Source organism: Petaurus breviceps, unplaced genomic scaffold (assembly GCF_028583685.1).
Source record: "Petaurus breviceps papuanus isolate PSGF00001 unplaced genomic scaffold, PetGlider_PUasm1.0 151, whole genome shotgun sequence".
Lineage (NCBI taxonomy): Eukaryota > Metazoa > Chordata > Mammalia > Diprotodontia > Petauridae > Petaurus > Petaurus breviceps.
Genome location: NW_027185712.1, coordinates 23,033,441 through 23,105,529, shown reverse-complemented (window position 1 = coordinate 23,105,529; position 72,089 = coordinate 23,033,441). Strand labels below are relative to the sequence as shown.

General features: G+C 36.0%; 1 long non-coding RNA gene across 1 annotated transcript; it reads left to right on the top strand.

Annotated features, from left to right (window-relative positions):
- The first annotated feature begins 43,215 nt into the window (after positions 1-43,215).
- Positions 43,216-52,955, top strand: LOC138152688 (uncharacterized). The gene is made up of 4 exons (XR_011166173.1): positions 43,216-43,391; positions 44,526-44,608; positions 47,770-47,822; positions 52,656-52,955. It is a non-coding gene; the product is annotated as an uncharacterized lncRNA (long non-coding RNA).
- The last annotated feature ends 19,134 nt before the right edge of the window (positions 52,956-72,089 follow it).

The following is a 72,089-nucleotide window of genomic DNA, read 5'->3' as shown; positions in this document are numbered from 1 at the left end:
AGACTTCCTCATATGTTGCTTGCCATAAATCACTTACTGCCATTGGGTTTGCTAAGTTAGCATTCAGGAAGCTGCCATAGGCAGCAGCTTCACACACTCCTTAGCAGGAGTGAGAATCAATACTTGTGGAGAGACTAGAAAAGTAAGAAAAGAACAGAAAGAAAGAAATGGGATGGCGCCTATCTGTGTGTATGCATGCACAACACACATATATGCACACATACATACATGTATATATGTGCATGTGTGTCAGCACATGTACACACAGTATACAGAGGCAGCTAGGTGGCTCAGTGGATAAAGCTCTGGGCCTGGAGCCAACAAGTCTTGAGTTCAAATAGAGTCTTGGACACTTACTAGCTGTGTGACTCTGGACAAGTCACTTTGTTTGCCTTAATTTCCTCATTTGTAAAATGGGGGTAATAATAACACCTACCTTGCAGGGATATTGGGAGGATCAAATGAGATAATAATTGTAAAGAACTTAGTACAGTACCTGACATATTTTAAGTATTGTGTTATGGCTAGGTTATTGTTATTATCTTTACTTATTATACTGTGAACCTTCCCAGAAAACCTCTAATGAATATTTTAAAATTATACCTGTGATAATGCTAATTTACACAAATAAAAACTACATGTCATGATATTTCCTTATTCTAAAGTGCAGAAGTAGGGGAGACGGATGGCCCATGGAAAATTTACCCTACTAAAGTATTTTACCTCAAAACCAAACCAAACCAAACCAAACCAAACCAATAAAAAAGACTCCCAACAAACAATAAAATATGAAGGGAGATATGAATGCAGTCTCTGGTTACTTATTCATGATAGATTTGTCTCTAGGATGTCAGGGTACTATTCAATAGCAAAATCCTTTTCTTCTATAGTCAGTTTTCTGTCGTTATTTGATCTAATATTGAATTCCAGCTCACAAAATGAGCAACAGATCACTCTCTAGTATTTTAAATCAAGAAGTACAAGCTACTTGATGGGACAATTATGTCAATCTAGATATAGTTCGCATTTCCTCCCAAATCTGACTTGTACAAAGACTTAGCATGGCTTAAAATTAATGTTATTTTTCATTTTATAGAGATGCATTATTTTCTTTTTGAAGAGATCTCATTTTAAGTGTATCAACTACCAGGAACAGCTTACATATGAATTGATACATTATTAGCATCCACACCAGTTTTGTGGCAGAGACAGGCTCAGAGTTGCTAACTCTTTCTCTTAAGTCTTATGTTTTACTCAGGATCTAGAGAGTAATTATGTCTTTTCTAAATTTTGAGTAACAAAACGCAATTTCCAGAGTGCTTTAGCTTTTTTTTTTTCCGAAATAATTCATTAGATGTAATAACTTCTAGTAAAATATTTAATCAAAATACAGCTCATTCATTTTCTCCAAATAAACATATCATTTGTAAGTGCAGCATTTCACCATGTGATTAGAAGCAACTCTGTGATTGCTAGGCACAATCTATCTGCCCTAAGGTTCTCACTATTGCTTTATTTAGCATGACATATTTCAACAAGAAGGCACTGCTATCCTATGAATTACAGCTCAACACACATTTTTTAAGGGCTTAGTTGTTGGTATTTTGTTTTAACAATGAATTAAACTGTACATGACTTGACATAATTTTTGAAGACAGGAATATACTATCTATGAATCAAAGGTTGACAGTTTTTCTCTTTTTTCTTTTCAGCTTAGTTTTAGGCATTTTTTTTTTAATTTTAAAGGAAATGAGCTATGGCTACTGATCAGATATGAAAATAAATGATTAGTGGTTCTAAACTGCAACTTAGATTGCATAGTTAGTTACAGAATTCCATTGAAGATAGTTTTTTTTTTTTTTTTCCCTCTCTCTCAGGACTTCTTATAATGGATTTACTCCTTTAAGGGAAAGGGTCTATCGTGCAGTTCCATAATAATGCTACTCCAGACTTGATATAGAGCTGAAGTCAAGGTCTAAATATTTGAAATTTTTGAAGGGTATCAAGAGAATCTAGTTACCAAAATAATCTCCCATTTCCTCTCACCCCCCACCCCTCCACGAAGACAGTGGACTGAATTTCTCCCTGTCAGTATCATTCATGGGTTGAGGAAGCAAAACCTAGGGAATTATCTCCAGGATGCTCAAGTTCCAGTGGGCATGTTACTTTTCCTGGGAGTGGAAAGGTAGGCTATCCTTCTTCCATTAATAAATAAATGATTATTTCAACTGATTTTTCTTTCCATAATAATGGTACATCATAGAATTTTAAAAACTTTATGACATCTTAGTAATCAATCAACTAGTCTAGTACCTTTATTTTTCAGATGAGAAAACTGAGACACAGAGAAGAAAATTGACAAGAAGGAAGCAATGGAAAAAGCTCTAGACAATATCAGAAAAATCATCCCTTGGAGGAAGGACACAATGGAAAGAGCTCTAGATGGCATCAGGAAAACACTCATTGTGGAACTACTGTGAGCAAGTCATTTAACCACTCTGAGGGGAGTTTCCTTATCTCTAAAATGGAAATAATCTGCAACATTTGGCTGACAGAGTTGTAAGGATTAAGGAAATAACATACATAAACACTTCACTAATTTAAGAGTTTGTGTAAATTTCATCTCTTGCCCACATTAACACAATCGTGATTAATTCTATAGGGGTTAACTACTCTCAATTTAACTAAGTCTAGAGTCAGGAAGACTCATTTTCATGAATTAAAATCTGACCTCAACTGTGTGACCTGGGTAAATCCCTTAACCTTGTTTATCTCAGTTTCCTCAGCTATAAAATAAATTAGAGAAGAAAATGGCAAACCACCCCAGTACCTTTGTCAAGAAACCCCCAAATGGGGTCGCAAAGGGTTGGACATGACTGAAACGACTGAACAAGCAAAGATTACAGAAATGGTTTCCATAGCAGGAACCATTTAAGTGTTCATAGATTAGTAGCATCTATCAGAGTTAACTATTTGCTCCTTAAATTCTCTGCAAATCCAGGGTGTCCTTCATACCACAATGTACCATTAGAATGGAAGTTACAAATGCATTAATATTGTAGAAAGAGATGTGCATAAGTATTTCATCACATTGTGTCCTGTCTTGCTTTAAAATTGTTTCATATACCGAAATCTATATCTCTATCTACTCTAGGAGAAACTCCTTGCAGGTAGGATCCACATCTTATATTTATCTCCATCAGCAGAAAGAAGTGACCTCCCAGTAAGTGTTCAATAGCTGTTGATAGGATTAAATTCAATATTTTTTCTTGCTTTGACTCTACACCTTCCTATAAAATTGAGTTCTTTGGTAAGGAAAAATAAGCCATTTAGCCAGAATTCTCCTCCTGAAAAATTGATGTCATAAAAAGAAGGAAAAGTCTTTATTTTTCCTCCCAGCAGCAGAAGCATGACAGATCCATTGCTTCCCCTCAGCAGATGATAGCTGAGTCTGGCAGGAGCAGACCTTCTTGGAGAAGCCAATGAGAAGAGGCAAGAGCATTGCACTGCTCTCCAGCTGGAGAAGAGACTTAATGGATTTTATTCATTAATGCCAGTCAGCTCCTGCAGCCTGATGGACGGAGTTACTGATGTGGGCTATAGTCCATTTATCTGGGAGTATCTCTCCTTGCCAGTTTTTTTTTTTTTGGTTAAGATAAAAGACCATACATTTCTAAAATATGATTGCTCTTTCTCAAATGAAAAAAAATTGATAGAAAATTACTGTGTACTAAAAATACAACTTCCTAGGAGGAGAAAAATATTTTTAAAGGAAAATATTAATTTCATGGTCAGTCCCAAAGTGTGGTTAGTATAAGTAACATCATTTTGTATTTAAGGATATAGTTACTTCCAAAAATTTGCATGTATAATAATATTTAATAATTATTAATGGTATCCATAATATAATGTTAAATAATACTTCAGGACACTTAGGACAAGATGACAATTTCAAGGAACAACCCTTAGTAAATTGAGGCATGTATGAATAATCCCCTATTAACACATCTGTTTTTTGAAAGGTTCATTTTAGATTTGGGGTTAATGTGGGAGCACATCTGTATCGACTGTATTTAGTTGCATTTTTTCATTCATGAAGATATGGTGAGGAAACTACTTCTACCAATGCAAATTGGTACTTTATCTGTAACTGACAGTCTCAGAGAGTTCCTTTAGTTGCATATTATGGATTAAGTTGTATTACATTGCAAATCCTTCCTGTGGTTAAAAACAAAAACAAATTCAGAAGTGATTTCTAGGAATTCTGAATTGATTTCTGAATTGATTGATAGGTGTGTGCGTGCGTGTGTGTGTGTGTGTGTGTGTGTGTGTGTGTGTGTGTGTATTAGGGTGAGAAAAAAAGGTAACTGTTTAGAAAGATACGAATAGAAAGAAGGAGGATTTGTTCAATGACAGAAGGACTGTTGTGGACAGGAGTGAGAAGCGGGTTATTTGGGCAGAGCAAATCAGTGTTAGAAAGGCCACAGTATGGGGCAGTAGCTGAATTGGGAAATTTTTTTCAGGCAGAAGGACTCCGAAACAAACTAATTCGCCAAAGAGAGGTTGAGCACTATCCAGGGGAAGTTGAAATAGTTAGATCGAGGTTCGGGTTGTTGTGGATGCACAAGTTTGGGCAGAGAAACAAGCAGTTATACCTGGAAACTAATAAGAAAGAAGAGTGCTCCCTGGAGCCTGGGTGAAGAAAATTATTATCTCTAGATGTTTAAAAATGTGAACAAACAATGTATTACATAAGTAGCATGCTACAGACTATATGTATTTTACAAAGCTAAATGTTCTCATCAAATAAAACTTAAAAAAGTTAATCTGACTCATTTAATGATATGCATAGTCATTATTAGGCTGGATGGTAATTAGGCATAAATAGTAAGTAGTTCATATAAATTGCAGTAATTAGTCTTACTGTTACATGGCTAAACTAGTTTTTTGGTTTTTATCTGTTCATTATGTTCATACGCCAGCACCTACAGTCAAGAATAATATTGAAAATTTTCTCTTTTTTCCATATTTTGTTTACTCACTCTTGTTACACTCATACACACATTCTTCATAAGAAACAAAAGACTTGGATATTATTTTCCGCTTCCTCACAAACTTACAGTGTCCTCTTCCTCTCCCCCTATTATCTGATGAGTCCTTGATCTCACAGTTCCTTGTGACCCAAGTGTAGGACAACTTGAGAAAGAAACTCAAACCAAGGATGTTGTGACTCTTTCTTGAGGGAGGAGGGCAGGTAGCAACAATATAGTCATAATTATGGAAAAGAAGGTGTAGCTGGGACTGGGAAGCAGGCACAGGGAGCATGGAATCTGGGTCCCTGACATCAAGTTGAATTCAAGAATAGAAATTTGAGGGATGGGATAGGAGAATGGGGTCTTCCAGGAAAAGGAAACCAAGGGAAAGGACAGAAAAGGAGGGCTTGAAAAGAGAAGTTAATATGTTGTCCTAGAGGCAATATTAAACAACTGTAGTTTAGTGACTTGGAAAGTATCATGACCAAATCTGTGCTTAGGGAAAAATCACTTTGGAAGAAATGTGGAGAATAGATCAGAGAGGGGGAAAGGACTTGAGGCAATAAGATTAATTAGGAGGTCATTGCAGGAGTCTAGGCAAAATGCGATGAGGGTCTAAAATAAGGGGAGTATGAGTAAAGAGAAGGGGTGAGATTTGGGAGATGTTGAGGAGGCAGAAATGGCAAGATATGGCAACTAACTTAATATGGGGGGGGTGAAGGAAAATAAAGACAACTCTGAGCTTTTGTGAACAAGGGAGACTTAAGAATGCTTGTCCTTTCCACTGAAATAAGGAAGTTCAATAAAGATGTAGATTTTTTTAAGGAAAACATTAATTCTATTTTAGTCATGTTGAGTTTGAGAGATTCTAGAAAATCTGGTTTGAATTTGAATCAATTGGAAGTTGGTGATGGGAGACTGGAACTCAGGAAAAGACCAGGGTTAGATATAGAAATCTGTGAGTCATCCATACAGAAATGATAATTAAACCTTTGGGAACTAATGAAGTTACCAGGAGAAAGAATGTACAGCAGGAATTCTTAGTTTGGGGTCAGTGAACTTTTTTTTTCTATTTTGATAAATTATTTCAATTAATTTTGATTTCTTTGTAATGTTATATATTTTATTATAGGGCAGGTAGGTGACTCAATGGATAGAGTGCTGGGCATGGAGACAGGAAGACTTGAGTTCAGGTGTGACCTCAGACACTAACTGTGTGACCCTAGGCAAGTCACTTAACAATTTTGTCTCAGTTTCCTTATCTGTAAAAAGAGTTGGAGAAGGAGATTGCAGACCACTACAACATCTTTGCCAAGAAAACCCCAAAAGTCACACATGACTGAACAGCAACAGCAATGGTATTTTATTGTATGAACCCAGAAAAAAAAATTGGAGAAGGATAGGTTTTACTACACTGTTAAAATGATTTCTGGCATAAAAAAGATTGTGAACCACTGTTATAGAGGGAGAGCTGTAATTACAAAACCATTGGTAACTTTGCAGAGAGCAGTTTCAATTGATTAATAATGAGTTAGTAAGAAGCCAGGATGCAAAAGATTGGGAAGTGAATAAGATGAGAAGTGGAGCCAAGGAGTACCTACTTCCTGTTGTTTAAATTTCTTTTAAATGAGTCACAGAACCTTTAATTCCAAAATCAGAGGTAAGGAATAAACACTGCAAATACCTGGGAGGGTTAACACATTGATATGAATGAATTTCACTCAAAGTGGTAGGAAATGGAAGCACTTCAGCCAGTAAAGGAGTCAAACATAGAGACAATCCTGAAAATGTAGTGGAGTTCAATGTATGTCCCCGTTCACTGTTTCAGCCTCATTTTCACACTATAACAAAGTAACTTCTAGAAGACTGACTTCTGATGCAGCATACAGTGTATCTACTGCAAAGTAAACATCGTAGACAGAAGTAAACGGCAAGCTCCTTTCCCAGATTCCTTGAGAGCTGATGGTGGGAGTTCCCAGGGGCAAAAGCCAGAGAGTATTTTTGTTTGTTTTGTTTGTTTATTTTTTTAAGGTTTCCCTAACTTGTGTTGTCAAATACATGCTTTCATAAATACAGTGCAAACAAGTATACTGAGGAGAACACAGACTCGCTCTTTCCCAATGAAAAAGGCAAACCTCTCCTGAACGCCATACTACAAAATCTCATTAGATGATGGACTTCTTAAGAGATTAGATGCCAAGTCACCATCAATATGACTATATAGGTCAATGCTGTGGACAGTAGGAGTGTATGCTGTACAATGAGCAATTTGTAGGACTAGAAACTTAATCAGTCTCACAGCAAAGGTCATCTATAAAACAGAAAAATGCAAGTCCAGTCTTATAAATGGTAGGGACAGCTGCAAACCAGCATTTAGGTAAGAGGATAATGCTAAGTGGAAGGAATGTGACAACCACAGAAAAATAAATGAAAAGAGTAATTAGAGAACAATAATTGGATTTTTCTGCAAGTTGTAGAAAACTGCTTGATCATTTCTAGATGAAAAAATACCATGCAAATGATTGCTGTGAAGATAGCATGAGAATTGTGGTATTCTGTTCGGCACTATTCATTTTTAATTCTTGGTGCATTCACTGTCCAGCTGTTTTTCTTTGGTTCTTTGCCTCTGATTCAACATCTGGAAGTACTCATTAAATGGAGAAAAGAGGGCTGGGAGATTCCCATCTAATGAAAGAAACAAACTAATTAGGAAGATGTCCAGAATGAAATGAGTCAAAGTTATGGCATTTGATGGGAGAATGGGGGGGGGGGAAGGGGAGACTACCGAATTTTGCAAATCAACACAAGGTTTGCTGATCAAAGCTCAGAGTAATTATGAGAGGTATACATACGCGAGTTCCACTTAACCTATTCAAACTACATCAATATTTTCTATTGTTGTCAATGACACAATCAAATCTTTGGTTGTCTTATGAATTGTAAAAACTTTTTTTCAGCATTTATCCTCTCTCATTATTTACACTGGAAACAATGAATAAAAGTAAACATTTTAAATATACAATATAGGAAATATAAACCTGAAATAGTGTATTCTAGAATGTTGGGAAATATCAATTAGCCTCTGAGATGATTAATGGTGATAAGACTAGGGTGCCATATCTCATCAAGGTATTTCCAGCTAGGAGACTGGGGTATTTCTTAAATTTCATCAAGAAGATTCAAATTTGTCTAATTGCTAGAGTCATTTATTTCTGACTCTCAGCACTGCACAATCTCTATTACTAAGGCAATGAAGAAGGGCTCAGGAACTTTTGTCAAGGACATAGCTGATACTGATTTTTTTTAACATAGAGTTAGTACCATTGGACAACTTTTTTGGAATAGTTACTACATATCCCTTCCAGAGACACACATAATACATGGAAGCGGGAGCACAGACACACAAGGAAACATGCCAAGGTACCCAGGCTCTGAAGAACTGTTCATCTCTGCCACAACACATTCTTCTGTATTAAAACATTGAGTTCTACAGCTATAGTTTTGTGGTCAGTTTAGGAATAGCAGTCTAGAAGCCTGGGCTGTACTTACTTTAACATAGTCTATTATGAAGTCTCAGAATAATATCCTCTCATGGCTATTGACAGTAATCACTACCTCCCTTCTCCCATAATCCACTTGACCTGACTCTCTCACTAGGGTAACATTAATCTAAAATGAAAGGGACCATAGATAGAATGATGGATGGGGGGCAACTTCAAGGACTGGGATGTCAAACTTCAAGTCTTGCCTCTAATAATACTGTCTGTGTGACCCTGGGCAAGTCAATTATCTACTTGGTTCCTTAGACAATTCTCTAAGATTTCCAATTCCAGAATAGGTAATTATGCCCACTGGTAGAGGGATTTTTCTCAATGGGAATTCTTTATAATGATAAAATCACAGTTTAAGACTTAACAAAAACAAATTAATGAATAACAATTATATCTATGTTCAAAGTAATGTTAGAAGGGAGGAATTTGGGGGGAAAGTGTGGAATTAAGAAATAGGAGAAAAAGGGGGGTGGCTAGGTGGCTCAGTGAACAGAGCACCGACCCTGGAGTCAGAGGACCTGACTTCAAATCCGGCCTCAGACACTTAACACTTACCAGTTGTGTGACCTTGGGCAAGTCACAACGCCCAATTGCCCTCCAAAAAAATTTTTTAAAGGCAAAAAAAGAGAGAAATGAATAGGAGAAACAATAGATAGGAACTTGTTGATTTTTATGAAGCATAGTCAAATGGAGAGACATAGTAATTGGTAGAAACACATATTTAAGTAGTAATAATAATAATAATAGCTAACCTTTATATAACACTTACTGTGTGCCAAATACTTCTCATTTGATCCTCACAAACAACTCTTGGAGCTGGGTGCTATTATTATCCCTAATTCACAGATAAGGAAACTGGGACAAACAGAGGTTAAGTGACTTGGTCAGGGTCACACAAGGTAGCAAGTGTCTGAGTCTGGGTTTTAATTCAGGTCTTTCTGACACCCTCTTTGGTATTCTGTCTACACTTCATTGTCACACTAAAAAGTCACAGGTATTATAAGAATAATATTCAGATTTAACTGAAATTATTAAACACGCTGTATGCAAAGAACGTTTCATAGGAATTGTTCAACTTCTTTGCTCTGATTTCTTTATGTAATGCCTTGATTATTGATTTGGTCTGCAAAGTGCCTTTATACCAGGAAGGGACAGTTTTGAGTAGTGGATGCTAGGCAAGGTGAGTGGTGGGGTGGGGGGAGAGAAAAGAAAAATCTTTTATTGAAAATGAGGAAATTGTTACTATAGTTTCTTAACTAGACTCTTTTTAGTTTTACTAAAATAAATAAAGTCTCCTGGGAGTAATTACCCTGAAAAAATGAATAAATAAACAAGTTTTTAAACTCATAAAGTGGAGGAACAGATCTGGGTCAGGGGATGACTCCATTGAGAGAGAGAGAGAGAGAGAGAGAGAGAGAGAGAGATCTGGTGAGGTTCAGCCTGAAATAACCAGTAAGTCAGTAAGTCTCTTTGCTATCTCTTAAATACAGCATAGAAACTCAATTTATTGTTAGGAGAATTTTTTTTTGCTGTTATTAGTATGATCTTTTAAACCTATCAGTAACAAATATATCCTTCACAGGCCTGTTATAACATTCATCTTGATCCCCTTAACCCTAGCCATATAAGCATATTCTCCTCCTAGAACATGAACATGCATTTGGGGACCTTTCAGTGGTATGTGAAAACACAGGGCTGGAGGTGGGTAAATTTTCAGATAACTGTTCCTGTTCAGTATCAAATGGGTTGAGACCTTCTTAACACATTTCACTTGTGATCTTTTAAAGCTGTCAGACCAGAATGATTTTCAGTCACTTTGGTCTGGAGTGGATTTAAAATCATGTCCCAAAGGTGGTAGATTAATAGATTAAAAAGGCAAAGTATTAATCTAATGCACTGTCCTGTCTCCTTACCCATAACTTATAGTATAACTGTCATAAGATTATGGCAGTTCTCCAATGAAACATCAAAGTACTTATATTTGGTTCCTCAGAAAGGCATTTCACTGACCACTGTTGTTGTTACTTAAATGTATTATGCTATGGGCTAGATGTAGAGAAGAAATAGGTGTCTAAATACAGTTACAAAAAAAAAAAAATCCCTGCCAATGTTACAAAGCAGAGGCACATTTGAACATTTGCACATTTGAGCGGACTTTAATGTGATTTCATTTGTACTGGGTAAGTCTCAATATAGTGTGGCCCACTGTTGGGGCCACATTTTTTCATTGTTTAATGCTGAGTTTCCAAGGTAAGCAGGATGGAAGTGTTAAACACATCAATTTACTCCGACATTTTGCTATTAAGGTTTGGTTGGCATAAATGAATTTTGAATCGATAGTAATCTGAAATCTCAACAGCTCAGTGGCAAATTACATAGAATTGAAATGACTACATTTTTCCTATGTTCACTTCGAGGGTGGAGTCTCAAGCTCCATTCTCCCATTTTTATGGGGTTTTTTTTTGTATTAATAGTTTCAGAAGGTAAAACTTGGGAGCTATCTTCTGTTTGAGAAAAGCTCGTCTTTACTGTTTTTCTCAGATATGAAAAAAAGAAGAGGTCAGGATGAAGGCTGAGGTTGCTAATTTAAGTATTTTAGGATTGGTAATATATATGATTGTAATCCGGGGATTCTCCCCTCTTTTTGTCTCCTTTTAGACTCCTTTGGCAATCTAATGAAGGCCATGGATCTTTTCCCAGAAGAATGTTTTTAAATACAATAAATAAAATATATAGGAATGCAAAGGGTTAAGAAGTCAATTACATTAAAATAGTTATCAATTTTTAAAAATCGATAGACCCCAGGTTAAAAAATCCTGCTTTAGACACTCCATCCTCAAACCATATTGAATTTAAAAAAAAAATCTTTAATACATTTATTCACATGAATAGACAGAATCCAGTGTGGAAATATATAAATATTTACATGTTTTGTTACAACATATAGATTCTTGGAATTTGCTTATCCCTAATATAACACATTGAAATCCCAAATCAAGATTGTGAAGACTCACTTTAGAGTATGCATACATTCCCAGTAATAAGTTTCTTTCTACTCCTGTGTCACTTCCCAGGTGCAATATAAAACTCTGATAGGAGTTTGTGCTCCACTTCAGAATGAAACAGGTTTCCTTTTCATTTCTAGTATGAATGGTTCCAGAAAGACCCGGCATTCAGATTAAGTGTGTGTCTTTAGGAAACTCAGATACTATTAGGATAGGGGTTAATTATTAAACTTTTCTTTCTTCTAGAATTTCAAAAACCAGAAAAAGATGCAAGTTATTTATTACAAAACTGGCCCTTTAAATCATGAGGCTGTTTGAAGTTTTAAGCTTAACAAGAATATTTTGGATCTAATTATATCCTAAAAAAACTTTTTGAGAAAAGAACTTTGGGGCACTCAGTTTGAAAAATGTATTATTATTATCACTATTATTTTAATTTCAGCACTAAATAAATAAGGCAGAACAAAGCTTGCTTTTTTTATATTATCTACTCTGCAGGAAATAAGATACACCTTGTCCTAAAAGCGAATATGTAGCCATCAGTGCCAGATGTAGTAAGGCTTCTCATAAAAATCAATAGGAAATAATGCTTAAGAACATTTTGATATTTTGCTTATTTCAAAGTCTGGCTAGGTGGAGCTACCAGACTACTGGATGTATGCTACATGAACTTAGTTGGTTGATCATAAAGGGAGTGAGTAGGTAGCTTAATCTCAGAGTTTGCACACATTTGTGTTAATAGCTGAAAGTCTGTAACACTTGTCATGTTGCATCTATTATAAGTACATGTTTTACTTCCCCTACTAGAACTTAAGCAAACTGAGAGTAAGTACATATCTTTTACAAACTTATATACTCTACTTTACCTGGCATAATGTCTTGAACACAGTAGTCACTTAATAACTATTTGGGGAATAGATGAATGAAATGTAAAACTATGAAAGCCAAACATACCATCACATAATAATAACTACCATTTATATAAAACTTTATAAAGTTTACATACACACACACACATATATATATGCATATATATATAATCATTTGATCCTCATAATCACTTTACGATATATGGAATGTTATCATCATTATTTTCAAATGAGGTTAAGTGAATTGCCTAGGATCACACAGTAGTAAGTGTCTGAAGCAGAATTGAAAGTCAAGTATTTCTGAGTCCAAGTCCTATGCTCTATCCACTCTGTCACCTTGTTACTTATAAGTTGCTTATGACATTTTTAAAGCAGATTATTATTCTTTATGATAGCAATGTCAATATTATACTAATTCATGAATTCACAACTTGTGCTATGCCAATTTGTATATGAATTGTGCCATTTGTAAATGACACAAAAGATCTCTAGCTTAGACTTATAAAATGGTAGACATAGAAGAGTCTCTCTATGTTTTGGTTTTTATGGTAGAGTAGATCAATATTCAGTTCAAACTACTGAGCTTCTTTGAGAATCTAAGTATGTTTCTTAACTGTTTTTTTTATCTACAGTGATCCCTTCCACATTGCAGGGGTTAGGGGTACCATGCCCCCATTATCTTTAGTACCAGAGAAGAGGTCTGAATTTTTTTTTCTTTCTCATATGGGGTGGTTACAGTACCTTATTCTAAAATTTGTGTTGAAATTATACATCTCTATACATATGGTTTATGCCTTTCTGAGTTTCTAAACCTTTTCTGTTTCATCTGCTGGTTTTTGTCTGTCATCTGTAATTTCTGCAAAACTCCTCCCAAATTCCCATTTAATTATTTATGCTAACCTGTTACATATCAAAACTTATGATGTAGAAAGTTACGATGTGGAAAGGATTACTGTATATTGTAGGCATAAAAATATTTCTTGTATACACATAGTTGTTTGCATGGTGCCTTCCCCTTTGGTTTATAAGCTACTTGAGGAAGGGGACCATATTTCCCCCTTTCTTTGTATACTTAGAATGAGATACATAAATACGAGGTAATTTAAGGAAAGAGGGAGCAATCAGGACAATCAGGGAAAGCTGCATGAAAGAAGTGACATCTAGGTTGAGCTTTGATGAAAGAAAAGTATTCTAAAAGGTGATAGCAAGAAGCATATATTAGTCATGAAGGACAGTTTCTGAAAATACAGGGCAGCTGGAGATGTAATGTCCAGTTCTGAAAAGAGCCAGTAGTACCATTTTCTGTGAACATAGAATGTGTGGGAAAGGTAGTAACATGAAATACAGCTTGAAAGTGTTTATCTGGAACTCAACTGCAAAAGCTGCAGAATGCCTATTTTATCCTAGATGTAATAGGAAACCATTAAAAGTTTTCTGTCAATGAAGGGTAGGATAACAATGTGCCATAGAAGTAGCATTTTGTGTGGAGAAGGAGATGGAAGAGAGAGTGAATAGGAAACTATTCCAGTTGGAGTAATGGAGCTGAGCTAGGGCCATGACCAAAAGGGAAGAGATGTGAGAGATGTCATTCACAGAGAATCAACAAGACTTCACAATGCGTTGCTCATGTAGCAAGAAGTAGAGAAAAGAATCAAATATAACTGAGGTTCTGAGTCTGATTTATAGAGAATTTCACTGTCATCATAAGAATTAGTAAGGTGGATCATACAGCCTGTTAGCAAAATTTGATGATTTTGGTTTTGGCAGTGTTGTCTCTGGTGGGACATCCAGGTGCTTAGCAGACAGTTTGAGATGCAGGGCTGGTGCCCAGATGATTGATATTCATCACGTTAGCTTGCTAATCATCTTCATATAGGAGATAACCCATAAGAGTACATGAGATTACCAAGGGAGAGCAGAGAGAGAGAGGATAAAGCCAAGGACAGAACCTTGGGGCCCCCACTATAGAGGGAAGGAGATGAATGAGAGAAGGCAGGAAGTAAGAGGGGAATTGGAAAAGAGCAGTGACCCAAAATCCAAGGAGAAGAGAGTGTGGGTGGATGGCAATTGTTGAAAGGTCAAGAAAGGTGATGAATAAGGAAAAGTACTTTCAGATTGAGCAGTTGAGAGTTCCTCCGTATCCATGCAGAAGTCAGATTCAGGAGTGGTGGGATCAGAAGCCAGACTTCTAGGGATTTGGAGGCAGCTAGGTGGCACATTGAATAGAGCACCAGCCCTGAAGTCAGGAGGACCTGAGTTCAAATCTGGCCACAGACACTTAACACAAGTCATTTAACCTCAATTGCCCTCCAAAAAGCAAAAACAACAAAAAAAACCCCCAAAAACAGATTTCCAGGGAATGAGGAATATGTAGTGTAGGGGATAGAATAATGGACTTTAGATTAAGAGGACCTGGATTTAAGTACTGGCTCTCATACTTCCTGGGCTTTGAGACCATGAAAGAGACAGAGCCTCAGTTTCTTCACTACAGGTGTAAATAACAAACCTCACTGGGTTGTTGAGAAACTCAAGTGAAATAGTATATGTAAAGAGTGCTGTCATCACTTAAACCATTATAAATGAGGGAGCAGTGATAAGGGGGAAAGGGAGCATTTATTAAGTGCCTCCTTTTGTGCCAGGCACTGTGCTGAGTGTTTTACAAATGTCTCATTGTGACAAAGTGGAGATAGTGAGTGGAAGCTATTTCAAGTAGCTAGGGGTAAAATGAATAGCAGATATGTAACTATAGGTTGAGACAATGACAAGGTAAAGGGAAGTAGCTTTTGTATTTTTTTTAAATGATGTGGGATACATGAGCAGGCAATGTGAAAGGAGCCAGTAGATGTTACTGTTTGTCCTTTGTTTTCGAAGAGGACCATAACATTTTGAAGGTGATGTCATGACTTGCAAGGGAATTGGATTTAAGTGAGGTAGGGCTGTGTAAAGTCATCAGTCTCACTTTCTCCTCTGGAGTCATCTGGGTTCAGTGGCAAGATATAGATCAGGATGATTGGAGATGTCCTCAGATGCAGTGGGAGATTTGGGGCTTTTTAAGCTAAGGTCTTTCCCAGATCTCAGTTTGACTGAGGCAATGACTATTCAGGGGTTAAGGTGAGGTAAGAAATAAGGCAAAGAATGGCTTCCTTAACCTAGGTCAAAAATCAATCTGGAAGGGGAAGACCAAGGTCTCCTACTGCATCTGGAGCCATCTCCCATTATCTTGATCTAAATCTTGCCACTGTACACAGATGGCTCCAGATCAGAAAGTGAGACTGGTGACTTTGCACAGCCAATAGATAGGGAGATATTGAAAGTGACAGAGAGAGACCTATAGATGAAATAGACTCTCAGCATTATGATAGGGATGAGATTAAAGGCACAAATAAACTAATGACGAAGGAATAGGTGTCATATCTTTTGTCCATAAGAAATGCAAACTGGGTTGTTAATACTTCATCATGTGAAGATCCTTTGATTAAATTGCACAGCATATGAAGTGAAGACATTTTCAAAAGACTACCTGTGAGACTTAACATAGAACACTGGCATTTGGGCAAATCTCAAGTAATTGTCTTCTACATCTGCCTGTCTTTCAACAGAGCCATTCAACCCATTCCTGAAAGACAACAGTGTGCTCTTTTGTTAAAGTCTCTTGAGAATTTAGTTTCATTCCTTGATAATATAATGAGTATATTTATTAGATTTATAGGTGACATTTATAGTTAGGAAGAAGGACTAATTCATAACATGATAGAAATGACAACTCAAAAGATCTTTACAAAATGGAGCAGTGAGTTGAAGCCAATAAAGTGTAATTTAAAAGGAATAAATATAAATTCCCTCCCTTGTATTCAAAACAATCAACTGTACAAATAGATCAAGGAGATACAGCTAGATAACCGTTCACATGAAAAAGACCTACAGGTTATAATAAGTCCAACATGAGTCACCACTGTGATCTTAGCGTAGAAAGTGAATGTAATAGAAGCCTAGTGTTCAGAGCAGTACAAGTACTATTTTGCTACACTCTGTTCTATTCAGAATACATCAAGAGCACCACATTGATCATGGGCACTACATTCTGGAAAGGACACCAACAAGCTGACATATATCCACAAGAGGGAAACCAACATAGATTGCCAAATCACTTTCCAGTTGTCACATGGAAGAGGAATTTGGCTTTTTTCCTATGGTCTAGGAAAAAAAAACCTGGAAATAATAGGTATACTTCGTTGAAAAGATGGTATCTGACATGAACCTGGAAAGAAGAACATTGAAAAAGACAAAGATGAGAAAAGAATGCACTACAGGAATTAAGAATGACCTGCCAGAGTTACTGGAGACAGAAGAAATCAGAACAAGATTGGAGAATAAGCAATTTAACTTGGAATTCTGGTTCTTTGTGACCAATTCTTCTTTTTCTGGTTGCTTATTAACAATAAACAACTTTGACAATATACTCTAGAATTTTGATAGAAGTGAAACTCAAGCAGCCGGTTCCAGAGTTATCATTCTTCTGCTTTTCAAAATTTAATTAGATGAAAAGAGGTGGTTGTTGTTGTTATTGTTTTTCTGACAAAATATTATTGACTGGGGAATGAGGTCAAGAGCAAATCTTGAGGAAGAAGGGAGAAAGTAATAGTTTAGCTATTTTTCCTTATTATAACAAGCCTTATCCTTTCCACTGAAAGTTTCTTTTTTCCATGATTCAGCAAAGAACAAAGAGATGTCCAAGGTATTAATGGTTTATTTGACAATTTACCTATGGATGTCTTTCTCCATAATCCCTGAGTTGTAATTACATTTGTTGGTACTTTAGGCTGGTGATTTAGACTTTGATATTTCAATGAAACCAAGATTTCTTTGATGTGAGAATTCCTTCCATTGCTTCAGGTCACAACCATATCCATGCCTTTTCATCCTTGTGATTCTTTTTTATAACCTCTTCATAGGCCTCACCTCAACACATTGGAAGCCACCCCCTAAATCTTTTTGATATTTTATGAGTACAGTACATGGAAGATCAATTTGTTATCTCTCACTCCTATCACAAGAATGCTCACCTTCTTTGGCAGTCATGATACCCTTGATGATTTAATAACTTAAATACTTCTAGAATAGTTATTATTGGTAATATTCTGTTTCCTCCATATACACATCTTTGTCATTTGAGCGACCTAGAATTTTGATTCTTTAGAGTTAATGGCTTCCAAGATTCAGAGAAATAAAGTAACACTTGAATAATTTTCATGTTAATAAGTGGAATTTTGTGACAGTAAGCAGCTTGGTATAATTGAAAAAAAAAACTGCCTAATTTCTGAAATGAGATCTAACCCTAATTCTTCCTCTCACTCAATTTTTGGCTTAGCTCATGATCAATATGTAGAGTGTCTTCAATATGTATATGTACACATGTGCTTACATTGATGAAATAACTTAATAAGGACCTATCCAACTGCATATTTTCATCTGGGCTATATTTGTTTTTCATTTACTTAGTTTCCCATATTAGCTTATCATTTCCCATATTAGCTTATCATTTTCAAATGATCATGCATCTCATGGAAGAGATCTTCTAGTGATCTCTACTTTAATGCAACCATTCTAATGCCATCCATGAACAGGAGTATCTGGAGAACTTCAGTGTTGATAGATGTGTCATCCTGCTATCTGTACTCTATTCTGGCATCCTTCATGATGACAGACATCTTAGAGGAGCATTTGTCTCTCCTTTACACCTCGCTTGTGAATGATAATCAGTATATTTTTCAACAAAGTGACCTCAGTGCTTCCATGTGTTGTGGTGGCTCAGCACAATGTCTGGCACATAGTAGCCACTTAATAAATGTTTATTGATTGGCTGACATACAGCTTTTCATGATTTTAAGAAATAGTTATGAGACATTTTGAGTAGAACTCCAAAGACTACATTTTCTTCTCCTGAGTTAAATATTAAAAAAAACAACAAAGAATTACAACAGATACATTTTTAAAAAATTCTCTACACCTCTCAGTTCATATGTGACAGTGAAGATATAGTCTGCTGTAGAAAATCTTAAACAAAAGTTTATCTGTTCTTTTTTAATGTTTTCATTGAAGATAGTCCTGTTGCATTCATAATCCATTCTCATAAAGATTTTAATGGTGATGAAAAAGAAGGCACATAGACTAATATTAAATCAAATTCAACAAACATTTAATAAGCACATACTGTATGCAAGGTGTTCTCCTAGATGCTAGGTGTGTGTGTGTGGGGGGGTGGTTCAAAAGGTAACAGTTTCTGAGGAGAGTACACTGAATAGTTCAGTACCTTTCTCATGGCTATGCAAAAATTAGATGCGAAAAGCCAGACTTAAATCTGAATTTTTCAATATGAGGTCAGTTGTATCTACTATACCATATCAGCTTTTGTTGTTTATATAATAATTATTGTTGTGTATTGATGTGTTAAATTTCAATTATATTTGTCCAACAAGTATTGCTGATGAGAATTGATATCTACATAAATTATTGCTGATCTCTTTCACCTTCAATTTATTGTCTTCTTCTACAATTCATCTACATATATTTTGTTACCTTTTTTTCCAAGGAGCAGTAGCAGCTATAGTGGCCACACTCCAGTAAGACCATCTTGGCAAACAGACTAAACCAGGTTTAGGGTAACTGGCAGGACTCATGCCCATTGGTGACTTAGGGAGATGTCTACTCCAAGCATGTGAAGACTCCTCCAACAGAATGGGTGGTTGAGAACAATTTGTTCCAACAACAATGAAGGTGACTGAAGCATGTGCTATGTAGTTCTTAGAACCTGATCAGACCTTGAAGATCCAAGGTTATCCACTGCATTCTGGGCCATTTTGGGTCATCACCCATCTTGCCACTGGACTTCTATGATTCTGGAAGAGACAACGAGGCTGACAATTTTATGCAACCCTGCTTAACCTAAATACAATTCATTCAGGTGTCAAGATGTCACCCTGTAATGTCATTGGTCCTCTTCAAAAATTAAGGATGAACAACAACCACAACATATATTTTTGGGTTGATTTGCTTTGTTTGGATCTTATACTTACATCTGAAGACTCTTTTTTTCTCTCCACCACTTTTCAGTGTTTTGTGAGGTGGTGGCCATCTCCAAAATGCTTTGCAAATTAGCTTTTACTTAAATTTTATATAATTTTATATTGCCCTTAGCTTCATATATTTCTGCTTGGCAAGGAGATCAAGTATTTGTTGTCTAAGACCTTTTCTGGACTCTTTTCATCATCAGTTAAATTTTTCTAAGGAATGTCAATAGAATTCATGCATTCAATTTTATTTGTTTCTCATTTCTTCAGGGTTATCAGCTTGTTTTAAAAAGGTATGGTTGGAGTTGCTGAAGTCACAGACTATATCTTCTATTTATTGCACCATATTCCTAATTTGGTATTATTTGGGGTCTTTTTTTTTCTTAATAAGGGTCTATCTGATTATATGAAGACAATTGGCTTTTATAAGACTTCCACAATAGTATCCAGTCAATACATGTCTGTTAAGAAACGATTAATTTAAGAGAAACTTGGGAAAATTTGCATGAACTGATGTAGAGTGAAATAACAACTTTGAAACATTTAAAGATTTAAAAACTCTGAACAACACAATGACTAAACATGATTCCAGTTGTCCAGTTATGAAGCATACAATTTAGGTCCTGATGGAAAGGAGAGGGACTCAGCATAGAGATGAAAACATTCACTTTTCGACCTGTAGGGATTTGTCTTGCTTAGCCATGTATATTTGTTAATAGAGGCTATTTTTTTGTTCTTTTTGGATGCAGGAGAGTGAGAAAAAGATAGAATACATTTTCTTTGAATTACAAAAAGAAATTAAATTTTAAAAAATTCAAGAAAATCTATGTCTTTAAAGAAATAAATATATTCAGTATCTTTCCATTCTCTTATCGAAGGAAAATTCATGATATAAGATTTTTGAGTAATCAACAAGCATTTGACCAATAATTTTTTACATAGATCCTTATTCTCCACCATAATTATTCACCATATTACCCATACCCACCTTCATACTAAATTAAAAAAGTATCTAGGCATATGTTAATTTGATTTGGAGGATCTCATTAAGTTCTTCCAATAATTTCTTCATTCCTTCCATCTTTGTAACAAATATTAGAACAGAAATCAGTTGGAATCATAATGGTTATTTGCTATGCTTATCAGCAAGACTGCAAAACAAGATGACAAACTGTAGTAAGAAATTATTTTTCTCTTTGTTTTGGGGTACAACTTTACCATCTCCTTTATTTATCTCTTAGAAAAGAACCTGAAAGCCATCCTTCATTTAGCTATAACCTCTTTATAGCTTGGATTTAATTTAGAGTGATAATTTTGGTATGGATGTGGTTTTGTTACATAAATGGAACATCAACTTGTTGGTCATTGGATGATGAAAGAGATGGGTTCAGAAAAAAAAAAACTAGGAAGACTTATGTGAACTGATGCAAAATGAAGGGAGAAGGACCAGGAGAACATTGTACCTGGTAACAGCAATATCCTAATAATAATAAACTGTGAAAGACTTACCTACATTTATCAATAAAATGATCCACAACAATTCCAATGGACTCATGATAAAAAGTGCTATACACCTCTAGAGAGAAAGAATTGAAGAACTCTGAGTACAGACTGAACCATATTTTCTTTCATTTTCCTTATTTTTCTTGAGTTTTATTTTTTTTTTTGCAACATGGTTAATATGGAAATATATTTTGCACGACTTCACATGTATAATGGATATGATATTTCTTCCCTTCTTGATGGGTGGAAGGGGAGCTAGAAGGAGGTAGAGAATTTGGAACTGAAAATTTTGAAAAAAGAATGTTAAAAAACCTTTTTGGTCATCGGGCAAAAATGTTGTATTCATACAGGACAAACTCTTTGCCCTTCTTTCTACTGCTCTTCTACCTCTGAATCAAGAGGAGGTTGCATAGGTTTGAGGACCATTGTGTTGTTTTAGTGGTTTCACTGGACTCATTGGTCACAAAACTGTCCCCAGGGGAAAGTTTTCTTATGGTAAACCCTTCTGTGACTTAGCTAGGCTGGTCTTTTCATTGTGGTCTAGCTTTCATTCAAAACACTTCTGCTTTTTTTTTGCTGAAGACCCTTTGAAGGCTCAAAATTCCATCCATACCTTGATGATTCATTGGGGATAGGATGTTTATTGAGGTATGTACAGAAAGTGTGATATCCTACAAATATTAATTAATAAAATTGATAATAATTTAACTTTTGACTGACTGGTTTGTTCTAGTTAGTGCTACATGAATCTATAACACCATACATTGAAATTAAAAGTTTAACACCAGAGAGAATTTTTTTTCACATAATTGTCTAATGTCTGAGCACCAAACTTTGAGAGAGATGATAATGAGCAGAAGCACATTTGTCATGGGGGCAATCTACATTCAATTTTAAAATTAAATGGACAAATGGTTTTTTTTAATAGAGAAAAATAAACTCAGTCTTCCAGTTTTTTAAAAAAGCTACTGACATTTTCTTTTCAGGAATTTTTAAAATTTATATTTGTTTTCAAAAAAAATGAACTCTAATCTCATAGAAGTAATATCCAATGATTCTATTTTATTTTTTTAAATTGTGATCCCTAGGAAGAACTTTAAGATATATCTCTTTGGGGGCGGCAAGGAAGCACAGCGAGTAAGAGCACCGGCTCCAGTGTTGGGATGACCTGGAGATCAAATCCCGGGCTCAGACACTTGGCACCCACCCAGAAACGCCTGGCCATGTAACCTTGAGCAAGTTACTCAACCCCGATTGCTTAAAAAAAAGATATATCTCTTTGCATAGCTAAGATTTTAAGTTAAGATCCTTGGAGTAAAGGGTCTTATAATACCATTAAGTTGCTGTGGTTTGAGAATCACTCTTCTAAAAAGTCAGCATTCATAACTTGATAACGGTTTTGTCTGTGACTCAGGCTTGACAAAGTTCATTCCTAACTGGGGCTCTGGATGACTATAAAACTAGTTTTAGGTCCCTTCACCTATCATTGTTGTTTTTTTTTTTCCTACATACATTCATGATAACTAATGTTCATTATTTCCTTCATGGCAATGATGTAAGCATTATTGATTTAGTGTACAATTAGCATACAGTGTTTTGGCTTCTTCAGCATTTAAGCATGCAAAACCACTACATTTTCATTTCTATAATGAAGCTTCTCTCTAGTTAGGAGGTTGCTATAATGAATGTCTAACGGGAACTTCATTTAAGGAGGTTTTGTTGATAAGACTTCAAGAAAGTCCTGTCTTACCTTAAACACATGCCCAAGGCATGAATTCTGAGAATAGTATTTTAGTGACTTGTTATTCCTTTACAGGTGCTAACTCCTATGGAAAATCTTTCCTGACCTTCCTATTTGTTAATGCTCTCTCCTCAAAATATCTTGAATTAACTTATCTATATACATATTCTATCCTCCTGGCAGAATATAAGCTACTTAAGATCAGGGAATGTTTTCATTTTGTCTTTATATGTCTAAGACCCTCCACATGATAGATGCTTAATAAATATCTATTCAATTCAAGTAAATTGAGTCTCCACTTCTTGGTGAGTATTCAGAATGTGATTCATTTTTCTTGGTGATATTTTCATAGAAGAAAATAAATTTGTCAAAGGCATCCATCACTGAGGTTTCTACCTTTGAATACTAGATTCCTCTGATTCTACCCTATCCTAATAATTTACACTTCAGAAGAGAGCCTTGATCTAGGGAATTGTAAATTTGACTAATTTATTGGTGATAGGTTGGTTTCTATCTTTGTAAAACATCTGTGGATGATTTTCCCTCCAAAATCTGGTCTGGGGCTTCCTAGTTATCAAAGATCCCTTGGAACATCTGTGTGCCACATAGATTCAGCTGAGCACATGGACATGCCACCACAGACTCATCTGCAAACACCTACATGTCATCTGTTTGACACATGCTTTGAAATGATTTCACAGACAGAAAAGAAGTTGAGGCATTTTTCCCTTGATGCTATTTTTTTTTCTTTCCCACATTTCTATTTTTCTCATTCATACAGAGGAATTATTTGTAAAATATACTGAGGCAACATTTTTTTGGTGAGCTCTCAACCACTTATTTTCTAGTGATAGCATGAGATTATAAAGATTGCCCAGTTTTCATGGATAAATCTTTTTTTTTAATTGAGTCATGAACTGGATCACCCAGAGAGTTTCATTTGCCATAGTGATGTCTGAAAATGTGATCTTTTGTTTCTCAAGCTTTTTCAGGATGTTCTACAGTTTCTCTTTGTCTTCTTATGTATTTATCACTTACATAAAGCTCATCTCTTTAACCCATCACAGCATATAATGCCAAATAGGCCATTCCCCTTCATTCCTAATTTTAAACAACAGATACTATGCCACAGTCTGCCCTGTCAAACTTCAACCATTGGGAACTCAAGAAATCTGCTATTAAATATCCTAGAAAACTCATGGATTCAATTAACATTGAATAACAATTAACAAAACTTTTGGATGACTTTATAAAATAAATTTTACACTTAAAATGAATAAAACATAGTATTACTGGAATGTACAACATTCAGGTAAAGCAGACTAAAAAAAATTACTTCCTTCTCCACACCATCCACATCTCTAGGTCTCAAAGAATGAAACTTGGGGTGGAAGAAGGGGATACATTTATTCTGAGACTAAAAGTAAAGATATTTCCAAAGATCAGGCTACTCCATTGAAAATGTTCTCTCTCTTACATCCTGAAGTTTACCTCAAAGGACCACTAATAGAGGCACACTTTGATGGATCTCAGGTGCCATCAGGACACACAGGGAAAAAAGTAATCTCTAAGGGACCAGGGTCCTATTAAGCTTCAGAGATTCTAATCAACTTCAATTTCACCTGGAAGCAAAGAGGTAACTAGGGCAGCCTGTGATTGCAGCTGTAACATGTACATGCAGGGATAAGATCAAGAAGCACTTAGATAGGCATATGTTGAAATCTGCTCCTCTTTAGGAGAAGCAGTGGAACTTCTTTTATAGACATAACTTACTTCAGAATCTTAGGGGTGGGGTGGGGAAAGGGGAAGATAAGATTAGCCATAGAACTTGGGCATCAGAACTGCACAGATTTTCTGTTTAATGTCAGGGCAAGATTTAAGCTGCCTTTTGCCTTCCTCTGATTGAAGGGAAGTTTGAACTTCCAACAGCTGAGGTTTGAAAGATAGCTTATTTTTTTTTTTTGTTTTGTACTTTACCTCATGGGTAAACCGAAGGTTTTTCTTTTATTATTTTTAGATTTACTCTTCCCCATGATCTTAGTAGGCAAACAGCCAGGAGCCCTGGCCCAGACTGCTGGAAAGGTGTGTTTGCCAGAGATCAGATCTCACCTGGTGGTTTGCTGCAATAGCTAAATGCTCTGCCTCAGATTCCCTTCCACCCCAACATATTTTATAGCAAATCCTCCCATTTTCAGCTCAAGAATGAAAGGAGAGTGATGCAACATAACCAAGTAATGCAATGTACAGAAAAGATGGAACAGATTATTTGTTTTTTTTAAAAAGTGAGACTGGTGTCAAAATCAAGGGTAAAATCAATGATATTCAGCTTTATAAATTTGCCTTTAAAATAGAATCAGAGTCTTTTACTTCAATTCCTAGGGAAATTCCACATTGAGTCATTAAAGAGATGATTGGCAAAATCTATATAGGGAGGAAACCAGCATGGCTTCAACAACAGCTGATGCCAGACCCAGTTCATTTCCTGTTTTGATAGGATTACTGTGGGTACAGTTTTTCGAGGATTTTAGCAAAGCTTTTAATAAAGCATCTCATACTATTCTTGTGGAGAAGATGGAGAAGGACTAGATCAAAAGACTAGATCACAATCAGATAGATTTTGAATCATTAGGATGGCCAGGCTCAGGTCTCCTGTGCCATATCCAAGGGAAATGTCAGTGGTCCTGTGGTGTTTAACATTGTTATTCATGACTCAGGTAAAGGCAGAGATAATATGCTCATTAACTTTGTAGCTGAAGCAAAGTCAAGAGGTTTACCTAACCCACAGGATGGCAGTTAGGATACAAAACATCTCAACTGCTACACCATTGGGTTAAATATATTAATTTGAAATCCAATAGGGATCAATTCTAAAGATTTACACTTTGGTACAAAACATAAATTTCAAAAGTATAACATGAAAAACCTTGAAATAACAGGAATTAAATTATTCAAAAAAATTGTTGCTCAGTTGTTTGTAACTTTTCATGACCCCTGTAGCAGCAAGCACCCCAAGCGTCCTCAGGGTTTGCCGCCACCACAGGTTCTTGGATCTGCTTTGTTAAAGGAAAGCAACTCAAAATGGGTTAACAAGCTTACTTTAATCAGTCAGACATATATCATTTACCTTGTTCAGGGGAAAAAGGTCAGCACCCCAAACTTCAAAATATACAGACAGAATTATCAATACATTAACAGATCAAGTAGACAGCTTTCCAAACTGTCCAACCATTACATCCATACCCAGTCAACATCTGGGTTTCCACATCTGGGTTTTTCAAAGCCGGGGGACTCTCAACAACGGCTTCCCAGAATTCAGATCAAATCACAGAACAATTCTCAAAGTGAGTCCCAAAACAAAACTACACATCAGGGCTTATATAGCCTTCTCCTGGCTCAGAGAATGTAACAACCTTATTGACTCACTGGCCAATCAAGAAGTATCTACTGAAAAACAAGCCTCCCACCCCAAGCTTCAGGTGCACTTTAGCCTAGGGGCAGGGAAGATCTTTAAAATTTACATTTGCATTACACCCCAAATGGATATTTTTTAGAAAACATAATCGAGTGGTTTGCCATTTTCTTCTCTAGCTCATTTTACAGGGAACTGAGGTAAAGAGGGTAAAATGACTTGCCCAGGGTCACACATCTAATAAGTGTCTGAGACTGGATTTGAACTTATGAATATGAGTCTTCCTGACTCCAGGCTTGGCACTCTGCCCACTGTACCAGCTAGCTAATCTGAAAAAAAAAATACCAGGGGATTTTAATGGCTTGCAAGTTTAGTTTCTGTTATGTGTCAGTAGGGGGAAAAACAAACACTGATATAAATTGAGCTGTATTCAAAGCGGGGAATAATTTCTGGAAATAAGGAAGTGATCATTCCAATGGAAGGTGCCCTCTTCATACCTCACTTGTAGTATTTTATTTAGTTTCTATACACCACAATTTAAGACCATTTATAAACATTTATAAAGGCACCTAGGATAGAGTTACTCAATCAACAAAGCATTAATTAAGTACTTACTGTTTGTTAGATATTGAATGGCTATGATTTCATGTCCTATGAGATCATTGGGAGGAATTGAGGATATTTATCCTGGAGAAGAGAAAACTCAGAGGAGTTGTGATAACTGTTTTCAAATATCTGAAGGGAGATCATGTGAAAGAGGGATTAATTTTTTTCTGTTTGACCCCAGAGGACCAAAATGACTGGGAGTTGCAAAGAGACCAAACTAGGTTTGATGTCAGGAAAACTTCTGTAGTAATCAGAGGTCAGCAGACCTGGACTGCATTGTCTAAGCAGGTAGTGAGCTCCCTCCCCCTCCTTGGCAACCTGCAGAGGCTGTAAGATCAATTAGGTGTGTTTTAGTGAAGATTCTCAAATCCAATTTGGTTCAGATGGAAATACAAGGAAAGACAAAGAGAAAGGAAAAGACAGAGAGACAGCATGGGAATTGAAAGAAGCACAAAAATTAAAATTCTTTCTCTTTTACTTAGTTGACATTGGGGTAATCACAACCTCTCTGGGCCTTTACTTCACCTATAAAATGAGGGATATGAACTAGTTCACTCTAAGTTCCCTTCCAGCTTTTAATCTGTGTTGCTATGATCCAATGTGTTTCTGTGAAATCTTTCTGATCTATCCACATTCTCCTTTTAGAATAAAAAGGAAAATACATACTCTTCTCACATTCACTCTAAAACAGGGGTTCTTAACCTGGAATACATGAATTTTGTTTCTAAAGCAATGTTTTGACAACTGTATTTCAACATAATTGGTTTCCTTTGTAATCCTACCTATTTAATTTTTTCCATTCAAAAACATTATTCTGAGAAAACCTACCTAGACTGCCAAAGGGATAGGAAAAAAAGTGAAGCACCTTCACCCCAAAAATTCCTTGACTTAATAAAGTAAAAGAAAAACAAATCCTGACCCTGAAATCCATGGGAGCCTTAAGTTAAGCCCTGAGTGCAAATGAGACAATTATAATGATTACCTTTCTTTAGTACAAAGAGCAAGTAAGGTCTGTCCAGAACTAAAAGGCCTCAGGGAAACCAAAGCCTTGTTCCTTGTCATGTTTGGTCAGTCCTTGTCCATAGTAGCATAAAAAATGACTGGAGAAGAGATCGTGAAGATTTGAGTACTATGAATCATCAAGAACAACAAACATGACTGAAAACCTTTTGCCAATTGGAGTGATTGATAGCAATCCTTGTAATCAGTTATTATTGGATGAGTACACGGGTTTAGAAGGTACAGTGCTTCTTTGGTACCTCTCACAGATAAAGTTTTTTATGTATTTGACCCTTGGACAGAATGTCAATGACAGGCATAGGTTTAGAACAAAGTGTTCATGAGGACCTTACTATGGATTGTGCCTATTTTCCTTGGGCCCAAGTTGTCAGCTCATGCAAGTTTTAATGGGAGTTTTCAGTATCAGATTGTAAGTAATTTCTTTTTAGGTATGTGCTTGTCTGCTGCTTACCAATTCTTCTGGCACACTCATAACAGCTGTATTTCCCTGGTATTTTTAATGAGAAGTAGAACATTATCTCATTGCTGTTATTACTGATGCTTAAAATTTATGTTGAGACCAGGCCAGGTTAGCAAGTCAGCTTTTAGGCCTAGCTGTTTTTTTTTTTTTTTAATGTGGCTTCTTCTTTTGGTCTCACAGAGGAGGCACATTTCAGGGTAACTCTCATCCTGACAGAATCTTACTTCCATGAATGAGCTTTGGTCTACATCATTGGAAAGAACTTCCAAAGCAATGTGGATATGGATCCATTTGAATATTTAAGGATTACCTTTATAAAATTTATCAAAATAGATTAACTCAAATTCACTATTACCTTAAAAGAAAGGAAAGAGAACCCATAGGAAATGGAATTTCTGTTTTTGAATATACCCTACACAGCAATGAATACAGTTGAAATTGTATACTTCTTCTAACTAGAGTCTATTAAACTTCTATCATTAATAATTTATCTAGGGGCGGCTAGATGGTGCAGTGAATAGAGTGCCAGCCCTAGAGTCAGGAGGACCTGAATTCCAATCCAGCCTCAGACACTTAACACAAAAACTAGCTGTGTGACATTGGGCAAGTCACTTAACCCCAATTGCCTGTCAAAAAAAATCAAAAGCAAAAAAAAATTAATTTATATGGCTGACTTACATAGGAGCTATTTCTCTGTATATGTTTGTGGGGGGAAGGAGGAGTTTATTACGCATTGTGTAGGTCCCCAAACTAGCTCCTGTGTTCAGAACAGTGCCATAGTAGGAGACTTACATAGTCTGGTTCCAAAAGGTTTGTTCTCAGACACTAGAATGAAAACTCCACTCAGGGTGTGGTAGTAGTTAAAAGAACAAATAGGATTCCTAAGTACTTTTAAAAGAGGGTGGGTGGATATTAATCCAGGCTAGGTTTCACTCTGCATTACCAACAGTCTTGTTTTGCCTTTTTTTTTTTTTAAGAAGACATAAACTGAGGTGTCAGGTAGGGTGGGAACTGGCAGGGTGCATGTAAAAGAAAATGGACAGAGCTAAGGAATGTTATAGAGGGGCTTAATCCAATATCTGGAACATTTTGAACATCTTAAATGTACTTCCTAAGAATCATAATATGAATTGTGTGAGGCTAGGACAGAGGTAAAGTAGTTGTGTGACCAGGGAATTGGGCGAAAGTCTGGTAGGAAGCTTTAGTGAAGAAGTGGGTGGCCATTCCTTTGTAGACATGGGTAGCATCATTATTTAATTCCTGGTATCTGTTTACTTGAGTCAGCACACTGCTTGCCTCCCCCAGGTCTCCAAAAAAAGAAATCACACGTCAGACACACATACACAGGACCACCATCTTGGAATTTCCTCCACTTCAAATGTAGTACATTAAGATGAAGAAAGCTCTACAGAACGAGAAGACTTTATAAATATGTAGATGACTAGGACTGCATCAAATTGCTGGCAGTGAAGCTCCTTTCTAAGTCTAGTAATGACAATGAGCCTTGCCAGTTAAGTTTTCAGTAGCTAAAGAAAGAAGAGTGGCTTATCTGTACATAGTCTCGTTAATAACTAGCCCAGGGTAACAACCATTCCCTCTTCCCCCAGTTAAGGATTAGCATGTGATGCTTTCAAGAATAGGGCCTATGAATTGCTCCATTGCTTGCCTCTACCATGCGAGGTTGTCTGATTTTCCTCCATCTTATTGATATGAATGTTAAATAAGGATAAATGGTCATCCTTTTCCATAACTTAAATTTCAATGGATGTACATGATCAAATTATTTATGGTCTGAAGAAAAAAATAAAAATAAAGAATAAAATAAAGAATATACATAATTGTATAGGATTCACACATAAATTTTGAATGCCTTAAGTGTTAGCAAAGTCTGAAAAGAAATCATGGCTGATAAGACATTTTACCTCCTATTGCCTTTTGTTCCTCATGAAATTTATATTTGCAAGGAATGGAGTATCTGCTGCAGCAGAAGTGTGTATTCTCCCAGCCTTTGGAAGAGTAATAGTAGGAAGCAGGAAATGTTAGGATGCGAAAGAAAGCAAGAGATGGTCAATTCAATTTTCAGGCCAGGTTAGGAGCATAGGCAAACTAATGCTGGTTCTCTTGATAGGCTTATTTTCAAAACATATCGAGTCTGGCTTTCTGAATATAGTCAATTTAACAAGCATTCACTAAGCACCTACTATGAGATAGGTATTAGGCTAAGTGCCAGAAATATAGAGAGAAGGAAAAAAAAATCCCTGCTCTAAAGAAGCTCACAGTCTAATGAAGAAGACAACACGCAAACAACAAAGTATCAGATAAACACATATACACACACATACATACACACATGACAAATCAGAACTAACCTTAGAGGAAAGACTTACAGAATATGGAATCTGAGATATGATGAAATCCAGAGAAGCCAGGATGTGGATGTGAAGAAAGGTATCATCCCAGGACAGTCAGGGGAAATTCATGAAGTTGGGGGATGGAATGTCATTTGTCAGAAAGAGGCAGAGGCAAGTGTCACTGGAAACACACACATGCACACACATACGTATTAGTTCACCAATACCACTGTAGAATTTAACAGTAGAAGAGACAGGTAGGTGTCTCATTTCAAATCTTGGTGGGCCTCCATTCTTAGATTTTGTCCCTCCTGCTGGTTCTGTGGCAACCATTCTACACTTAGAGAATACACAGTGTGAGTGTAGGGAGTGTAAAAGAACTTGATGGGCTTGTTTGAATGCTGTGAGATCATATTAGCTCATTTTTATAGTTTTATTTCCCTGGAAGGTATTTGAAGTGAAATTCCTAATTGAGTAAAAAAAAAAGTAACAACAATAAGAATAAACTTTCAGTTGGCCTTTGGAGTAATCAGCTTATTGAACCACCACTAATAGGAAGTGCAAGCAAAATATTCTACTAGTTCCCAAAGAAAGAAAACTATTTCATGGCTATTAACATGTACTGTCTTACGCTGAAAAGGTGCATTATATTTTATCTTTCTGAATATAGCAGAAATGCTCCTTCTGAAATTTCATCATTCAAGGGCTGAGATTTGAAAACATAGTTTTTTTTTTCTTTCCTCAAATCCCATCTTGGTTTATCTTGGAGTTCAGAGCAAAGGTTGGTTGTTAGTGGGTTTAATCCAGTAACCCAAGTCATCCCTTCCTAGCTTTCCTTGTTCCTCTTCTTCCAAAGGCATGTTCCCAGAGATTTAATTGTATGGCAGTGACTTTTTAAACGTTGACAAAATAATGCTCCAGAAACTTCTCTCTTATCCACACAGAGCACAAAGAATTTACCTTCCATTTGAAGTGTTATTTTATTATTATTTTTTGAATAGCTGTCCCCACTTTCCACATTTGTGTACTCCTGCTGTAAGCCATGTGCACCTGTTTGAACCTGTGACTTTGTGGAGCAATTTCATCTTGAAAGCTGAGGGGATGGGGAGGGGGAGCTGGGAGGGTAGGAGTAATTGTTTATAGAAAGAGGTTTGTGGTCCTTCCCCTTCTCTTTTCTCCCTGCCCCCCCCTTCAGTTACTCCAGTACCATATGTATTTAATTATTGCCATAAACTCTAAACATCATGGCCTGACCATTTCCCCTTTAGCAAGATGGTGTGTGTGTGTGTGTGTGTGTGTGTGTAAAGTAAACAGATTGTATAACAAAGTGTTCTCTAGCTGTCAGCAAGAGCTTTGAAAATAAAACACTTCCCTCCCGACTCACAATTGGCTGACAGTCCACACATAATGAATAATAGCTCCTGGGGACCAGCGGAAAGATGTGTGGGAAAACTTTAATTAAAAGCTTGTCAGTACAATTTTACCTGGGTGACATCACCTGACTGAAATCCTGCTGCTGGGCTTTGTTGTCTGTGGGATCGCAGGTAGCACACTTGTTTTGCTGACAACAAACAATTCAAAAAGTACTTTAAAACACCAGGGGTGGGTGGAAGGGAGTGGGAAGGGAGCAGCTTTGGCTGCCAGTAAAATGCAAACCGTTTGTGGTGTTCTAATTTTCTAATTAGCACTGTAGTAAACTCACAGACTCTCTTCTCTCTCCCTCTCTCCCTCTCTGTCCCTCTTTCTCCTTCTCTCTCTCTTCTCTCTCCCTCTCCCCTCTGTCTCTCCCTCCCCCCTCTCTCTGTCTTTCTCAACTGGGAGTGGGTAGGTGGTGATGATGGTGTTATGGTGGTGGTGAAATGCCATGTCGATGTAGCCTCTCACACAGGTAATAATCTGGGTTGTCATTCTTGTCCAGTTTCTCAGTTTCAAGCCAAGCCAGTGTCTATTCACTGTGTCATGAAAGTATGCCAAGCTTAGGGGAAAAGATCCATGGTTAGATATCTGTTCCTTTTAGACTAGAATGGTCCCTTCAACCCCACCCTGATTGGAGAAGGAAGGAAATGCTGCCCACAGGGAATAGGCCTTGTGCCATGGTGTGTTTATTTCTCTCTTCTAGAATTAAGCTATTGTACAAATGGGTGTATCCAGTTATAGTTTTAGTTGGAAGGAGGGAACAAACATTTATTAAACTCTTACCATGTGCTGGGCACCATATTAAACATTTTACAAATATTATTTCAGTTGATCTAATTTGATCTTTATAACAACCCTGTGAGGTAAGTGTGTTATTATCCCCATTTTACAGATGAAGAGAATGAAGAAGACAGAGGCTAAGGGAAGTGGCCAGGGTTACATAGCTACTATGTGTCTGAGGCCACATTTGAATTCAGGCCCAGTGTTCTATCCATTGTGTCATTTAGTTGCCTAGGTAGGATAAAATAATATAATTGATTATTTTAATGTTTGGAATTTTGAAATCTTCCAAGCACGCCTCTTTACATACTTTCCTCTATCCTCTCTTATCTCAAATTATTCTCCTTTGGATCCTTGATGGAAATTTACAGTTAGCATTGTTGATTCATTCCATCTACATTTAATTCATCAGAATGTGACTTGATAATCTATTTTTTTAAATGTCTTTCTGGGGTTAGAAACAGAAGTTGTTTCTAATCAGAAATACTGACTACATTATATTAATATTTACAAGGAATTCCTTAATTTCCAAGGGACAAATTTGTTGGCTTTTTTTGGGTTGTAGCTTTGGCAAAATGCACTTTTCACCCTTTGCTGGTTCTCCTTGTTCGTCCCAATTTGTTACATGTGTCTATACCTAACATTAAGTGATTAATTACAAGCTACAGCAATTAAACAAAACCTAATTAATTCATTTACTGAACAATGTCTTTCCTTTATCTATAGGTGTTCGCTTGAATTACAAATATTTTGGAAGCAATTAAAAATTAAAATGTACTCAGCAGTTTCCAGAAATGTGTTAGGTTGAATTCATTCCTTCAACAAGCAAATAAGTAATCAGTTTACCTTTTATCAGTCTTTTAAAATCTTGGAGCAACAACATGGAACAGGGTGTGTTCCCCTGAAATAATGACAAGCCTGGCATGTGTGGTAATGTTGCAGGTTAAATGTTTCTAGCTCTTGAGAAATAAAACCATGACACTGTGCTTTCCCCTGGAGTTAGATACACTGTACTTGTACGTACATTTGGACACACTGCTTAATAGACACTCAGATAACAAGGACCAGAACTCTTACTTAGAATAGTGTGCAAGTTGCCAAAGAAGATACAATCCCCAAACAGCCAAAGATGTGTGCATCCAAAATTCCTACCTAAAACCTTTGGTTAAAACAAAGAAAATGCCTCCAGAATACATTGTGATAGCTTTCAGTATATTAAATATAGCAGATGAATGTCAGAAAGGTTTGCTTTTGGCAAATACAGGTTTGCTCCAAGTTGTCAGTAAGTGGAATTCCAAAAGTTCATTTCCATGTCATTTGATGAATAGGTATCCATTTCCCAGGCCTGTTCTGCAATATCTCCCCAACCCAATGTCCCAAAACCTATTTTAGCCATAATGTATTTAGTACTATTTTCACTACACCAAAATGCTATTTATAGGATCCTAGATTTAGGGTAGGATGGGACCTTAGGCATTATCCAGTACCCCTTTCACCCCTACCCTAGGAAAATAAGGCTTTGAGAGAGGGCCATGTGACTCATTACAATATATAGATAGGTTGTCTAAGGTTGGATTTGAACTCAGTTTCCCCAGACTACAAACTCATTACTTACCACATGCTATCATTTTTATGAGACAAAGTATTATTTTCAGGATGCCAGGAATGTACCTCTCTTCCTTTTTAGTAGTGGTCTCCATAGTAGTGTGGTCTGTGGTAGGGGTTATGGTGGGTGAGAATTATAGAAGATATTCCTGGGCATGTCACTTTTAAAGTTTTTATCCTTCTACATGCAGCAGCATACATCAAACCAAGCCAAACTAAAACAAAATAAAAAACCCACACATTTCTCTAGCTTTTTCAGTCCCCGCATGTTCTGAACTGAACAACAAAGGGTATTTATCCCATGAGACCTTGGGACTCCAGCTACCCAATACTATTTCCCTCTTATCAAATTTTGTAAATTTTGTGATTTTAGCCCAGTTATTTCCTAAGTATTCCTGAATTTTTCTCTTTATTTTCATTCTATATAAACTTTGGTTTAGATATGAGGTAAAAAAAGTATTTTACTATAGGCTTCTTCTTCTAGTTAAGAGATCCAGAGATAACTCTCTGGGGAACTTTAGCCTTTTATTACCAACTGCCTGTTGAAATGTTTAGACTTTCAAGTCTTTCAAGAAACTTTCAAGTTTCAAGTTGGAAAGTTAGACTTTCATTTGCTATATAAATACTTGCTATCTTTATTATTAACAATGATAAAATAATATTCATATATTATACATATAGCATATATATGCTATATAATATTATATTATTAATAATGATAATAATATTATCTGGATGGATTGAATTCAACATATCTCAGAGAAATCCCTGTATTTCCTTCTAAATTCTTCCCACCTCCAAACTTTCACATGATTGTTGATGGCAATACCACTCTTCCAGACCTCCAGACTTAAAATTTATTAGTGTTATCTTTAACACTTCCATTTCCCCTACTACTGTATCTAATTGACAAGTCAAGTCTTATTGATTCTTCCTTCACAACACCTCTCTTATCTAACCCCATCTCTTCACTCATATATCCTCCACCTGCCTGAGACAAGTCAACAAGCATTTTAATCATCTCCTATGATCCAGACACTCTACTAAGAATCAAGAACAAATCTAACTGCAATTGCCATTGCTTCTAGATTTTTCTATCAGGGTTGAAAAAGAACAAATCTAATTCCTTTTCCACATGACAGTTATTCAAATAGTTGAGATGGCTATCTGACTTCCCCAAATCTTTTTTTTAAGCTAAACATCCCCAGTTCCTCCCACCAATCCTTATGTCTTTTCCTTTCACTCTTCTGGGTGCTACTCAGTCTATCAATGTCCAGTTTAGGACTGTATTATCCAAAACTGAACTCAACATCGTAGAATCGGCTTGACTAGGGCTGAGTACAATTGTACTATCAATTATTTAATAAATAAGCAGTTTTGGGGGGGAGGGCAATTGTGGTTAAGTGACTTTCCCAAGGTCACATGGCTAGTTTTTGTGTTAAGTGTCTGAGGCTGGATTTGAACTCAGGTCCTCCTGACTCCAGGGCCAGTGCTCTATTCACTGTACCACCTAGCCACCCCAATAAGCAGTTTTTAAACATATACTATGTGTCAGTTACTGTGCTAGTCACTTGACTACAAAAACAAATTCCTACCTGAATGAACTTACATTCTAAAAGGGGCATAAGATGCTTACTGAGGAATAGTGAGGAAGAAAAGGAGTATTATTTAAGCAGTCAAATGGATTATAAGCAGTAGGTTCCCATGACCTTTAGAGTTGTAATGGTAATACTGGTTTTGTCATCATTCCCAGAAAAAAAAATCAAGATATGGAAAGGAGAGGATGAGGTTCATACCACAATAGAGCAAATGGCAAGATGCCCAATCTGTGTAGGTCCTAGTGTCCAGATAAGTGGTTGAATGGGAAGATCAATGGCCTGGGGCTGGTTAGGTATGGTGGATTAAGATGAGTATTCCCTCATCCTCTCATCTGGACATCTCAGCTTTAAGACAACGTCCCAACTCTGAGTAGATTAAAATGTTTTTGGATGGAGGATATGATTTCTGAAGTTTTAATGTGGAGGTTCAATTCTTTGTGGTGAGAAGAGGACCATTATCCATTATAAGGATATGAGAAAGGACTAGGTAGGTGCTAGTGACTTGGCAGATAAGTGGATGGTTTGTGACTTCCTTATCATGGGAAGCCACACATATCTTAATGTATCCTGAGTTTCCATAACATTTTTGGTTACCATCATATCGACTCATATAGATCTTGAAGTCTATTATGAAGTCCAATTTTTATTAAGTCAAGCCAAGTTAAGAAGCGTTTTTTAAGTAGCGGCTATGTTCCAGGTACTCTGCTAGGTTTGAGGGATACAAGGCAAGATGAAAACAATCTCTTCTCCCCAAGGAGCTCACAGTCTAATGACGCAGACAACAGGCAAACAACTATGTGCAAACAAGATATATACAAGATCAACTAGAAACAATCATAGAAGGGGCCTAGGAAAGGCTTCTTGTAGAAGATAGGATCCTCAAGCACATCTAAATATACCTCCCTGGATTTTTATTTAAAAAGTAAATGTTCTGAGCCAAAGTATGTGTTTACATTGATAGCTAATATAATTAATCTTATTGTTTTCTGCCTAATGGATTTAGCCTCTCAATATTTTCATGGATACTGATTCTGTCATCTAATACATTAGTTATCTTGCTCAATTTTATGTTATCTGCACATTTCATAAGAATATCTATGGTTTTATCCAAATCATTAATACAAATATCAAAAACCTCAGGAACAAGCACATATCCCTAAGGCTTAATAGCAGAGACTTCTTATGAAACTGACATTGACCCTTTAATGACTACTCTTTTAGTCCAGCAATTCAAATAGGTCCAAATTTCTTTAATTACGCTGTTGTCCAGGCCACATATCTCCATCTTTTCTATAAAATAGCATGAAATTCATTCTCAAATTTTAAAAGGGGTTTGGCAAATGAGCAGAATGTCACTTATGCAATTCGTCATGTGAAAGAGGTGAGGAGCCTACTTCTAGTAGACATGTTATAATACATAAGAGAGACTTTGGAGAAAGCATAGACATTCTGTAAGTTGGTTTGGTCTACTAACTCAGTGGTGGACAGCAACCTCTTTGATTAGCTGTAGTTGTGGAACTGGAAATAGAGGTGTTTTAGTCTATCCTTTCTCTTGTTTGTACTGCTTTCCTGACAGTATCTGTTAAGGGACAATGATGAAAGGGGAGACGGCTTGGGATCTTTCCCTCCAAGGCCAACATGTGACTTTGTGAATACTGATCTTGGTTCTTTGCCTACCTTGGTGTTTGTTCTTTCATTTAGATGAAGGAAATTCATGTGGGAGTCCTGACCTTGTGAACTTCCAAAAGGTCAAGAGAGGAGCCTCCAGAACTCTGGGAAGTCAATGCATGTTGGACTCAACCATAGTTACTCTCTGGTCTTCAGCCCAAGTACAATTTTCTTTGCTAAAAAATAAAAAAAGGAAAACAAGCATTGAATAATTCTGCCTTCTTTCTGTTATCAGTTATCATCATCCTATCCAACTAAGCAAGTCATTCCTTTTTTTTATTCTCTCCCCCCAAATATTTCTTTAAATGGACAAATGAACTAACAAAAATTATTTTGTTATTCTTGGGTTTAATTATCAGCCTCAAATAATTTTTAGCTTATTACTGACACCATTCTAACTATGACATACCTTTGTACTCATTCTTTTTTTCACCTGTTCATGTTATTATCTTCTATACACATCTTTATAAAATCTCATTTGATTGGTTAGTTTTCTGTACATCTACAGTTAACTCTGCAAAAAAATCCCTTTTTTTCTTTTCCTGATCACAATTTAAAAAACATTTCTGCAGAACTTCATTAATTAAGGTTTCCTTTTCCTTCTGTGCCAACTTCTACTGTGGAATTCAGTTAATGGAATCCTAGCTATCCTTCTGAGGAACCCTTTGAAATCTCTTTTCTTGAAATCTAGGATACATATAATATCATATATGTAGTGTAATGGACATGGTTTCAAGTCTGACACAATTGATTACTTAAGGGTTCTGATAACGTTGTTCTTGTTTATTCAGTTATATCTGACTCTTCATGACCCTACAGACCACAGCACTCTATAGGCCCTAATAACCTTCCACTGTCTCTCTGGGATCCTGATGCCATTTCTTAGTGCATGTGGGTATTTTAATCCTATGTATCTCTTGTACATGTGTTTTTTAAATACTCAGCAGAGGGTCCAGCTAGAAGCTTTTTCTTTAGATTTATTGGATACCATTGAAACACAAGGCTTGTCTATCCCTCAATCTCACTAAATGTTAAGTATACATTTTTATTGTTTTTCAAAATAACCTGATGATTTCTCCCCCTCCCCCAACTCAATTAGTTCATTGAATCTGAGTATCATTTGACAAGGAGCTACCAACATCAAAAATTTTTTGTCAGAGTTACAATGCCAGAAAATTTGAAGATTTATAGCATTTCATCCTATACATATGATATTATGGAAAATTGTCTTTTGAACCATAAACACATAGATCCAGAGATTCAATGAATTTCAGCACTGGAAGGCACATTGCATTTATTTAGTCTACCTCTTTCATTTTTCAAGGTAAGGAAAGTGAGGCCTAGAAGGGTTAATTTATTTGTCTGAGGCTATACACTCAGTAAGTAGTAAAATTGAACCATTTAATTTCCATTTAAAAAAAGAAATTTAACCTGAAATACTTAAGAATGTCCCCCTTAGTGATCTATTTGATATCATCTTTCTTCTGTAAGAGTGAGGGAATTTGAAGTTATTCCCTGTCCCTTAATGGGCCTTACTTGGAGCCCAACAAGAGAAGCTTGCTTAGGGGAGGCTTGCTTTTTCAGCAAGACCCACACCTTTTGTTACTTTGTAATTAGGTAGTGGGTCACTGAGATTGTGATGCCCTTTGACCCTGGAGAAGGATATATATACCCTAAAGTGAAGTTTTGCTTTGGGGCTCACTTATGGGAAGAGGTGTGTGATTTTGCCAGAAGAGACTGGGTAGTCATTGAGCCCCCAGGCTTTAAAACCCAGATGTTGGTGCTTCTCTCTCTGATAAATAACTATGTATGTATGTAATGGTCAGATAGCTAGAAGTCCTGTATATTGTTCTGTTGAATTGTAAATTTTCTCTATATGTTTTGCCTGCTTCTGCTTGTAATTTCTGTTTGTATTTTCTCTAAAGTTCAGGGTGCTGACTTTTTCCCCTGAACTAGGTAAATGATATATATGTTTGATTAAAGTAAGGTTGTTAACCCCTTTTGAGTTGATTTCCTTTAGGAAAGCAGATCAAAGAACCTGTGCTAGCAGCCACCCTGGGTATGCTGGGGTGCTTGCTCATACACCTTCTCTTTATAGGTGTGATGACCACCGAAGTAAATTCTTTAGTGCTTATAAACTATGAAAGGGAGCACATTTCCTCCTGCTCCTCCTCATTGACATGTAAATAAGCTTTAAGGTTTGAAAAGTGCTATATATACATGTACCATATATCATATATGTTATATATATATATGTACACTTGTTGCTTACAAAAGCTTTATGAAGTGTTATTATCATCATTCCCACTTTATACATGAAGAGAGTGAGGGTAAAGGTTAATTGATGCCTAGATTCCCACAAGTAGTAAGCATCTGAAGCAAGATTTTAATTTCTGTCTTCTGGCCTCCAGAACCAACATTCTGTCCATCATGCTCCTTATCTGCCTAGTTCCTAGGCAGTATTACCTGAAACTGGAAGGATGAGATAGGCGGGGAGGGGTTGGAAAGCAGTGGCATTCCCTTTCACAAAGTTTGACAAAGGGATCTGGAGTGGGAATATTTGTCTTTATCATGTGACTCAAACATATTTCTCATAAAGGTGTCTACCATCACAGTTGAAATGGTTTACTCTAATTTGCCTACCTGCTTGTCTGAATTAAAAAGATTGTATAATGGTCTCTAATTCTGATCCCAGCTGTAAATAGAAGAAATGTATTTCATCTTAATGCAGAAATCATTTTAAATCTCCCCAAACATTGCTTCCTTTTGTTGGTTCTGGATTAATAACACATAGATTATCAGTTTGTTCTTCCCATTCCCAAATAGCATCATTTTCTCTTTCATACATATTTTTTCTTGACAGTTTCTATGTCAAGCTGAATTTTGAGCCCCTGGTTCCTGTTTTGATCTTTCCTCTTCCAATCCTAGAATATCATGTAATTAGAGACATGTTCTTACATTAATCTTATTCTGCTATTGGTTTTTTATGAGTTACTTTTATGTTGTTGAATTATATGAAGGATCCACTGGCATTTGTATCTGCTTAAATGAAAAGCATAATCAACTCATACCACTGGCTTTATGCAACATGGAGCATTTCAAATGGAAAGTCTTTAATTCCTTTGTCTGTATTTGCTTTGGCTGGGAGCATGATGTAATTGCTCAAGCCTTGTCAGTCATATCCTTACACAGTATATGATTATTCTAGGACTGGCATCTTAGACAAAACAAAAACAAAGACATTGAAATTACTACATAAGTAATACCATTGGAAAGCAAAGGTAACATGATTTTACCTTGTTAGAACTTTCACTAATTTCCTATATTTTTCAGCATATTTGCACATATCACCAACCATAGGGCCAATAATAGATACCTCTTTGGCTAGGCTAAAGTCATCTGGCCTAATACAAGGTGATTATTCTTGGGATAATGGCTGTAAATGGAATTGTTCCTATTGTTGAAATATCTAATGGTAAAATGATGACTGCTACTTTCAATAAAAACCATAACACAGACAGTTGTCAGGTTTGGCAAATGTGGCTGCCTTTTTTAGGAGCATAGAATTTTCAGAGCAGAGTCCTGCTTCTTCATTATATTTGATATCCAACATCTAAGTAATACCTGTGAAGGGAAAATGTACTAATTCTTATATGTTTTGATTATCACAAAAATGTAATCTTGCTATTGATTCAACATTAGTAATAGAGTCAAATTTATTTGGAATACCACTACAAGTCTTCATTTCCCTCAGGCCTGGAGCCAGAGTACTGAGGGGCAGCTAGTTCTATTACCTCTCCCCTCTCCTTAGTGAAAGAATTTTATAAAGTAGTATTGGGATAATTTGAATAACCTAGTCTAGGTGCCCTGGATTATCATGTGTAATGAATAGGCAGGAGGAGAGAGGAGGGGTGCCCTTTAAAACCTTATAATTTGTTAAGAGGTTTTATAAGCAATAGACCCATTGCCTGGGCACTGAGAAGAAAAGAAGCATATAAGACTGCTTTACTATGAGCTAGTTAGGGTTGAACACAGATTTCTTTGAGTCCTTCAAAAAAAGTTCCCATGGCACATGAAGGGTCCTTTTGTCAGGATGTATAGAAGCTATAGCACCAATGTGTATGAACTATACAAAAGAAGCTTTATAAACATATGTAATATAGTAAGTGAAATGAATGAATGAATGAATAACTGGCATTTACATAGTACTTTAAAGTTTGCAGAGCATTTCTTTTATGATTTGATCCTGTTAAACAACAATCCAGTGTCTACTAGCTAGAAAGTGTCTCATCAGGATTCAAACTCATATCTTCCTGTTTGTAAGTCCCACACTTTATCTGCTCTGCCACCTAGATGCCTAGAACAAGCTTGTGCCTAGAACCACAATACAGTGGTGCTAGAAGTAAACATCCAGCTCAAGCATTCACAATGATAAACTAAAGGAAACAAAGCTGCAAAGAACAGTGGTTCTACAGGAGGTAGAGTTACAGCTGTCTTATGATCATAAAACAGGAGGATGACCTAAAAAAAAAGAGGGAGCTACTGAGGAAAAAAGCAATATTGCTCAAAAAAAGGGGGCTCTAGTATGGAATGTGAATATAAAGAATAAAATAAAACATGAAAATTGTGTAGGTCTTTGAGGGTGCTGGTTTACATAATGACATTGGACTCAGATCCAGTCCTGTGTCTATTAACTTGTTAAAAAAAAAAAGAGCTGTTTTATATTTTGAGCCTTGTAAGCCTGAGTGTTTCTAAAGGGAGTCAGTCTCTGGATCTCCAGGGTGGAGGATACCAATTACCAGATCGCAAGATCTTCAAACCAAAGATCAGAAAGGTCCCCAAAATGTACCAAGGCACTTTATGTCAGGAGAAAAGCCTTAGAAATGAGTATTACATCATCATTTGGTTTATTTATGCCTTTTGATCTAGCTGTATAACCCTACATTTGATGGTAATTGGTGAAGTGTTAAATTCCATGGGAGAAAGAATATTAGATTTTGAATTAGAAGACTTCAATTTTAATGTTGGTTCTGCCACTTACTACTTAAGGAAAATCATCTTTCTAGATATCAGATTCTTTCTTTGTAAAAGGAAGGGGTGAACTCAAATGATACCTAAGTTCTCTTATGCCTCTATACTCTATAAATCTATTTTCTTATGATTAGAATCAGATAGACATTGGCCAACTGCCCAGATGGTATCAGAGATTCATACAAATGTAACTGGAGAAGAGAAAGCTGATGAAATTCTAGGGTTGCATGTGGTAATGAGATTGCCTTTTTTTTAATTAACATATATGATTGTTCTAATATTCCATGGACACTATCATTGTCAAAACATGTTTGAAACTCCCATTTAAATTTGTCTATTGCTCCATTTGCCACATTATCTTTGGAATATCATCTGTGGTGGCAAATAAATCTTTGAGGGTACATTTGAATCATTGAAACAGCAAAAAAAAATCATTCAGATCTAAGTCTCATGAATAAGGTATGTAATCCATCTGGATAACCTGTTTTTGGCTTAATTAAAAAGTCAATAATAAATAAATACATTTAGAATATGAATAATGGTAACAAATGAGAAGGTAGTTTTCCTTGTGGGGCTCATAAACTAGCTCTGATGGCATTTCTAAAAGGAAAATGTAGAGTGTTTTGAGAAATGGAAGCAATACTTTGTCTCTTTTGTTCCTCTTTTCACTCTTGTGAGGTAAGTGTAATAGTTTTATTATTTCCATTTTACAGATTAAGGAGCTGAGGTTCAACAAGCTTGTGACTTGTCTATTGCCACACAGCTAGTAACTATCAGAGATGAAATATGAACCCAAGCCTATGTGGAGTCTAAATCCTGGGCTCATTTAGGGGCAACTGGCTGGAGTAGTACTGCACTTGGAGTCATTTTGAATTGTACCCGAGATATTTATTGTATGTGTGACCCTTTTCACCTCAGTTTTTTCTTCTGTAAATTGAGGATAATAACATCACCTACATCACAGAATTGTTGTACAGATCAAATGAGATAACATATGTAAAATTATTTGCATACCTTAAAGAGGCATGTTAGTGCTATTATTTTTGTTTCTGTTTACGATCATTGTTGTTATTTATTTCACAAACTAAAAAGTCAGCATTTTTTTTTTTAATTAAGCAACCGGGGTTAAGTAACTTGCTCAAGGTTACATGGCCAGTTATTTCTGGGTGTGGTGCTGAGTATCTGAGCCCGGATTTGACTCAGGTCATCCTGACACTGGAGCTGGTGCTCTTACTCGCTGAGCCACTTGGCCGCCCCTAAGCAATTGGTGTTAAGTAACTTGCTCAAGGTTACATGGCCAGGTGTTTCTGGGTGGGTGCTAAGTGTCTGAGCCCGGGATTCGGTCTCCAGGTCTTCTCAACACTGGAGCCGGTGCTCTTACTCGCTGTGCTACCTGGCCGCCCCCTAAAGTCAGCATTTTTTGATTGAATGAATAAACAACTTAGGAAAATGGTTTGAAGGGTAAGGATTATTTGCATGCAATTAAAAATGTGATTTTTTTTAATCTGTTCCTCATCATTAGTCAATGTAGGCTTCTAATCTTGGCCAAAATTGACTTTAGTAGACCCAGAGGAGAAATTAAAAAAAAAATCAGTAGACTCATATCCACAGCATTGTTTCCTTCATTTGATTCTAGCCATTTAAATTCAGGGATTGATATTTTAAGAAATATTAAGAACTATCATTGATAGTAGTCAGTTAATCCCATTCAGTAGCCAACTTTGAGCTCACAGAAGTAGAGAGAGGTGGTAACTAGCTGCAAAGTTTTGCTGCTTCTTGTCTAAGGTTAAAGATACTGCTTCTGTCTTTCAGGAAGTTTTGTGCCTGGGGCAAGTTCAGAGCAGCACAGGCTGGGAGCAGCCACTCACCTGTGATACCACTGATTGGGAGAGGAGGTATGTTCTGGGATGGTGATATTGACACTCTCTAAATTTTAGTGCCTTGGGGCAAAGCCCTGTTTGTCTCACCCTAGTTATGTAATGACTCTGATCTTCAACCCTTAACAATACTGAATACCAAGGGAGATACATTCAGATCTACCTTTCATTGGGATCTTACAATATGAATCAACTTCAAGAAGTGTACTCCCAAGAGAGGTACATTAGGGTAGAGGTTCAAGCTGCAGTTATCCTACACAATAAAGAAAAGATACCCATAGAAAAGATACCTTTATTAGGTGTGGCAAAGTCAATGGAAGGTTTTGTTTGTTTTTTTTTCCCTTAGCTTATTAATTTCTTTACAGCTAGACCATCTATATATCCTGTCCTCAAGGAACTTCATTTGGAGGGATCAAGTATATATACCTTAAAGTATATACACCTTTTTGTTCTGCTCTGATTTCTACCTTCCTCTTCACTGTCTCTCCCTTTCTTTACCTGCTTTCATTAACAATTTTAAACAATCCTTTCCCTCTCTCCTGAATAACCCCAAGGCAGCACTGGGTGTTCCAAAGTCACAAACTTGGTGGTTTACAGAATTGCACATTAAGCAACTTCCCCTATTTGTGTAAATCACCTCTTGACTTGCTCCTTCTTAAAACCAACCCAAAACCTTGTCAAGTTGCCTAGTAGGTGAAAGCAAAGAGAAGAACACCTAAAGAAAAGTCACACACCCCAAACACAATATTACCATATAAATTATAATATAATCCCTAGCTACTATTAACAAATATCAACAAACTTTGCTTTTTTTCCTTATGAAGTCATGGGGCAGAGAAATGGGACAGGGGCAAAGAAGAGAAGAGCAGGAGAGAAGGAAGCAGATGAGGTCAAAATTTGATATCATTCTATGTTCAGGATAATGAATGTTTAGTGACTGATTTTATGATAAGCTGAGAGCCCCATGGGCTATGACCCTGGACTTCTGTGAAAGACCAACCTGGGATCAGTTACACACTCTACATATTCTTAGTAATGCAAGCATTCCACAGCAGATAGATTGTCAGCATAGTGGAAAAAAAAGCCTTGACCTCTGGTGACCCATTCAGTTGAATTTAGACTTGAATCTGAGTTTTAGATTGAACCAAAGACCCTACTCCAAACCTACCATAAACCTGGTACTACCTCCAGTGTTCCTCTCTTGGCTTAAGACCAAGAAGGCAATGTAGTATAAAGTAAAGAATGCTGGACTGGTACTGTGGAGAAATATCTTATAATTCTGTGTTTTCTGCGAATGAGTGACGTGACCTTGGGCAAGCCACTGAAGGGGGAAGGGAATAAGTCTTATTAAATGTCTACTATGTATTGGGCTAAGCATTTTATAGATGTCTCATTTGATTTTTACACTCTGAGAAGTAGATGCTATTATGATCCTCATTTTACAGTAATGGATGCAGAGTTTAAGTGACTAGTTTAAGGTCACACAGCTAGCAAGTTTTTGAAACCACATTTGAACTTTCAGGTGACTGTTTCTTTACCTATAAAATGGAAAGGTTGGATTAGATTATCTCAAATATCCTCCATGACTTAATTCAATACTTCAGATATTGGTGATTTTATTGATGTGAAATCAACCCTATCAACAAACAGTTCAATTCCTTCCAACCTCAGTAGACAATTTTCATGAACTGCTATTCTGAGGAAGAAAAAAATCCATCACCTTAGGTTGAAATGATGATAGATTTAGATCTGGAAGGGACTTCATAGGCTATCTAATCTAACCCTCTCATTTCATAGATAAGGAAAATGAGTCACAGAGAAATTAAGAGACTTACTTGTGGCACAGAGCTAGTAAGTGGCAGGCAGAATTTGAACCCAGATTATCTTGACTCTGAGTGAATTGTCCAATTGTGGACAACATTCTGGTGATGAGTCATTCTATAAATAGCTAGAATGCTCCACTTTACATAATAGAAGCTAATAGGAGAATATGATCATAAATCAGGAGCTGGGAGGGACCTAAGGGTCCATTTATTCCAACATCTTCATTTTATAGATGAAGAAACTGAAGCTGAGGGAGTTTAACTAACCTTTCCAAAGTCACACAAACAGAAGATCTCAGAGGTGGGATTTGACCCTAGTTCCATCTCCAGAGCCAATGCTTGAGCCACTGTGCCCACACTGTCCCCTAGGCCTCAATTCAAAGTCTGTTGAGATGAATATAACCCATTATAGAGGATACTTCCCTTTTCTGGTCTCCAAGAACCAGGGATTATCTCTATGACATGAAGAAGCATCAGGGGCAATTGGTAATTCAATGGTTCTATAAATAGTCCATTTCAAAGCCTACCTTGTCAAGTGGCTCCACCCACTAGAAGCCTCATCTCCTTGGCACTGTGAATATTTACTCAGACTCATACAAGGAGCAGGTATAGTCTGAATCATAGGGTTTGACATGGCGATCTCTACACACATTTTTCATTTGCTGGATTAGTCATTAGGGCTTTCATTTAACTGTGAGATTTGAAATGATGTTGTAGATTTGGGATGATTGCCTTGAACTATAGCTGTGCCTACAAGGTTTCATTAGGTTCATTTCTGCTGAACCTCTCATCAAAGACTGCCCTTATTTGCCCTGACCTACTTACAGGCAAATACCTGCAGACTCTTGATTTCAGGCTAGGCTTGATTTCAGGCTTTAGGACAGTAGCAGCAGCTGAGCTGAGTCAGCCACGCCTTTGTCAGTGTATGCTAAATAAAGTAATCAAAATTTTTAAAATCACCAAGAAGTCCTGGTTCAGTTGAATTACCCAGGAGAAAAAGGACTTACTCCCAACCTAATAAAGTGAGAGAGTAGGAGGCCACATGGCATCTTGTGGAGAAAGTTGACCTAGAAGATTAGAAAACTTGTATTTGAGTCCTGCCTCTGACATACTGGCTGAGTGACCCTGGGAAAGTCACTTAACTTCTTAGTTAACAACTCTCTGTAAGTTGCAGACCAAGGGATTATATGCATCTACAGAAGAGTTTTCACTGAAAGTTCCCTATACCCATGAAATTACTGGTTTATTCTTTCTCCTCAAAAGTTTAAGTCCATATATGGCAACCATTATGAAAATAAAACACTTCATTTCTTTTTATTTTTTTAATGTGGTTGTATTTCTGCATCTTATTTGAAGGTCAAGAGGCAAAAGAGAGTTAACAGAGAGATCTGACCATGAAGACAGGAGAAGTGAGTGCAAGCCTTACTTCTGATACATGTTGTTCATCCTTTGTTTTTGAAGATCAATGAAATCACAGGGTCTAGACTTGCTCATGAATTAGATTTAAATGAGGCAGAGTTCTGTAAAGTATAGGCTTCACTCTTTCTCCCTGAGTCATAGTCATTGAAATTCAGTGAGAGGACAAAAGTCAAGATGACTGGAGATGGCCTGGCATGCAATGGATGACCCTGGCAACTTCAATGTCTGATCAAGCTTTAAGCCTTTCCCTACCCCCCAAAGCCTGCTTCAGCCACCTTCATGACTATCAGAACATATTGTCCTCATCTACCATTCCACCTAGGAAAGTCATCACATGGTTAGCGTAGACTTCCCCCTGATTCACTGACAGGTACTGACTGTGACTCTACATTAGTCACTTAATCTCTCAGTAATCTCAGGCAGCTCTCTTAGACTATAAATCACAAAAGAGGTATTCATCTGCACTTCTAGAAATTCCTTACTAGGCCTCCCAACACTGATGAAATCAACAAATCTAACTTCAATCTTCCCTTTTTGGAATTAGATTAATCTAACAAAAAAAAGGAGAAAGAAGTGAAGGAAAGGAATAGAATCTTAGATAATTGAAATATGATAGAATTGAATGGGAATTTTTTTCTCAGTCACATATGGCACTTTTACAAAAATTGAGCATATATTAAGGTAGAAAAATCTAGCAGTCAGATGCAATAAAGCAGAAATATTAATACTTTCAGATCATAATGCAATAAAAATTACTTTTAATAAAGGACCAAGGCAATTGATTAAATTGACTAAAAGATTAAAAATCATTTGGAGACTAAATAACCTCATCCTAATGAATGAGTGAGTTAAGGAGCAAATCATAGAAACAATAAATAATTTCATTAAAGAGAATGATAATAATGAAACAACATGCCAAAAACTTACAGAATGAAGTAAAAGCAGTAATCATAAGAAAACACCAAATTGGAAATCCTGAAAATTAAAGATGAGATTAAGAAAATTGAATATAAGAGAACCATTGAATTAATAAATAAAACTATGAGTTGATATTATGAAAATAAAACAGTGAAATAGATAAACTATTGTGTTAATATGATTTTTAAAAAGGGAGAAGAAAACCATATTACTAGTATCAAAAATGAAGAGAGTGAATACACCACAAATGAAGATGAAGTTAATGAAATTATTGGTAGTTTTTATCCAATTACACACTGATACATTTTAAAATTGAAGTAAAATGGAAGAACACTTACAAAATCATAAACTGCTGAGACCAACAGAAGAGGAAATAAAATATCTAAATAAACTGATTTTAGAAAAAGAAATCGAACAGTCCATGAAGGAACTTCCTAAGTAAGACACATTAGGACCAAATGGATTTCCAAGTGAATTCTATAAAACATTTAAAGATCAACTAATTTAATATTAAATAAATTATTTGTAGTAGTGGACAAAGAGTCTGACCAAACTCCCTTTATGAAACAATTATAGTGTTCATACCTAAACCAGGAAGAGCAAAAAAAGAGAAAGAAATTTATTGATCAATTTCACCAATGAATATTGATGACAAATACTAAATATTAGCTAGGAGACTATGACAATATATTATAAAGATTATACATTTTGAACAAGTTGGATTTATACCAGCAACATAGGGCTGGTTCAATATAAGAAAAACCATTAACATAATTGATTATATCAATAACAAAAGCAACAAAATCATACAATTGTTTCAACAGATGGAGAAAAAGCTTCTGACAAAATATAATGCTCATTTCTATTAATAACATGTGTATAAATGGATTTTTCCTTATAATGATAAGAAACATCTACCTAAAACCATCACGAAGCATTATCTGTAATGGGGATAAGCTAGCAGTTTCCCAATAGGAAGAGTGAAACAAGGATGTTCGTTATCACCAATATTATTCAATATTGTCCTAAAAATGCTAACAGTAGCAATAAGAAAAAAAAAGAAATTAAAGGAATCAGAATAGGTGATGAGGAAATAAAACAATCTCTTTTGGCAGATGATATGATGTCCTACTTGAAAAATTCTAGAGATTCAACTAAAACAAATAGTTGAAAAATAATTAGGGCAAAGCAGCAGTATATAAAACAAATCAGCACCTATCATCAGCTTTTCTATATATCAACAACAAAACTCTGCAAGAAGAAATAGTAAGACATATTTCAGTTAAAATAACTGCAGACAGTGTAAAATACCAGGGAGAATACCTGCCAATCCAAATCCAGGAACTATATGAACATAATTATAAAACAATTTTTATACAATTAAAGTCAGATTTAAATTATTGGAGAAATAATAATTGTTCAGGGGTGGACTGAGTCAATATAACAAAAATGATAATTCTACCAAAACTAATCCACTTATTGAGTGTTATCCCAAATAATTAACAAAAATCAAATAATAATGAAATATTGTGCCACAAAAAAAATAAATTCATTTTAAGAACAAAAGGTCAAAAATATCAAAGGAATTAATGAAAAAATGTAAAGAGAGGAGGTCTAGCAGTACCAGATCTTAAACTGTATTATGAGGCAGTAATTATATAAAAAAATAACTGGTATTGTCTAATTAAAAGGATGGTAGATCAGGGGACTAGAGTAGGTACATAATACAGAGTTGCAAATGATTAATAACGTTGCACTTGATAAAAGTAAGGAATTAAACTTTGGGGTTAAGAAATCACTATTTAATAAAAATTGTTGGTTGAAAGAAACTGGAAAAGTATGACAGAAACTAGGTATAGACTGACATTTTACATCATTTATCAAAATAAGGTCAAAATGGATAGATGACCTAGATATAAATGGGGATCTCAGAAGTAAATTAGAAGAACCTGGAATGTGTTACTTATTACATTTATGTATAAGGGAAGAATTTATGAATAAGCATAGCATAGAGAGCATTATGTAATGTAAAATGTATAATTTTGATTGCATTCAATTAAAAAAGGTTTTGTACAAAAAAAAAATAAAACCAATGTAGCCAAGATTAGAAGGAAAATAGAAAATTGGGGGGCAGGGATTTAATATACAGTTTCTCCAATAAAGGCCTCATATCTTAAATAAGTAGAAAACTGATTCAAATTTATTAAAAAAAATGTCATTCCCCAATTGATAAATGGTCAAAGGATGTGAACAAGCAGATTTTGAAAGAAGAAATCAAAGCTCTAAATCATTATTGACTAGAGAATTGCAAATTAAAATAACTTTGAGATGCCATCTCAGATTGGCTAAATTATAGAAGGGGAAAATGACAAATATTGGAGGCAATGTGGAAAAATAGGGACAGTAATACACTTTTGGTGGAACTGTGAACTGATCCTACCATTTTGGAGAGAGATCTGAATTTATGTCCAAAGAATTATAAAAGACTGTCCACTCTTTGAAACAGCAATGTTTTCTAAGATGATTAGCAAAAATATTTATAGCAGCCCTCTTTGTGGTGGCAAAAAACTGGAAATTGAAGAGATGTCCATCAATTGTAGAATGACTAAATAAGTTGTAGTATATGATTGTGATGAAATACTTTTCTGCTGTAAGAAATGATGAACAGGTTGATTTTAGGGGGAAAAACATGGAAAACTTGCATGAAATAAAGCAGAGTGAAATAAGCAGAACTTCGACATTGAATACAGTAACAGCAATATTGTTTACAAAATAATTGTGAATGATCAAACTATTCTTAGTAATGTTCAGTTGTTTCAGTCCTGTTGGACTCTTCATGACTCCATTTGGGATTTTCCTTGGCAAAGATGCTGGATTGTTTTGCCATTTCTTTTTCCAGTTCATTTTACAAATGAAGAAACTGAGGCAAACAGGGTTAAGTAGCTTGCCCAGAGTCACACAGTTAGTATGTTTGAGACCAGATTTAAACTCAGGAAGATGAATCTTCCTTACTCCAGGTTGGGCTCTCTATCCACTGTGTAACGTAATTATTCTAGTCTGAGTTATACAAATATTCAAATCGATTACAAAGGACTTATGAAGATCCTATATAGTTCCAGAGAAAGAACTGATATATGGAAATATGTACTATAAGGTGATATATCGATATAGTTATAGAAATACATAATAGGCGTATCTATATATCTGTACATATATGCATACATATACACATATGTGTGTATACATACATATACATATTCATGCATCTATGTGTTTATATATACACATATATAATGTGTGTGTATGTAATGCTGACCTCTAGTATAAGGCTGGGAGGGAGGAAAGGAGGGAGACAGCTAAGAAATTAAAATATCATATAAATAAAATAAGTATAAGAGAAAATAAATCACAAGCCTCTCCCTCCTTACCCAGGTACACCCTAAAAAAACCTACAAAAACCAAAATCAGCTTTGATATACTCTAGGACCTATTTCCATAAAAGAAGTAATATCTTCAGAAACTCAAATTCACAATCTAAATATCATTATCAAATTTGGAGGCTTGTAATTAAATTATATTGTGGTGTCAGTCACTGAAGTAGAAATGATTCTACTCATCTGGTCCCCAAATTCTTAAAATGCAAATCACCTACACATCAGGCTCCGAAGACAGCATCTTGGGAGCAAATTGGAATCTATGTTCTTTGTGGACACATATAGCTTCTCATCTCTTTCTTGGATGCATGATAGAGACTTCATGATTCTTAGGAAAGAAAGAGGATCAGGGTTCACATCAAGTCACTAATCCTTGAACCCCAAATCTCCTGTCTAGAGAAAGGTCTCACCTTTCTATAAGAAATGTCTTTCTTGCCCTCAATAGCTCCCTCCCTCTGCTTGAACTGATAGGAATCTAGCAAGGCAAGACCTGGCAGCTGTCATCAATTGAACGTTTCCATGAACAACCATGACAACTTGACGGATTCAGCATATCCAGGAAAGATGAAGAAAGCCAATGTATGTGTCCATATACTATCCAGAAGCTACAGGAATTATCTTACAATCTAACATAACCTATGTAGAGAAAAGGTGACGTGATAATAGGATTATTGAAGATAACCTAAATCATTTTGTATTCTGGAAAGAAATTAGTAACACTGGCTTAATGCAGTCTTGAAAGTAGATCAATAAATGAGTCTGTTCATATAACTTTTTGTGCTCAAATTTATTTCAGTTTTTCATATATCCTTACTACACTGATGGCAATAGTGGATATGATCCTTGAAAACTCTGTAATGTAAGAATAGTAAGCTACATTCTCAATTTTCAATGAAACTTATCATTTATCTTTTGCCGAGGATCATTCAGGTTCAACCTCTTAAGGATGAGGCTAAGTTTTTGGCAAATTCAGTGGAGCTATAAATATGCTGGGTTTTTTCCTAATATTAATTAATAGGTATTTATTATGTGTCTCTTTTGTGGACATTAAATCCCATGCATGAATGATCCTATACCTTGTATCATACTTAATATTCATCATATTTTAAGGAAGGAAACATGATACCAGAGAAGCACAAAGCTCATTATAGGAACTGGCACTTTAGCTGAATTTTGGAGGGAGCCAGTCTCTTCCAGGAAAAATTATAGCAATAGTTACATTTGAAATTACTGAACCATTTTAAATCATTCTGTCAATGCACACTCTAGTTTTTAATTTGGGATTTTTTTTTAGCATTTCTTTTGTGTGTAGGAAATAAATACCTATCCTATATCTGATTCATGTTGCATATTGAGTATCTTTCTATTTCTTCCCTCGTTTTGTAGGGAGTATCTTGACAGGAGACAAAACGTGAACTTTATATAGTTTGTCCCTGGCATGCTGGGATAGGAGTTTAGTGAGCTGAAGAGTATGAGAAAAACTTAGCCTTCCTCTTCTTAGAGACTAGGGTCCTCCAGGACTGAACCTGGTTTGTTCATTGTGTGGATTCAAGGACAGATATCCCTTAGTGAAGAAGGGAATGGGTATGTAATCTTTGCCATAATGGGCCCAGGAGAAGTTCTTCAATATTAGATTTGATTTAGCAGTACTTTACTATTATGTTTGATTTTTTTCTTCTAATTTTACCCTCTATAGGCTATGAAGATCTCTGTAAAGAAATCTAAGCAATACTGTAGGTTTACATATAAAAACTTTATATTACAATACCTTGTTGTTTCAAGTTTCATGTAAGATAAGGTTAATGTATACTGATAGAACTTGAAAGGTTGCAATGAGACTCAAATGAGATAAGTGTATGTAGAGCTCTTTCATAATAATAGAACTGGTGGAGGAGTGGGTCAGCTAGGTGGTGCAGTGAATAGAGCACTGGCCCTGGAATTAGGAGGACCTGAGTTCAAATCTGGCCTCAGACACTTGACACAAACCTAGCCGTGTGACCTTGGGCAAGTCACTTAACCCCAATTGCCCTCCAAAAAGCAAATAATAATAATGATAATAATAGAACTTGGGGGAAGCTAGGTGGTGCAGTAGATAGAGTTCTGGGCCTGGAGTTGGGAAGACCTGAGTTCAGATTCGGCCATGGAAGTTGTTATTCTTCATAGTCAAAAAGTATCAAAGTAACATCTCTATGTTGGGGTCAATGTACAATGCATTGGCTGGCTGATGAGACCCAAATGAGCTCAGAAGGCTCTATTATAGGTATGGCATAAATAGTCTGTATAAACATAGAGATGTCTCTAGATTTGTACAACTCAGATTTCTTTTGAGCTACTGCACTTCTGCTTTGCTCATACAGCACAGCACCTTCTTTGATGTGGGCATGCCATGCCAGGATTTTCTGTGCTTTCTCTATGACCCTGCCCTTAACCTTGTTTGTCTCAGTCTCCTCATCTGTAAAATTAACTGGAGAAGGAAATGACAAACCACTCTGGTATCGTTGACAAGAAATTCCCAAATGGGTTCAGGAAAAGTGAGACATGACTGAAACAACTGAACAACGAACACATAAAGCTCTTTCCTAATAATGTGTTAGATAGCATTGCTATAACACTTAAAGTTTGATGAAGTACTTTATAAGTATTGTCTCATTTCATCTGCACAATAATCCTGTGAATTAAGTGCTATTATTTTTTCCATTTTATAGCTGAAGAAAATGATGCTGAGAGATGTTAAATGACTTGTTATAGCATAGATAAGGAGTATCTGAAGTAAGATTTGAACTCAGGTCAAGTCAAGTCCTTTAGCCACTCTATTTACTAACTCTACTAGTCAGAAGATTGAAGGAAGATCCCCTCCCTTGCCACTGTCATATGGCAGGAAATGAGCCTTTCACTCTTGGTTTTCAGAAGTGACAATTCCTCTTGGTGCTGAATCACCAAATGTTTGGAAGCAGCCAGGAAATTTCTCATCTGGAAAATGGCTCAAGTGCTAAGTTACCAAGTCACTGGCAGCCCTGGAAGTTTCCAGGAGAGCTTTGGACCATGCATGTTCCCTAGGATGGCTCCCATAAGCCAATTCAGCATCTGCCGCACATGGAAAAGCTTAAGAACAAAACAAAACAAAACAAAAAACCAAACCCAATTCTCTAGAGGCTTGTTATTGCCTAGTAAATAAATTATAAGCTCTTTTTCTCAGTCTTTAAGGTCCTCCTCAATCTAACTCAACCCTGCCTTTCGAGTTTTATTTCCTAATAGGTATGCTCTTCATTGTAGCCAAGATCAACTACTAGCTATACTCTGACTTTGTCCTACCCTTTATTGTCTCCTTCCATTTGTGCATGCTGTACTTCATGCACAGATCTAAGTCTCTTCACATCTCTTCCAGTAGAAAATAATTCCCTCTTATCCAAGCCCAGCTTATCCCCCAAGTAGAAATTCTCTGTGCCTCCTTGAATTTTTCATGCCTCTTGGTTTCACCCTTTGCCTATCCCTTCCCATGTTCCAACATGTAGTTATTCAGGTAGCTGTCTCCATTCTTCACCTCCCACAACTAGAATGGAGGCTGCTTGAGGGCAAAGAACTGTGCCGTTTTCCATATTTGTACCCTCATCACCTATCATGGTGTCATGTGGGCTATGGGGACTTTCAAAAGGTTTCTTGAATCCCCAAGTTTTAATACAGTAAATTCCAAAGAAGAAAGTTATTCTGACATGCTGATGTTTATGGTCCCTCCTCCCACTCAAAAATCCTCCTGAAGAAATGTGGTTTGCCAAAGAACAATGAAGGTTTGTGCACATCAAAACTTGAGTCAATTAACACCTGGAAAGAGCCAGAATTTGTTTTCTCATTCAAGAGCAAGAAAAACTACATTACGGGAATACTTCCTTCAACTTTTTTTTTTTCAGAATTGGAAAGAGAAATTCAAATTTATTGAATGGATTTCAGCTCAGAATTTCCTTACTTAAGTCTTTGTGAGGTGTTATCTTATTTCTTTCAAGTTCTCTGGGCTTTAGTTAGTTTAATATCCACAGCTGTGTTTTTAATGTTTACCTCTGGATGCCTGAATGTGTCATTTCAATACTTTATCCAGACCTTGAGAAATATCCCTGGCATAAAGGAGCAAAAGATTTGCCAGCCACATTGGGAAAGAATCCAAGACTTCAGGAACACATCTCTGTTCAGATCATCCATTTTGCCGATGGATAAATGTTCACTTTGAAGGGGAGTTGTTTTCTTCATTTAGAGGCATGCCTTTGTGAAATCTTGAAAATCTACTCTGTTTAGAGGATATTAATCTTGTAGTGTGATTTGCTTTCTCAGTCTTTTTCATATAATTTCAACATTGTGTAATTTATGTTAATAAACTAGTTTTGAAAGACTTAAAAGGGAAAATAGCACATTGACTAGTTGCAATAGCAAGTTAATTTCTCTACACAGTGGAAGCACATATCATTTTTGCTGTTTCCCTGTCCCTTCCCTTTACCAATTAACCACATAGTGAGAGATCTTCCAAGTTAAATGCTAACAGCTAAATTTACAAAGAAAATAGTTGCATAAACACAAATAAAATGTCATGTCATGTCATTTCTGCTTTGTTTCTCTCCCTTTCATTTAAGTCATTTTTATCTCTCTGATTTGCATTACTTTTGAGTGAACCTTCTATAACCAACACAGAACATGCCCAGCCCTGACAAAATAGAATGGAACCAGTACTGTCAGACAACAGGCCCAGCCCTCCTGTTGTAGGCCAACCATGTAGCATGAGGCCCTACTGACTAGTTATTTTGGGAAAAATAACTTGATCTCTGTTCTCCCGATTTCTGTTTGAATAGAAGCCCTGTCAAGAGGTTTAACTGTTGTAAAACTTCAAGCCAATGTTATTCTTCTATCTACTGTACTAGATTTCTGGGCTGTTATTTTAATTTCTTTTGTCCTAAATAAGGATCTAAATTGATCCTCTTCTTCACTCTAGTTCAGGCCTTCATCATTTCTTGCCTAGACTATGGCAATAGTCTTCATTGTTCTCCCTGTTTTTCCCTCTTTAATCCATTTTATACATAGCTACCATGGTGATATTTTTATTTTTGCCATTAAAATAAGGGTTTTATTCAATTTACTTGTTTTTTTTGGAGAAAATATACAGTGGATTTCTGGGTACACAAAGTGATGCTGTATAACACTTGTGAATTACATGATTGCCACCCTAATTGTATGGCATTCTGGTGCCATACAATTAGATTTCTATACCAAAATCCTACTCATGGTGATATTTTTAAAACATGGATTTGATTCTGTGTGTGTGTGTGTCTGTCTGTCTCTGTCACAGTCTCTCTCTCCTCTCACAATTTCTGTCTGTCTCTCTGACTCTGTTTCTCTCTGTCTCTCTGTTTCTGGCTCTGGCTCTGTCTCTGTTTCTGTCTCTGTCATACACAGACACACAGACACACACACCCCTTCTCTTGCTCAAATAGCTTTCTGTGGCTTCTTATAAAATGCAAACGTCTCTGGCTTTCAAAGACCTTAGCACCCAGTGTCCAATCCGCTTTTTTTATTGTGTGTAATTTCTCTTCACAAAGTTGTCCTTTCCACAAAAACAAGCTTCCTGGCTGTCCTACATATACAAATCTCCTACCCCTGACTCTTTGCCCCAGCTGTCCCAGAACCTGCAATACTGTCCTGCCTCTTCCTTGCCTTATAGAATCTCTGGCTCCCTTCAAAGCTTAGCTGAAGGGTCACTTCCTATTGCAAGGATTTTCTTGACACCCACCCTCCCCCCCACCCAGCTTCTGGTGCCCCTTCCTTACTTTTCACTCCTCGTGACAATTACTTTGTGTTTACAGTGTGTACATTTTATATTTACTTGTAGATGTAAACATTCCTTGAGGGCAGGAACTGTCTGTACCCCCAATACCTAGAACAGTGACTGACACATCATAGGCACTTCATAAATGCTTTCATCAAAGAATAGTAGCACACAGATCATTGTACAATAGCTGGAAGACTAGGGCTCTGATTTGAGCTCAGCTGTTAGCTAGCTAGGGGAGTTTTAACAAGTTTGCTCTCTGGACCGTTTTCCCTATCTGTAAAATGAAGAGGTTAGAAGAGGTCACCCTAAACATCATTTAAAGCTCTACTTTCTCAGTGATACTTTGAATTCCATCAGTAAGCAACAAAATGAACAAATATGGGTAAATACCATTTCATTTAAATAAAGCCCAATTGGACATATAGAAAAAATAGTAGAAAAGGCACTAGACTGTGTTTGAAATCTTGGGTTTAAGTCAAGGAGACATGCTATCTGTGTGATGATTGAACATCACTTGACCTTTCTTTTCCTCAGTTCATACAATAATAATTCAACACTTATTTTGCAGATAAAAAATACTTTTAGATAAAAATGCTTTGTAAAACTTAAAGAGATTTATAAATGTGAGGGATTATTTGACCATATGCTCTGCCTTCCAAGAAGGTAACTCTTGCTATAATACTATTTTATCTCTCCTTACAATGTGCAACCTCTCTGAGGACAGGGCTTGTTTCATTTATTGTTGTATGTATCCCCTTTTCTTAACATGGTGAATGATTCATTATAAGCTCAATGGTAAATGCTCATTGATTGATTAACTGATCAATGTGTATGTGTGTGTGGCAGGGGCAGGATGTGAGAAAATATTAACTTCATGACAATGATCCAGAGATTAAGGACCCCACAGTTAAAATCTTGATAACAGTGTTAGCTGGAGTTTGTAGAAAACTTTACAAAAGTTTTTGTTTTGTTTTTACAAATTTAGAAAAGCTTACAAGTTCTTTACATTCATTATCTCATTTAAATCTTACAAGATCATGTTGTTTCTCAGTCATGTTCAAGTTCTTGTGACCCTATTTGGGGTTTTCTTGGCAGAGATACGGGGTGGTTTGCCATTTCCTTCTCCAGCTCGTTTTACAGATTAGGACACTAAGGCAAACGGGGTGAAGGGGTTTGCCAAACATCACATAGCTAGCAGGTGTCTGAGGCAGGGTTTGAAATCAGGTCTTCCTGACTCCAGGCCCAGCACTCTATGCACTGCAACACCAGCTCCCCATGAGGTAGGCACATTAATTCCCATCTTATATGCACACAGCTAGCTCCAACTTTTCTTCATTATACCAACTAGACACTCTTTATAATTTCCTGAAAAATCACTGTTGTAATAATTTTGCTAACAAATATTTCCCTAAATTTCTTCCCTCATCTGGTTATGTTTCAATAACAGGAAGTATTGCAATAAATGAATGAATGATTGAAAAAGCATCTGTTAAATAATTACTTTTTGTAGTGAACCCTGGGCTAAGCTTTATGGATACAGAGAGAAAATGCAAGCTGGTTTCTGATTTCAGGGAAATCGCACTCTATTTGGGGGAGACAATACAGAAAGAAGGTTAAGCCTCAGGGTGGTTGAAATGGTTGTATCAAGTTAGATGACAGTTCTGGTGGTGTGGAGAGCATAAAGGCAGTTCATATGTCCAAGACCTGGAGGTCCAGGCCAGGTGGTAAGGCCCAATAGTCCTCCATCCCCTTTGAAAGAATAAAGTTGGTGATTCCCATCTCATCTAAGCCGAGCCATGTCAACTTTAGCCAGCCTGAGACCAAAGAAGGGGATGAAAGGGGATGGGAGGAAGATAAGCTCTGCCTCCTCACCCTACCCCAACCTCATTCCTTTATTTCCCTCTTCCTCTACAGATTTTTCAGACTCCTAGTCATTCCTGATTAGTTTATATACTTATGGAATATGCAAGGGGAAAATATTAGATGTAAATGTTAAATTGAAGAAATGAGTATTATTTAATATATCTTTTAAAATATTTTTCATAGTTATAATGGTTATAGAGTGTTTTAGGATGGTCTTTTTAAATGTATTTGCAAGTCATTAGCAATATGTTAAAGGAGGCCATAGCAATGTATCACGGATGAAAACTACTCCAGTGGGCCTGTGGCATAACCATTTGCAAAAACCAGCTTTCTTAATTTGAAAAATTATATCCCCTTCACTAGTAATGGTCTCAAATAAATGACGTACAAGTGCAGATAGAATGTAAAAGAAGCAAGGAAGCAAACAGTGAAATGTAGCTCTGCTCTGAGAATCTCTGGACAAAAATAAAAAGAAAGCCCTCTTAATAAAGGTCAAACAGAGGTGCACTGACTATGAATAAATATCACTTCCTTTCTTCCAAACCGACAGTTTCTATAACTTATTTATGGAGGTTTAGAGGCCATTTTTGAGCAAGATGAAGATAGTACAAACAAATCCTTCCCCATAAATTTAAATCAGAGAGCCTCCAATAATAACCAGTTACCCAGTGGTCAAAAAAATATTCTCAGAAACTGGTACTGAAGAAGCCAGGAAACAAAGTTACTGCTCTGAAAAATGTGTAGCAATCATTCACTAAAAGTTGCAGTTTAAGACATGGTTTTCTAATGATTATTTTAAATTTTAAAATACTTTATTTCAGATATACAAAGAGCCAAGGAAGACAATAAAAATGTATTGTTTTGTGGGCCAAAATAAACTACTAACCTTATCCTAAATGTAAGTGTGTTTTGAGTATGGGTATATTGTCTCTGTGACATGAACCAAAAGGCCTTGCATATTTTCTTTATATTTTTTAATTCTGAAGTTAAAACTTAGGAGGGACAATGATAGAAACACTATAGTGGGATCACTGGATAGATGGGATCTATGAAGGCCTCCTTTCATCTCCAGGCCCCTTGGGCTGCCATAAATTCCAGTCCTTCCTCATTGTAATCAAACCAGAGGAAACCACTGGGGAGTGGGATCCTATAAAGGCCTCATTACACCATCATTCTCATTTGAATCTTGGACCAGATTTTTGCCATAAATTCTTGCTTATTTGGTATTTCCTTTGCCTCAAGGCTAGAAAATCTCAACTTTAGTATCATAGATTTAGAGTCAGGAGGTTCTTAAGATTTCAGCTGTTACTCTGTTTTATAGAGGTGATTATTGGGACTCAGACAATTTAAATGGCTTAACTATGACGATGCAGGCAAAGAAGAACAGAGCCAGGATTAGAACTCACATCCCCTGAATTAAAATCCAAAGCTCTTTTCACATCACTCTTATTCCATTATCTCAGTGATTCAGATCTTCCTTTGCTGAAATCTTAGTATCCTTCTCCTCCTCTCTCCCAAAGAGCCATTCTATATAACATATATATATGTACACACATATACATATATACATAAATATAAGTACGTATGTATATTTTTAATTCATGGAATTATGGATAATTCCATTATTTATGGAATAAAACGAGCATTTCCATAACATTATAATAAAAAGATGATTGTACATGAAACTGCAAATCTATTATGTATAAATTGCTATTTCTTTTAAAATATATAATAAAGTTATCATATAAGTCTCTCCTCCCTCACCCTAGAGATGGCTATGATTAGACACAAATAGGTATATATAAATATGCATTATGTGTGTGTGTATGCATTCACACACACATGTATATGCAATCATTCCAAAAATGCTTCTATTCATCAGTTCTTTTTCTGGATGCAGATAGCAACTTCCTTCATATGACCTTTGTGGTTAATTTGGGTTTTTATAACATTTGAAATGACTTATTTTCTAAAAGTTTTTCTTAAAACCATATTGCTGTTACTGAATATTACATTCACTTGGTTCTGTTCATTTCATTCTTCATTATTTCCTGCAAATTTGTCCATGTTTTTGTGATTATTGAGCTCCTCATTTCTTATAGCATAGTAGTATTCCATCACAATTATATTCTACAATTTGTTCAATTGTTCCCCAATTGATGGGCATCCTGACAATTTTCCAATTTTCTCTCCCTCTGTGTGTGTGTGTGTATATATATATATATATATATAACATTTTGCAGGGCAATTGGGGTTAAGTGACTTGCCCAAAGTCACATGGCTAGAAAGTGTGTCAAGTGTCTGAGGCCAGATTTGAACTCAGGTCCTCCTGACTCCAGGGCCGGTGCTCTATTCACCGTACCACCTAGCCACCCCCAACAATAATATTTTTAAGAAAAAAAAAAGAAAATAAGAAAAAGATTAAAAAATAAATCTGAACAGTATATTTAAAAATGAAGAAATATGTAATGTTACACACTTGTGGCCTTCCACCTCTATAAAGGAGTGGAATGGATGTGTGTTCTTATATCTCTTCTTTAGGTCTATGCTTATTGCTTGTAAGTTTTCGATAAAACTTTTGATTCTTTGTAGTTGTTCTTTTCATTTACATTGTTGTACTCATGTTTATTTTTTTTCTCTGATTACTTTACTTTGCATCAGATTATATACATCTTTCCATGCTTCTCTCTGTTCATCATATCTGGCATTTCTTATGTTCTATTTCATACATGCTCTAAAATTTGGGGAATATAGGTGGCACAGTGAATAGGGTGCTGGGTTTGGAGTCAGGAAGACTCATATTCCTAAATTCAAGTCTGGTCTTAGACCCTTTCTATATTGCATAACCCTGGGCAATTCACTTAACCCTGTTTGCCTCAGTTTCCTCATCTGTAAAATAAATTGGGGCAGGAAATGGAAAACCACTCCAGGATTTTGCCAAGATGTCATGACCGTAAATAGGATCATGTAGAGTTGTACATGAATAAAAAATCAACTAAAACTTAACCAAAATTTACTTAACCATTCCCCAATTCATGGGCATCTACTTTTTTCCTCCAAGATCTCCCAGGCTATGAGTATCCAAGCTAGGATTAAAACCCAAACTTTACTACTACAAAAAAAGTGATATAAATATTTTTGTATATAGGATAATGGTGGGGGGGGGGAGGCTTTCTTCTTATCAATGACCTCCTTAGGGTATAAAATATGTGTCACCTATGACTTCGTAGTGTAAAAGTCAGGGGCTTTCTCAATCCTAATTCTCTGTGACCTTCCAACTGCATTTGACCTGTTGAAAACCCTTCTTTCTTGATGCTATATTTTAACTTGACTTTTATGGCATTGCTCTCTTTTAGTTAGACTACTTTTCTGAATCATTTATTGTTGGTCACCTTTACTAGTTTGTCTTCTTTTTTCTGTTACTCAGGTGTAGGTGTTCCCCATGGTTGCATTGTCAGCTCTCTTTATTCTGCCTATGAATTTGTCCATTTCCATGGCTTCATTGTACATAATGGCCATTTTTTTCTCCCTCCTTTCCAATCTATCCCCTTAGATATAGTCCCAAATTTCCTACTTTTTGTTCAAAATTTTCATTAAAATGTCTATTTGAACTGCAAACTCAATATTTCAAAAGTAAAATCACTTTTTTTTTTTTGGTGTCCAAACCTGCTGCTCTTCCCCATCGTCCTTGTTTCTGTGGAAGACATCTCCATTCTCCTTTTTTGTTTGGGCTAGAAATCTTCAATTTGACTCTTCCCTTATCTCTTTCCCTTACTATTCATATTCAATCAATTGCCAGGTTGATTCTGTTGATTCTAACTACAGAGGGTCACCTAAATTTTTCCCCTTCACTTTATTCACTCTGCCAATATGACCTCTTGTCTGTCCATAATTATAATGATTTCCTCTCTTCTCACTGTCCATTCTCCAATCTATATGTCAGGTGACTTTGCTCTGCTAATTGATATTTGCTAATTCAAGCAATTCACAACTCTAGCAGCAACATTTAGTGTGTCTGTCTTGATACAGTCCTCTAATACTTACTATTTCAGTCTTTTATAATTTTTGCTAATTTGATGCATCAGGTATGTTGTATTAGATTAAAAATATATATATTTTTGTATACACTAAAATGCAAACACATTTCTTCTTCTGAAAAGTATTCATCTCTTTGAACACATGCTGGGGAAAGTATGTTCCCCTTAAATATTTGAAATAATGACCTCAATGTCAGATGTGTGTTGTTTATAAACAGAAATACTTGATAGATTCCCCCTTTAATGAGACAATATCTCTTATTCTATTTACATTGATTTGATTAAAATACTTCATTTTTTTAAAGAAAATGTATTAATTTACTTTTGGTTATTAATTCACTTTAATAAGGGCTTACTATCTTTGCATATACTGCAGTCTTGTAGTACAACTGGGTTTATAGAGGCTGTTTCCTTTTTTGTCTTTATATCCCTAGCACCTAGCATAGGGCTTTGGTATAGGAGACAATTAAAATGCTTATTAAACTGAGTTATATTATATGTAATCCAATTTTTCTTCCCACCTTTTGAAGTCATTCCTCTATCTTATTTAGTTAGGAGTTTTCCCCTTAACTGTAGATGTAAAAATCACCAACATTCATTTGCCTCTTTAAGAAAATAAAATCATGTGACCTTTTACCTTAAAGAAGTTTATTTTGTATGGTAGAAGTTGCTGGTTTAAATCTATTTTCTGCCAAACTGCTTTCCCACTGTCTTAGCTGATTTTTTTTTTTCAAATAGGGAGTCTTCTCTTCAGTAGTTTATGGTTATTAGGTATTAGGCTACTGTGTTCATTTTCCTCTAGGCTTTCCTCATGTAGCTGTTCCATTCATCTACTTTTCTATTTTTTTAAACTCATCTTGGCTTGTTTTGATAACTATTGCTTTAAGTGTAGATGAAGATTTGGTAATTGCAGACCAGTATTTTTTTAAATAAAAAGTTGAATATCTTTCCCACATACATGGTTTGGGCTGTTTGGCGATTGATAGTCCTATGTTGGGAATTCAAACTGCATGCTAATTTAAGGGGAGAAGCAATTAAAAGACACTGCTGTCCTTGAAAGACTAACTGCTAATCTACAGGACAACAGGGAACCATTTCATAAACAATAAAATTCATTCTGGGGCTACTTGAAGATTCAGGAAAGAAATATCATCCCATGAGGGAAAAAAGTCTGTGACTATGTCTGCAGTTGACCTTGTAGAAGGGAAATTGTCATTTGTGTGTATGTATGAGTGGGTGTTCTATTCAGCCTGAGAGTGAATGTTTAAAAGCATTCATACTTATATGCTTTATAAGCAAAGGCAAACACACAATTTGTGTTTTAATGTTTTCATTATTTCATTGGAGTCCCAAAATAACCTGGATATCACTCCTCTTTCAAGAGATTGTAAAACATCGGATAAAATTAATAAAATAATTTTGAACACTAGAGAAAGTATTGTTTGATTATGGAGATTTTCTTATTGAATATAGCAAGTGACAGAGCAAAGAAATGGATAGTCTTGGTTTTAGTTTTAGCTCTCCCACTAACCGGCAGTGTGACTCTGAGTGAGTCATATCTCCTTTCTAGTCTCTCAGTTTCCTAATCTGTAAAATGAGGGTCTTCTAAGACTCAAACATTGAGGATTCTCTGATTCATTTTAAGTAAATGAAATGTCATCAAAGCTATTGTACATACACACATGTATACATACCTATAAAATAGTATATATATTTATTATTAAATTATACTAGTAAATATATTTAATAATGTATTTGCATATGTGTGAATATATTATATAACATATAAATCTTTTTATTTAAATACATATATGAACACACATTTTTATGGGTATGTATTTCTGATGATTCCTTCACATGTTTTGATCTGCTTCCCCTTATAAACATTTCTGAGAATAGTATTATAATAGAATTCCAGGGCCAAATAATTTATAAATAAAAGGTAAATAACTCAAATATGTTAAAATGCAGCACTGGATAAACATGCTGAAAATATTAGCTCCCATTATTCAGGTGGAAAAATTAAAACTAACTCTTCTATAGTAAGCCAGTTTCTTGGCACTGGGGCATTACCTCTGCATTCCATCTCCCTCAAAGAGAGTTATTTATGAATATTTTCACGAGTATATGAAGCATGAACACATGCCTCAGTTACACTGTGACATATGTTAAACCAATATACTTTATTAGAAATGGAGCAAGAGTTAGATGGTTGGAGGACAGATGAGAATTTCTTTTAAGAAGACTATGTTATGTACTTAGTTGTTTAGTGTATCTCCACTGATGTCTTAGTGTCATGGCTCATTGTTGCATGAAGATGACACCAAATTCTTTAAGGTCAAACCTTTGGAAGGTCCTACCAAGCTAGAAAGATTGAATATGAAGCTGGTAACGGATTCTCTGTCACCTTAGGACCAAGCTAACTATATGGAGACTTTCATTGCCAGGAAGTTGGGTACCTTATGGTTAATTTTTCAAGTCACAGCATCTCATAAAGACTAGTGACTAAGTTTTAGAGGTTTTGATCTATATGAATTGAGGGAAGAGCCCTGTGAAAGAAAATAATCTTATTGGAGAATAAAAACATTACCAGTGACATTTACTTGTTAAAAAAATCTCACTTCCATTTCAAAAATGTTTTCTTCTTTCAATTATTATTTTATCTTCAAGCATATTTTTTCTAATACTTAATAGAGAATCAGTAACCTATAGTTCACTTCCATGCCAAACATCAAAATAGATTCAGTGAAGTAAAGTCGTTAGAATAGTGGACCAGGAGTCAGGAGGACTTGGGTTTGAATCCTTCCCCATATATGTACTAGCTTTGGGACTCTGTAACAAAGTCATTTAACCTGTTTCCATTTCTATAAAATAAGAAAGTTCATCATGGTGATCCTTAAAGTCCATTCCAGCTCTTGGTCTGTGATCCTAAGATGGCTGAATATGATGGACTAGTAAAGTTCCATGTCATGACTTCTCATATCTTTGTGACCTTCCCTCAAGCTTATTGTTTTAATGATTTTTTTTAAAAGCAATTAAATAGATTAGGGAAAGGGGTGTTGGAAAGGGGAGGTGACTGAATTCCAAACATAAACCTTACAATTTAGCTTAGTCTAGACCTATTTTTACTTATTCAAAACCAAAATTGGGTGTCCACTTTTAGGGCCCTTTAGAATATAATTTCCCTATAAATATGACTATTTTATTCTTTATATTTATATCTCTAGCATAAAACACTGGGTTTGACATAGACTAAGCACTTAATACATGCTTGCTGATTGATTTATTGACTGTTCACTATCCTATCCCCTTCACTTTGAGTTACTCTTTGTATTATAACATATTATAGTGTTGGTATTTCTTGACCATCTAATGTTTTTTTTCTTTAATCATGCCTATTTGATTAATGAAGTGCTTTATACATTTACTTTGAGGTAAAAAGACATAAAGCTGTTTGTAATTTCCAATGACACTAATATGTTAAAAAGTCAATCTTATTAATAATAAAAATATTAGCTTATTACTCACTTATCACATCCTGATTACTAAATAGCAGCACTAATGCTGCCAAGAGAAACCATTAACTGAATAATTAGATTAAGCACTGGATGATACCAAAGTATTAATTTGTAAATTGCTTAGGAGTGTGAAAAATTTCAACTTTATCTTAAATCAGGTATTAACACCTGAAAAACAATTCCTAAAATTAATTTACAAAATCAACTCAATTAATCAGCCTGAAAGTCAGAGCTCACATTCTTCAATAACAGACTAAAGGGAAGTATTCAGGTAGTGGGAAAAGAGGATTAATCGCCTCCCTTCTGTTCCACTCTCTGACTAGCCATGAGACTTGCAAACTATGAAGAAAAGTGCACTATGACAATATACATTGTTCCTAACAGGCATTGGCAAAAACCAACATTAGAAACCTCCTTTCATTTAGGTGCCATGTTGTTATATGATTAGAGTTTGGGATATGTATATCATTTTGATACTCTCTCTGAAACTGTCTCTGCTTGGGGTTTCTGGATCAGTCATTTTGCCTGAATTTTGCCAGATCTGATTGGCTGGTTGTTGTGTAACTCCATTTTCCTATTTAGTCCTAAACATGTGAGTAAATCCTCAGTCATTTACATCCTCAAGTATGAGGGATTCCCTTCTCTTTGCAGACCAGCCAGAGACACCTCCCTCTCCATTCACTAAAGTCCTATAGAATTCTCTAGTTCTCTGTCAGATAAAAAGAGGTAGCATGGCAATATTCTCTAGTTTACTATAATTCTCTAACTTTTGGATTTGCTGATTTTTGCTGATTGGTTGATTGTTCATTCCCCTATCTTCTCCACTTTGAATTACTCTGGTATATTATTATAACATTGATACTATCTATCTAATGTTTTCTTTTTGATTCATAAAGTGTTCTATATATTTATTACTTCAAGGTATTTTTTTCTAGTTTCCAATTTTTTTTGGAGGGGGAAAGCAGGGCAATCAGGGTTAAGTGACTTTCCTAAGGTCACATGGCTAGTAAGTGTTAAGGGTCTAAGGTCAGGTTTGAACTCAGGTCCTCCTCACTTCAGGGCCAGTGCTCTGTTCACTGCACCACCTAGTCACCCCTCTAGTTTCCAATTATATGAATATGTTTCCATAAGTAAATTTTGATCTTACTAATAATAAAAATATTAGCATACTACTCAATCATTATATACTTATTTCTATACATTAAAGATAGGTCATACTATAAATAGCATGCAAGGATAGATTTCATCTTTCTACACCATCTCTTTCATGTAAGATCATACTTGTCTTTCAAAATTTTTCACTCCTGTCCCTCTAGTCCATACTTCTCTGTCACTTCTACATTCTTTCTCACTTATGAGTACCATCCAGGGCATACCTTGGGAAAGATGCACTATTGTCTCCAATTCTTTAAACAGGAGAATCAGCTAGTCATGGTGGATAAAGCTATTGGACCTGGAGGAAAAAAAGACTCAGGTTCTAATGTTCACTAGTTCAGGTTCACTAGTTGTGTGATTGTGGTCAAATTGCTTAACTTTTCTGAATATCACATCCAATACAGGTTGAATTGGTGGGAGGGACTTCCTTTGCTTTGAAATTGACTTATATAAGAAGGAATAGAAAAAGGAAACTGCACTAGATTCAATTATAAACACCTTGATCTTTTGAAAATAATATTTCTGCCCAAATTTGTACTGCATCATTACTTTTGTATATGTATATTTTGTCATATTTATGTAAAAATAATTTCTGTTGCTGAGAAATGTGATGGTTGCTTTGAAATTCCTATAGTTGTTGAAATTAGGAGAGTGCCTCTGACATTCTGAAAGAAGCACCAGGAAGATACTTTCCAAGATATTCAGTTAAACTCCAGGTAGTACAATTTAACCTGCCACCCATCATCTCATTAACCATTTCTGAAATTTTCAAGTCAGGTCCCTATTTAACAGCTTTTACTTTTCTTCCAGTTATAAGCTTTCATCTCCTTTCATTTGATTTCAGTCTTTTATGAAGACAGTTATAATTTTTCATCCCCCCAGCAGGCAAAAGCCATTTACCATCACTCAATGCTGTGAGCTTTTTATGATTAGAAAGTGAGTGCAGTTGTGAAAATAAAGAAAGAAAATGCATTAGGTAGGAACAAACAGTCTATGAGTGCTTTAAAGTGAAAGTTGCAAATTTCCACATGTCATACTCTGCTAATTAAATGAGATATTTTCCCCCAACATAAGTAATATCAAATTGACAAGGGAAATATTTTCAAGGAACCAAAGTTAAGACTTATTGTGTGGTATGGCAACCAGTTGCAATGTACTGAGCTGTTTGTTTTCCCTTAGAGGAAAGTAGGATATCCCAGCGAATGAAATATAGGCACTTCTAGCTTCTTTCAGTGTGTAAATGTATCAGGGAAGGGGTGTGAGGTGGGGTGTGTATGAATGGAGGAGTTACACTTTGACTTGCTGAGGAATTCTTCCATTGAATAAATCTGTTGGCCTCAATATAAAGATGGTCCATACTATCAAATGACTTGGTAGTCAGTATTCAGGTTTTCAAATGATCCACTAGAAAGTGCACTACTCTGTATGGTGCCAGATTCCTACACAACATTTCTGGATTCATGTATCTATGTTTGTTGGATTGATATCTTATCACCCCAACAAGCTCTAAGAAAAAAATCCCCACCGACTGCACAGTCACACAAACACCCAGGGAAGCACTGCCTTTGTTAGTATTCCAACTTGCTCAATACACTATGCTTTTGTATTTTATTTTCTTCCTCAGCTAATGGCTCAGAGAGCCCTCCCTATTGTTGTTTCATTTTATTTTTCTATACTCATTTCAAGATGTCCCAGATTCCATATCCTGGTTGACTTAACTTGTGCCTTTCGTAGGTCTAAAACATTTGGACATCAACCCTAGTGAAAGCTATCTGAAGCAAACTGATTGAGAGAATTTTAGTGAGACAGTGGTAGGTGTGATGGTAAGAACATTGGGGTGGTAATAGGGTCTACTTTAAGCTCTGGAACTAAACTTGCTGAGTGATCTTGGACAACTGACTTTATTGCTCTGAGTCTCAATGTTCTCATATATAAAATGAGGAGGTTAGACTTGTCTCTTAGGTCCTTTTCAATTCTGACATTCTATGTTTACATATATAAGATACATAAATAAGATGCAGTGAGAGATGAACCTCTATTTGATGTCATTTGTTGCTTTTAAGTACCATAGAAAATAGCAAGATTCTCTTTCACAGTAGATTGAAAAAACATGTAAATAAGATTGGAAATTACCATCTGCTGTAGGAGTTTGTCTAAAATGACAATAAATACAAAGTAAAGAAACAATTTCTTTGTATCCAGGAATTGAGTTGAAGCAGGTTGTTTAAGAATATTATATATATATATATATATAAATTCTGCTACTTATAATCTCAGAGAATTTCCCTGGAATCTGAGAATTTAAGTGATATACCCAGGGAAACAAAGTGTATATTTCAGAAGTGGGATTTGAATTCACATCTTTCTCATTCTAAATCATTTCCTTTGAAGTCCCCTTAGCTCTGCTATCACCCTATTTCTAAAAAATTGTGCTGATATGGAACCACTGACTCCAGAATTTTATAAACATATTCATGTGTCTCTTAATGGTGGGGATAACAGTAACAATTCTGGGGGAAATGAACATTTTGATAGTGAATATTGTAATGAAAACTTTTTTTTTTTGTCTCATCTACTATGTTGCTGGTGTTTCATCATGTATGACTCTTCATGACTCCATTTGGGGTTTTTGCAGCAAGGATACTGAAATGATTTGCCATGTCCTTCTCCAGCTCATTTTAAAAATGGGGAAGCTTGAGGCAAACAAGGTAAAGTGACTTGCCTGGGGTCACATAGCTAATAAGTTTCTAAGGCTGGATTTGAATTCATGAATATGAGTTTTCCTCATTCTAAGCCCAGTGCAGAATTGATTGCATCATCTAGCAGTCCCTTCATCTACTGTAGTATTAAATTGTAGAGTTTTCTGGGGTGGATAGGTGGCACAGTGAATAGAGCAGCAGCCCTGGGGTCAGGAGGACCTTAGTTCAAATCTGGCCTCAGATAATAGAAACACTTATTAGCTGTGTGACTTTGGGCAAATCACTTAACCCCAATTGTCCTCCAAAAAAAGCAAAAAAAAATTTTACAGTTTTCTTCCCTCCCCCACCAAAAAAAATCTTGATTTTTTAAGTACATAGTAATGGAGAAGTATGTACAGTTAAGCACTTGGCAAATAAAGTTCCCCAAGAAATCTACATTGTTATCCATGGCATTATTGTGGCTGTCCTTAATGATTAGGAAAGAATAAAAAATTTAAGGGATCTAATAAGCAATACAAAGGACCAGAGCAGACACAAGCAGGGCAGACTTTATTTTAATTGAGGCATATTAACAATGCCTCATGTGCAAAATAATCCCTAACCTTCAATGACCAGAAGGGCAAGTGGGCAGGTTATGTAGCAAGAAGAGGCATAGTAACTGGACTGCTGTTGTTGGAATAATACCCATAACATATTAAAAGACCTAGAGGAAGGCTTTGGGGAGCTTGGACAATGAATCCTTTTTGTAAGATTCAAGGAAAGATAAAGGCAAGAATTATTCAGGTTGAGAAGGGATGAATATACTACAGTCCTCATCAGTGGAGGGC